The sequence below is a fragment of the Liolophura sinensis genome, chromosome 9 (assembly GCF_032854445.1).
Source record: "Liolophura sinensis isolate JHLJ2023 chromosome 9, CUHK_Ljap_v2, whole genome shotgun sequence".
Lineage (NCBI taxonomy): Eukaryota > Metazoa > Mollusca > Polyplacophora > Chitonida > Chitonidae > Liolophura > Liolophura sinensis.
In genome coordinates, this window is record NC_088303.1 from 26739838 (window position 1) to 26811926 (window position 72089).

Here is a 72089-nt window from a genome sequence, read left to right on the forward strand (position 1 = left end):
TCCGGCTGCTGTTGAGATGAGAAGGTTGTGAGCTCAGATCTGACGTCCAGCTGCCCTGAGACGAGAAGGTCGTGATCTCTGGCCCCGGGATCTTAGACAAATTTCAAAATCACTTTAAAATGTTGCTTGACAATGTAAATTCTGGGTAAGTTATGTAAAATAAATTTCAGCTAAAATAACGGAAAGGACCATACAAAATTTAATGATTGAAATTCTGACTTAAGTCTAGCATCGCTTCGTTATCCCATGGCTAGATCTGACGTCAGCTAGTATCCCATTGTTTGAGACAAGAAAGTTTTGAGTTCAGATCTGACCTCCATTTGTATCCTTTCTCCGAGACAAGAAGGTTGTACATGTAAGCTCAGATCTGACCTCTGCTGATATCCCTCTGCCGTGAGACGAGAAGGTTGTGAGCTCAGATCTGACCTCCACTGGTACAGTGTATCTCCCTAGTGTCGTCGGTTTTAAGCGATATGGTCATGGTTTCGAATCTAACCACTTGTATGCCTCTTCTTGCGTCAGGTCATAAAAGTTCAGTTGACCATGGAACTTTCACTGACACTTCCGTGTTTTTGATAATGACTAAAGTTTATTGTTTGGAGTAATCACACTTCAAAACTCCATGTTTCTGGAAAATCGGAATTCAAAAGGATCAGCTGACATCACTCTGCCAAACTGTAAAAAAAAATCCACAAGATCAATACCCAATCATCAATCCATCTGTAGACAAACACTTTCGACTCCACATTTGCCAGCGTGTGTAAATCCACGGGAAGGTAGCCACGTTGTAAGTCGCGAACAAAGGACATGCATGACTTTACATTCACGAGTAAGGTTATTGTCCCACTGTCCGGGCTTACAAGGAGCAGTCGCCGGCTGAGCGAGTAAGCATCGCTCCAGCTGCCGCCCGCTGTGATCGACCGTCTTCTCTGCGGTGATCTGTAACCCCTTGTCTGTTGATCAATCCGGTATCGTCACCCCCACCAGTATGGCGTCTACCTCATACCCACCAGTGTATCTGATTCTTACAAGTATACTGGTGATTTGTAAACTATGGCAGGCATCAGCTGATCGTAAGTACTAGCAGGCAAAGGGTTTTCCAACATCTGCTTCTTGCTACAAGTAAATATATTATTTTTACCTGTCTCGAATTTTAAAGGGTGTCTTCAGTTTGACCAGGAAACATTTGCTAAGTTACAGAATTTTACCCCAAAAAGCATAGTCGTGTTCATAACTACACTATTTTCTTGGACATAAACCTAATTATGAAATAAGATAGTGAAATGTATAATGCGTGATTTTAGTTGATGACAAGCTGTTCATTGATTACAAATCTCGAGCAGTTAGCTATAACTCATGTCTGTTTCGCCTGTTTCATGAGTGAAACAGGCGAAACAGACATAGCTTTAGACTAAACAAAGCTGGAGGTCTGAAAATTTGCTACCACATTTGCTGAATGTGGTACCAAACGTTTTTGAACAGAACATAAACCAGTCGGCGGATGAACATGAGAACAAAATGTTTTCTTATAAGGAAAAAGCCTCGTATCGTAATGTATACTATTGAGAGGGATTGAATATACATTATGCTAAAAGATTAATAATTGAAATAAACATCAATATTTTCAGAACGTTTAAAGTAAATGGCATAGCTGGTGTAAATACTTTCTGTGTTGTATGTCATTTAATTGCAAGATTGGTGATGTATGCCGTACTCAAAGTTTCACGTATATAACGATTGTCAGGTATATATGATTGGGAGAATCAGGACAGAGGCCGGAGGACTGCGCTGCATCTTGTCAGGTACCTAACAAACTGCCTGATTGAAAGCCTCAGGTGAACCAGCGGGAGTTTGATTCGAACGCTCAACGGTGTAAAGCGCTCTGTCAGCAAGGCCCTGCCAAGGTGTAATTGCCAACATAAAAGACTACCGTATATGGAGTAAATCCTGAAGAGCTTTTACTCCGATCTTTTGTAAACTTATTTCGGTTATGGCTTTATCCTAACTCAGAACTGTCGGAATTATGGCCTAAATCACGTTGACCTGTTGAACTGAAACATGTACAGTTGGCGTTGTCATGACGTGCAATAGATATTACATTGTGTGTGCTTCAAATGACAAGATCTATGAAATGACAAGATCTACACACACGTGTGTCTAGATACGGAAGCTGTATCAATGTCAGATGATGTATTATCCTGTTGTTTTCTTGTTTTCATTGAGCAGTAATCGATATGGAGATGTTAACGTTTGATGGAGGATTCTTCGTTATGGGGTCAAATGACAAGAATTCCAAAACAGGGGAGTATCCGGAAAGACGAAAGGAGGTGCTCCCGTTCAGAATAGACAAATATCCCGTACAGATGAGACATTACAGGTGACTTATATATTAATTTACCCATTAGGAAAATACACGTACAAAAGATATCAGTAAACAAAAAACAGTCATAGTAGGGTCATATCCTAGTGCTACAGTCATATTCCAAGTGCTGAAGTCATATTTCCAGTGCTGAAGTCATATTCCTAGTGTTGAAGTCAAATTCCTAGTGCTGGAGTCTTATTCCTAGCGCTAGAGTCATATTCCTAGTGCTTTTAGGAAGTCGTATTCATAGTGCTTGGAGTCATATTAAGTCTGTTGAACACAGTGGTGAAGTCATATTCATAAAGCTGAAGCCATAGTTATAACTTCCACGACCTTCTTCCACGAGACAGCAGAATCTGATCGAAATTCCATTTAAATGAAGAAGTCTAGAATAACACGTAACCTTTAAAAAAATCAATAGAAAAGGCGACATAATTTCAGGAGCTTCATGGAACACCGTCGCCAGCGCACTCGTGCTGAACAGTTAGGCTGGAGTTACGTGTTTGAAGACCTGGTGACGGAGCAGGGCCGAATCAACGCTTCTCGGACACTGCCTGACCAGCCCTGGCTGTTGGCAGTCAAGAAAGCCAACTGGCTAGTGGTAAGATCATATAAATTTGTTGATTACAATGGGTTGAATGTTTAATTATTTCTAAGGACGTATTCAGCATCATATATAATACCGTAGTCGTGTCCTCTTTTAACACGACAGTCTCACTGTCATAGTTATTTAAGGTAATGCTGCCTCACTAACATAACATGCATGAGACAGATAACACCACACCACTCAACACTTCCTTGAAATTATGTTGTCGGTGATTTCCGCGATGTTTAACAAGCGGTGTCCTCATGATTATAGTCTTTTTTCATCACAACCCTTTCTCATTTCACCATTTAACTTGACGGTTCTGAAATAATTCCAGAAACGAAAGTTTCTTCATCACCGCTTCCTTGAGTTGTTTGAGTTTTTAGCATTCCATCATGTAACCCGAGAACCCGAGAGTAATTCCATCATAAATTTATACAGCATAGTTTTTCTTCACCACTACTCTAGCCGGGAGACCTCGGATCAAACTCGGGCCGGGCCATACAAAAAAATGGCGCTTGTTGCTGCCTCGCTTGGAGCTCAGTATTGAGAGGTTAGAGCAAGAAAACACGATAGGTTGGCACGGTGTCAGTATAATGAGACTAGGTGGAGTGTAATGTCTGGTGTCTTCGGCATGATACTTCGGTGGCGGCAACACTTTGGCAACTTGGCAGCCAGGCCACCAGAAGATACTATATATGTACACACATCTAATGGCCCCTCGTCTTGATATGACTGAAAAATTGTTAATCTGTGCATCGGAACAGATATTCGTATACCAGCCGTCAACCAATAAGAACGTTCCAGATCAATAATCCCAGGGCAAATTTCCCAAAACGACGTATAACACAAACCACCAAAGAACTCAGAAAAGATATAAATGGAATCATGCAATGAGAAGCAGTGAACAGTTTTCAGTAATGTAGGATCACAATTTGTACCCATCGGAATATCTATACACTGCTGATATATGATTTTCCCGAATTTCACATAGATGTTATTAATGAGAAATTCAAGCAACTATTTTAAGTACGAAGTTAAACCCCAAGCATTCATTTTCAGTACGACGTAAAACCCCAAGCACTGATTCATTCATTCTTCATACTCCCGTTATTCATTCCATCCTGTAACCTGACAATCTGGCAGTAATTCCATAATACATGTATCATTATACTTTTCGTCGCCACTACTTTAACTTTTCCTCATTTTATCATGCAACCTTCAACAGCAGTTCCCCAGATGTGGTTTCTTCCCCATTACTCTTTCTCATTTCATCATGTGACCTGACGATCGGAGAGTAATTCCACAATAGATGTATTATCATAGCTTTCTTCACCACTGCTCTAGCAGTCATTCCACCATGTAAGCAAACGTTTCTGAAGTAATTCCATTGATATAGTTTCTTCATCAATGCTCTGTCTCATTTCATCATGCAAACTGGCGGCTCAGGAGTAATTCAAAGGTTGTATTCTTCACCATTGCTCCTGTTTTCTCTCCTCAGCCAGAAGGCCCTGGAAGTAACATCACAGGCAGGGACTTCATCCCCGTCGTTCACGTTAGCTACCAGGATGCCCAGTATTACTGTAAGTGGGCCAACAAACGACTGCCCACCGAGGCAGAGTGGGAGTTCTCCGCCAGAGCAGGGCTTAAAGGTCAGTGACAGACAGGTAACTTTTTTATTTGGGTTGTGGTCAAAATAAAGTGACCCTACAACAGCTATAAGCAGAGACCAATCTCATAAAAACATATATATTTATGCATAGTCTTTTTGGCGATGTTGACAATTGCCTAAGCCTCCTCCTTCGGAATAAAAGTGGAATTTTCTTACTGTTATTGACCAGGAATGTCAGTGCAATGTTTGCCAAGTAGGACATGACACAAAGACTCAGTAATTTAGTCAGCTACTGAATTTACACAAACATCGAATCATTATAATCATTGCTAAGCCACAACTGACTTGTCTCAGGAACTTGACTGGGTGATGCATGTAGCTATATAGCCATTGAGGTTGCTGAATGTGAGGGTCGGGCAGTGAATATTCGCACAGTGTGCCAGTATATTAATCAGGTTTTTAGTCAATGAATTGGTCAGTTTGTCAAAACAGTCAGTAAGTAAAAATGTCATCCATTCAGTCGGTTCGTGAACGAACATGATTCAAACACTAACATTTTCTAGCACTTTGTTTTCATGGACTCGCCCAGTCACAAGACACGGTATATAAACTACCAGGCAAAAGAAACGTATAACCTTGTTCAGCACCACAAGAAAGAGAAAAAAAGACAGACAGTATCAACATGATAAGCATTATATTGCAATAAACCATTTTCCAAGTTCTGTTCAAAAATTCAAAGCCATATGGATATTACACTTGCTGTCAGGCCGAGCAAAGAAGGCATGGGGTAAATCTGAAAAATTACACAAATGTATGTAAAGGGACTCCCTTAAAAAGGTGTACCTGATGTCCTATAATGTCATAAGACAGATCGTTAGTAGCGTGTGTGAGCACCCAATGCATCAATTAAAGCCAAAATACGTCTCCTCATGGAAGTCGTCAGCCGCCGGATGACGTCATCAGGAATTATGTCCCACTCCTCAAATAAAGCCTGTTCGAGCTGTTGCCTGTTTTGTGGGGGAGGGACGCGTTGTCTCAGACGTCGATCAAGATGATCCCACAGATGCTCTAAGGGATTCATGTCTGGCGATCGTGATGGCCAAGGCAGTACGTTGACATCAACGGTGTCCAGATAATTTAGTACAACTCTGGCGGTATGAGGTCGTGCATTGTCCTGCTGCAAAAGGATACCCCTTTGCTGTTGATGCACGAATGGCACCACAACAGGTTCCAATATTTCATCTCGGTATCTTTGGCCAGTCAGATTTCCCTGGATGATGACCAATCTCGTTCTCACCTGTCCACAAATTCCGCCCCATACAAGCACCCCACAAGCACCAAAAGGGTGGACATTCTGAATGCAGTTTGGTGCCAATCGCTCTCCCGTGCGTCGATACACACGAATTCGACCATCATTTCTGAAGAGGTTATATCGGCTTTCATCAGTGAACAGCACCCTTTCCTAGTCTCGTCGCTGCCATCGACGTACAACTCTTGCCCAACGCAGCCTGTTTTGACGGTGTAGAGGAGTCAATGCCATTCCACGGAAGGGGCGATAGGCTCTGATACCACTCACGCGGAGTCGTCGTAAGACTGTGCGTCTGCTGATGGGGTGTCCCAGTGCCGTTTCCGCCGTTGACGTCGCCGTCACAAACCAGGTGGATTGTGCGGATGTACCGGTCTTCGCCAGGCGTTGTAACACTTGGCCTGCCCGATCTTGGAAGATCTTGTGTCCTGCCTGTTAGGCGGTAACGACCCAACAGTCTGCTGATTGTGGCTTGACTGCAATTGAATGTTCTGGCAATGTGGTGTTGGCTGGCCCCCATGTCGGCCATACCAGTGGCTCTATCACGTTCTGCTTGTGTGAGTCTCGGCATCTCTTAGATGTTTTTTTTATGGTATTGCACCCTTACCATGTGCTACATCGGTATTTATACGGCGGTCATTATCGAGAATTTTCAACAGGGCCCGAAACTCTGTTTTTTCCGATTTTTCATGATGTATTACACCATTTTCAATGAATCTCGTTAAAAAGTGACGTGTACACAGGGTGCTTATGTGCAAACGTATTCGCACAACGTTCAAACTTATTCAACTTATTTTTCCATAGAAAAAACTGCATTTAAAAGTTATACGTTTCTTTTGCCCGGTAGTTATATACACACACACACACCTAATGACTCCTCATCGACATATGACTGAAAAATGGTTGAGTACGACATAAAACTTCAAGCATACATATATATATATATATATATATATATATATATATATATATATATATATATATATATACTGAAATTTTCTTGATGGTAAGTAGAGAGTCAACGCAACAGAGAAACATATTTAATCTAAAGAAAATATTTATTTTTACCTCACGTATTTGTCTGCAAAGTATATAGATCATAAGCTGTAATCTGTTTTCCAGGCTCAGAATATCCATGGGGAAAGGAGATGTTACCGAATAGGATGAATTTCTGGAAGGTGAGTTTCGCGTTTTTCCTATACAGGTGCTTTCTGCACCACTGGGTGATTTGTCTATAATTTGTCTCGTCTGTGATGACCTGTCCGTAATAAATGTGGCATTTAGTCCGGTGCTTCAGAAAGTTTTTGCCCCTGTCTGCTTTCCTCCCCGTGTTATCTAACGTCTACCATGAGTTCCTCTGTACTTCTCATGTACTTCTCATGTATATGCGACTAGTCAGTCAGTAAGTAAACGTGTCCTATTTTTCAGGGTCGTTTTCCTGATGAGAACTTGTTATGGAAACATAGAAAAGGGTTGACAGTGGTGAACCAGTTCCCAGCTCAGAACCATGTCGGTAAGCTATACACGTTTGGATTCTGTTCTCAAAGCCATGTCGATAAGTAATAAACATTTGGGATTCTGTTCTCAAAACCATGCGGGTAAGCAAGGAGCGTTTGGGATTCTGTTCTCAAAACCATGTCGGTAGCAACAAACGTTTGGGATTCTGTTCTCATAGTCATGTCAGTAAGCAACAAGCGTTTGGAATTCTGCTCTCGCAACCATGTCGGTAAGCAATGAACATTTGGGATTCTGTTCTCAAAGTCATGTCGGTAAGCAACAAGCGTTTAGGATTCTGTTTTCAAAACCATGTCGGTTAGCAAAAAATGTTTGGGATTCTGTTCTCCTAACCGTGTCGGTAATGAACAAACATTTGGGATTCTGTTCTCAAAGTCATGTCGGTAAGCAACAAACGTTTAGGATTCTGTTTTCAAAACCATGTCGGTTAGCAAAAAATGTTTGGGATTCTGTTCTCATAACCGTGTCGGTTAGCAGTAAACATTTGGGATTCTGTTCTTAAAACCCTGTCGGTAAACGACGAACGTTCGGGATTCTGTTCTCGGAACCAAAGTCATGCAAAAGCATGTCGATAAGCTCTTAAATCATATTTCCAATATTGACTTAAATCAGAAATTGCTTTGTTGAATCGGCTTAAGGACATTGAACCAGAAACTGTGCTTGGAGTAGTACAAAGAAAGGCACCAATGATTTTGATCTTAATGTACAATGGTTTTCGGTTAGTGTTAACTTTATTGCGGCCTACCACTTCATATTCATATTTTGTAGGCATGTACGATCTATTGGGCAACGTTTGGGAATGGACATCAACCCCGGCTATTAAACATGAAGATGAAAAAAAGATGACGACAACCAATGCAAAAATAGCAAAAGGCGGGTCCTATTTGGAACTGGCGGGACCTGGCATTACTACGGGATATCAACTACGTATAAGCCAAAGGTAAGCGTTCAGTCGCCATTTACCATCGGGCATTGTATTTGTCTTACAACTATTACCATGTCCACAAGCGTGACTTTCGTGTCGTCAGTGTCTTCACCAAACTGAGATGTCAAGCTCATTGTGTTCACTGTTGTTTCTCAACACCGTAATTTCGTCCTTATAGTCACTAACAAAATCATAATTGTGTGAAGTTTACCTTCCTGCTTCTGTGCACTTCTCTTTTTGTCTTGTCACACCTATCTAATGTTACCGTCGTCAAAATCACGACTATTTTTCATTCACATGATTTAGGTTATTATCCTTGGCCTTATCTCATTGTCTTATCTCACATTTCACTTATACGACGGCGGCCAGCATTATGGTGGGAGGAAACCGGGGAGAGCCCGGAGGAAACCCACGACCATCCGCAGGATGCTAACAGACCTTCTGACTTACTTTTGTGATGTATAACTTCTCACCTTAAAATAACAAAACTGAAAATTTTTAATGTGGACAACATTTTGGTAAAAACACCACGTTTTCACTGGAGTAAACTAATGGGTTGGATATCCAATATGTATATGTACTTGGTACGGTTTCAGAAAAGCTATAGATCCTCGTTTCACGGCCCACCATGTTGGATTCCGATGTGCACGTGACGCCAAGCACGGCAAGGCTGGGACTGCGGCTAAAAGCAAGCTCCCACCCCCTCCCCGACCCTCCGTCAAGCCGAAACCCAGAAAGAAGGCCAGGACCTTAGACAATCCCTCACCCAAGAGGCGAGGGGCCAAAAAAATCAGAAAAAGAAAACATATTGAATTATAACATAAACGACTGTGAATAGGTATAGTTTGCAACAAGTGACAAATGCTCTTTCGTGCGAGAATGTCAAATGGAGATGTAAATATAATGATGTGAACATTAGTGTATCATTTTTATGAGAGGCTATGAAAAGACCACGATCTTCTTATATGAATTGGCATCATTGTGTAAATATAAATAAAAGTTATGCATGTTTACATCTGTATATAGACTTACATTTCCTCTGGCTTGAAACAGTTTATCCCACACTGTAGGTATTTCTATATATGTTTGACATCGCAAAGTTTCTTTATGCATAACAACTTCTGATTTATTTTTTACCTTTTTTACATAAAGAAACTTTGTGATGTTACTCAACTTCTATATGCCTCTTAAAGGACTTCTATATGTATGGTAAACATTCACAGTGATTCAGATACTGTATTCTGTATTCCTAACTGATGGATTAATCTGTTTTAGAATTTTATCGTGAAATGTATGTATGTATGTTGTTAGGGTGTGTCTAGAGACATCGGCATATATACCGTTCATGTATTTGTTATTTTAAAAACAATTTCGTCATTTAATATGGTTATGCCTTGTACATGTTCTGATCAGTAAAAGTTTCAGTTCTTTCAGACAAAAGTTTTTAAATGCCTTGTTTATATTTCGCACGTAAAATCCCTTTGGACTATAGACACTGTGCAAGCATCGCGAATATTCGAGAATTTTTTACCATGGCCCTAACATTTGCTCAACGGCACATAACAAGACTTGCTGTACGGATTTGTATCTGATGTAGACGATATAAAGAGAGCTCTCAGAGAAGCATCGTTTAGGATATGCTACTCTCCAAAAGCAATTTTGTACAAAAACTACACAAGGTGTGTACCAAAGGCACACATTAAGTTTAGCAAATGTGCACAGGAACATTAATGTGTACCTTGCATACATCATTGTTACCTACCTACATGTAGACTTTTAATGTGTACCAAATTGTGTACCTGTGATACACGTCTTGTTTACATCGCTAGCTACACATACGCATGTGCACGAAACGGTAGGCTACTCATGTGTTCTTTGAGAGTACGTCATCACTAAACATGAAACTGTTGTCTGTTATGTAGAGTTTGAGCCAGATAGAGAGGCAAGAACGATGCTTTGATTTTTTTATTTTGATTGCATGGTGTACTCGAGAATATTTCATTTATACGCCAGCATTATGGTGGGAGGAAACCGAACAGAGCCCCGAGGAAAAATGAAATAAATAAATCATACGTTGAAAAAGAGATGTTTGATGAAATGTTGTTAATGCCAATGGATGCATAGTTTGGCTTAAACGTTACAGGCTTAGGAGTGAGTGAGTGAGTGCTTGGGGTTTAACGTCGTACTCAACAATTTTTCAGTCATATGACGACGAAGGAATCATTAGGATGCATGCACGTGTAATGTGCCTCCTAGTTGCAGGACGGATTTTCACCGCTCTTTTATTTAGTGCTGCATCACTGAGACGACTTACCGAAGGCAAGTAAGCCGCCCCGCCCGAGCCATTATACTGATACGGGTCAACCAGTCGTTGCACTATCCCCTTCATGCTGAACGCCAAGCGAGGAAGTTACAACTTCCTCTTTTAAAGTCTTAGGTGTGACTCGACCAAGGATTGATCCTGGATCTACCGGTCCCGAAGCGGACGCTCTATACAGGCTTAGAAAGAAGTTAAAAGGAAATAACCGTCGGGATTGACAGAATGTTTTAGCAGCACTGAAGTAAAGAATCCTTGCTGGACAATAGAGATCGAAACGATTTCACAACATGTATGATGCACCCTGAAGAATTAATGAACTGCCGCGACTTTGGCAACATAGCCCTCATATCGCGGTGACCCTATATAACTTAACCTCCAACATACCTAACATCTAAGGAGTATCCTTAATACTGTGTGATGAAGGGTGTCATGATGAGGTATCTGTACTGAACACCGCTCTTATGTGGTCCTGCAGAGTTGTTTTACAAACGTCGATATGGAGGGTGACTCTGTGGCCTAAGCGGTTAATATAATTGTGACCACAATGATCCAGGAGCCTCACATTAATGCGGTCGCTCATGCTGCCTTCCTCTACGGTCGTATAAGTGGGAAGGTCCGGCAACAACATGCGAATGGTCGAGGGTTCCCCCCCCCCACTATATAATGTTGGCCGTCGTTGTATGAGTGAAATATTCTTGAGTATGGCATAAAACAATAATCAAATTAATGAATAAATAATTTCACGAGAAACAAGATCAGATAAACTTTTCCTGAGGAATGGTTGTCTCACTGTATATACTAAAAAAATTAACCTTTTAATTTTAACAGAAAGTTGAAGTTCTCTGAGTGATACTAGACCGTATTCTGCTATTGCGGCAGATTATTCTGTTAAATATAACACACATATTCTAATATAACACTAATATAACACAAATATAACACACATATATTGCGTTGAAATAACAGAATCACTCGGGAACAGACTTTCTGTTATTAACAGGTCAATTTTTTTAGTGTAGATACCTGGTAAATTCCACGTGGACATCTTATCATACATGATGTTTGTGTCTTAAGATTTTCAAAAGAAATATCGTAAGAAACTTTATTTCAAATATGTACCCGTGGATATCTTAACTTGTCTCAATCCACGCTGCAAATTTTACGTTAATAGTACTGCATCGGAGAATGATCGTAGTTCAATAGCTCATGATACTACACAGGTGAAAAGCTAGCTGGTGTTGATATTTAAACTGCCACGTATAGCATGTGCCTCTGATCCGTCCGCTGCCCACCCGCTATTATATCGGAAATGTCAACAGATGTTTAGTGCAAGACGCTACACAAGAGTTAGAGATCATTCTAAAGGGCCGAGTCGACGACCGCTCAGCTGTCACCTGTGATCGATTCCGCTACATCGGAGCACGTCAGCAGACGGCAGAGCCGGCGAGTGGCAGCCAAATCACCGTGGTCACACACCGAACCGTCCGTCACGGAACATGGCGGGCATTACCTTTATCCTGTTGAAATGGATGCTATGTATTTCTTTTTGTATTATCACTTTCACAACGGCGAGTATCAAACTGAAACCAGCGGCCAACTTGGAAAGAAGTGAGTATAACTGTTCAAAACAATGCAATATATGGTTTCATTACACAAAGAGTACATACAAATTACTTGAAAAGTTGCTCTAATTATAACAACGTTATGATGTCTATATTTATTATCAAAGTAAGCAAATTGTACCAACTGTTCTAACCTCTACTGGGTTAAATTTGCCTAAACCTTTTTTTTATCTATAAAAATTTAGCTTTTTTTGGTATGTGAACCTTTTGTGAACCTGGTGCATGTTTACATATCTATGGAAGGTCTATATTCTCCCCTTTATCGCTTTCATTATTTGAATTGGTATACTCATTGGCCAGCAGATGTACAGTATTTAGTATCTGTAAAGTCGCGGTTTATATTCGTGTGAAAATACGTGTTCAGTATTCAGGCTTATTTTGGCCTCTGATAGTAGTTTCCTCTGACATATTTTAATGACTATCGGTCAAGAAATATTGATTCTGCATTGACTAAACTTATATCAAGTTTGGGGTACTTTGCAGCCTGATTGTTAGCGTGCTAGCACAGCTTAATGAGCCAGGAGCCGCTCACCAGTGCGGTTGCCGTGAATTGAAGCCCAGCTCATGCTGGCTTCTTCTCCGGTCGTGTGTGTAGAAAGGACTGCCAGCAAGCTGAGAATGATCATGAGTTCCCCCCAAACCCTAATCAATTCCCTCTCATCGTTAAATGCTGACCGCCGTCGTATATGTGGAATCTTGAGTACGGCGTGAAACACCGATCAAATAAATAAATCAACTGAGTTCAAATCATTAAACGTTAGATAGGCCTATATACAGGCTTATGTTCCACCGGTGATAAGTGGGCGAAGTATTGAACAGGCCGCGATTTACACATACACATCTTAACTTTGGATGTATTTTAAACTTCCTCGAAATAGTGTATGGTGAGACCACGTGTTACAGACAGATTGTTTGTAAATGACCACACAGTGTGAAGTGTGTATGGAGTACTATTGTATCGATTCCATTCAACACGCCCGTTGTGCCACCACACAGTGACAGTCAATCTGCAAAGACTCCATAGGAGACTGGACTTCCTGCTAAATTTATGCGAAAGAAATCGGGGGAAAAGGGTTGTCTCCCTTGTAACATGTTGTTTGTCAGCCATACAGAACTGTCAACGATAATCGAAAATAAGGCATTTTGTGGATGTAGTTTTTTTTTTCGAAATGTTTACATGTGGATCGTTTCTACTACCTAACGGTCAACATGGACTGACCATTCACGGTCTGACATCAAGCCTTGTCTAGTATGTCATTACCTTAACCTGGGGTAGGTAGCGGTAGTAGGCCTATATGGTATGCCGGTAGAAAACATATTACTAAGGCACTTAATATGTTGTTAACGTCTCTTGTTTTGAAAGCTAGAAATGAATTCTTGCTCCGCCTCCATATCTTCTGTGACTCTGAGGTATTTAAAGATGCCCTCATACGTCTTTCTGTCATGTGCTGACTTGCTTATTATCAATGTATTAAGTGAAATTCTACCCGAATTTGACGACAAGATCTTGTTCCATGAAGTCGAGCGCTGGATCAAAATCTCGCGGGATCGACGGTTTACCCCGGGTTTTAACCTTTTGCTCAAATTGTATATCCGACCGCCATCATGCATGTAAAGAGAACGCTTTGAAGAACCTCATGATACATGCACCAGAGAAAAAAAAAATGATGAACAGTAAACATAAGTAATCTATGCGTCGAAGCAGAAATTCTTATACCAGCAGTCAACCATTCAAGACGTTTCAGGCCAAGAATCGCAAGACTACTCCGTCAGCTGGTGTGATCCTGCTACACCTTTCCTTGATTGCAGACTGTACCTTTTGTATTTACTTTCTTTGCTCATCAGTCAAAGCGCTGGATGATCCCTATGCCTCTATGAGAGAAATCCAAGGCGGGAAATTCAAACTCGGCGTGAATGACCCGCGCTCCAAAACAGGGGAATACCCTCCTCGTGAGGTCAAGGTCAGGGATTTTTACATTGACCTTTATCCTGTCACCGTATCTCAGTTCAGGTGAGTGGTTATTTCTCCGTATAGTTTCATTCTTTAATGGCCAAGCATGATTATCGTACAGATATCACTACCTTGATTCAGACCCCTTTTTCATGATCTGTTTTGACAGAAAATCCTAAAGTGAAGCAAAATCGCAGAGGAAGACAATAAATGTACTTGTACTTAGATATGTTGAGTTTTAACTGAAAGCTGCATAGCAAAGCCAATTTGAAATCATTTGCAAGAGCACGATTAGTTTTATTACGTTATAGTTTTAAAATTAATAATCATTCAGTCTTATTAGTGATTTTAAAACCAGTCTCTAGAGGTTTTATCAAATAGGTAGATAAGTAATATGTACTAATCTTAGTGAATTACGAGGTTTTATTTTAATGTCACGATATTATTGAATAGGCCAGACCGTAGAATGGGTTAGTCCACAGCAAAATCAACAAAATCAGTTCAGTGAAAAAGTCAAAAACAAAAAATCTCTGGCAGGAGATTCACCCATATGTTTTAACGATTTAGGGTAATCATCTATTAATGAATGTCTATACATATTCCTCTTGTAATATACATACACATAAAATGTGACATCTGATTTATATTGTCGATTACAGGAAGTTTAAACAGAATAAGACGAAGTTCAGGACGACGGCGGAGATCCGTGGATGGAGTTACATCTTTGAGGACGCTCTCACGCCAGAGGTGCGGGAGGTCAGCGAACGGCCATTCCTGGACCAGCCGTACATGTTGAAGGTGGCCAACGCCACGTGGAATAGGGTGAGTGATAAACTACCTAATCAGTCAGTCACTTCATTGTCTGCAGAGATCAACGTCATAACATTCTGCTTGGCAAATTCATTCATTTTGAATGACAAACTATATACTCTCAAAAAACAGAAAGTGTGTTGTCTGAGTGATACGAGAATGTGTTCTTTTATTACAACATACTACTGTGTCATGTACAACATAGTATCCTGTTAGTTTTGTACAATGTTTATACTGATTTAATAAAATAATCTACTGCCACAACAGAATACTTTCTAGCCTCACTCAGACAACAGATTTCCTGTTAAATTTAACAGATTATATTTTTGAGAGTACCTTACGTTATACAACAATTTTCAGTTATTTTTATCTACAATATGCGTTTGTCTACTGTTTACAGTACTGGTAATGTAAGCTCACCAGTGTCACCAGATACTATTTACATATGTAACAGATTTGTGTTCGTACAAGTTAAGCATCTAGGCCAAAAACTGGTTGGTCTGGTGTCATTGTACTGAGTTTGGTGTCAATCCAGGTGTGCTTGGTGTGGAGTTCCTGGGAGAGGGATATGTTTATGCATTTTTTATTTCTTTATTTGACTGGTGTTTTACACGGTACTCCCGAATATTTCACCTATGCGACGGCGATCAGCATTATGGTGGGAGGAAAGTGGGAAGAGCCCGAGGGAAGCCCACAACCATTCACAGTCTGCTGGCAGTCATTGCGCTGCACGCAAAAACACATGTGTTGTTTTCATTCAACACAAAAATGTGTTACCCCAACGCAAACATGTGTTAAATAAATGTAAAGTACAAATGTTTGTGTTACAAAATAATAAAACGCAAACTTGTGTTGAACCAAAATGAGGTAATTTATGCAATACAACAAAACCTTGTGTGCTAGCATTTTGCAACAAGTATTGTGTACAACATCCAAGACATCTTGTGTTTAATTCATTCAACACAAGACCTTGTTTTCGTTCAACACAACAAAGAGTTGTTAAAATATGGCACAAGACTTTTATTGGGAAGAACACAGGAACAACTTTGTGTTCATATAACACAAGTGTTTTTGTGTGCGCGCTGGCATGTTTAAAACTCGCAAACAGAGGTCCCCTGAGGCAGATATGTGGCATTGGGAACGACATACAACACACCATCTGTCATGATATGAACAGAATAAAGTGGAAAGATGCGTTCACGCAACAGTATTGTTGACAATGTGTTTAGTGATGTAATAACAATTTTGTTTTATTCAGCCCGAAGGTCCAGGCTCGACGACCAAAAACCGCATGAATTACCCACTGGTCCACGTGACGTTCCATGACGCACACACCTATTGCCAATGGGCTGGAAAACGTCTACCAACAGAGAATGAGTGGGAATATGCCGCTAGAGGGGGACTCAAGGGTAGGTAATGGACGAATAGCAAAATGAGCCCAATCAAGAAATAGCACTAGTCATCATCCAGATAATAGATCTATACCGTTTGTCGGCGTTTATAATAGAGGTCGTTGATAGTTATATGTCAGTGCAAAAGGCGTTTTATTCCAGTCATAATGTATGGTCTAAAATCACGTTGAAGTGGTGGTCATCGAAACATGGTCCATTTATTCCTTTGCTTTACCTTCTAGAGCAAAACTATCCATGGGGAGATCGTTTCAAGAAAAGAAGAATGAATTACTGGCAGGTAGGAAAGGAAACAGTTTATTAATTACGACAAGAAGAGTGTAAGTCGCTTTCCCCGTCCGTCTGTCGTTGTGATTTTTCTGGGGTTTTTTTTGTTCCGAATTTTCGGCATTCTACCTTTAAATATAAGCCATTCACTTAACGTGTCCTGGGTGCAAAGCGACACCAATATTTTGCGGGATGTCACAGTTACGGCAAAATTACGCGTGTTATAACAACATCAATAAAACAAATGTGCGTGTGAAGTTTCAGTTCAGTCATTTAGAAAATCACGAACTGCTCTTTTATGGATACATACTTTTTGACAAAGTCATATTTTAATAGTATAAACGATATAGTAATAACAATATGTACTCAAAGCTGTGCTGTCTTTACTTCTTAAATGCGTCTGTATATATTATAGGCTAAAAATGCAGTACGTGCTGATGGTGCCATGTATATAGTTCGGATGGTAAAATGGTTTTTAACAGACCTGTTGGTTCATTAACAGGGTAAATTCCCGGATTTCAACAGAGTTTGGGACGAATGGGAGTTTCTGTCTCCTGTTGATGCCTTTCCTGCACAAAATGAGTACGGTGAGTCTGATCATATTGACATCAATCAGTCATGTCATTGCTTATATCAAGTAGACAAATCAACGCAAAGACGCAACCCTGAGACAGCTAAAATACAAACCCTTGATCTTTTACCTCAATGAACGCATTTCTCGCACCATAACCCCATGTATTAGTTAAAAGTTTCGCTAAACATCTGTATTGCCTCGAACGTTTTAGATTCTCCTATGAAATGTCACAAAAGGAGAGTACGACAAGAAGGAAAATTTACAATGTCAAAATTGAAACTTGGACATTAGTATACCGACGGATTTTAATCAACGTCACAAGCCATTACTGCAAAAATTTGTGTGTTAAGGATATTCCACCAAACGCCTTCACTCCAAATTTCTTAACTTGTACAATGGGTATAATTCTCTTGTAAGTAAATATGGACAGATCGTCCTGAATCTCTGGGGCTCTGCTTCAAGAATGTGTCTAATTCCGTTGTATTCGGCCATACACTCATCGTGTTGAATTAGATCACCACGTTGGATATATTAACAGTTGCAATCGAAGAGCAACTGAGACATATTTTGTTATCGACAACTGATATTCTAGCATTATACACGATTTGAATAATGATTTCACTCATTCATCGCCTAGAACATACCAAGCGTTTTTCCAACATTTTTGAAAACTGATAAAAAATATTGTGATGTTTATTTGCACTAAATCAGAAATCACTAAATTTACAGGAATGTTCGATCTAATGGGAAATGTGTGGGAATGGACAACCACGGAGTTCTATCAGCGAGGTGTTAACCGACACGAGCAGCCCAAACGATATGTGCTGAAGGGAGGCTCGTACCTTGACTCTAGAGAAAGCGATTACGGTAGCGGGAATTTCGTGGTGCGCTCATCTACTAGGTGAGTAAAAGTAGTCCGGCGTCAAAAAGCCTGTGTATGATCTGACAGTAACACGTTTATTTTTCACTTTTTTCTGTGTGAAGCTCGTTGGATGGGACATCTTTTGTAAAGGCCATATGTATGGCTCTACCCATTGCTCTGTGTTGCTTCTATGTGTTCCAAATCGACACTTTACTGATTCTTGGTTTAAACATGTTCACACCACGGTATGCCTACATTTTAGCCGAAGTGGCTTTAAGCCACACCCATTCATTCATTCATTCATTCTTCTGTGCTAAGTTGTAGCAACCTTGGCTTCCGTGCGTTCTTTTTGAACACACAGGTTGTCAAGAACCTTGCGCGCATGACACAAAGGCTTTATTCGCTTCGTTTTTTTTTTTAAGATCGCCAAATAACAGTTAATATCTAAGTAGTGTTAACCATCAAATAAGTAAATAATGGAATAATTTAAAAAAATATCTTTCATAACATTTCTTTTAATCAGTCAAAGTCAGTCGTGTGGAAGGATCAGGTACTTTCATCTCGATCATATCATATCACATTGGATCCACCATGGACAGTCAACGGCTTCGATTCAATCAAGGGGAGACTACTCTAAGCGCACAGTTCATCAAGGGGAGACTACTCTAAATGCATAGTTCATACTCAGCCTCTTCAGAAATCGAAGTCTTAGAACTTAGTGAAAATCATCATAATCCAGGTCTTTGAGTTCATGAAATTGGGGAAAAAGTGGGAAGGGGAGGGTGGTGGGGAGTGGTTGCTGGGGCGTTGAGGCATAACAATCCTTATCATCGACTATGTTAAGTACTTGTGAATGTTATCATAACTGTATAAATGAAATTTGATTCTCAATGTTCCAGACGTGGTCTTGAGCCTGATTACTCCGCCCATCATGTAGGCTTCCGCTGCGCCGTGACATCACCACACATCCCTGCAGCTGGGTCAAAAGTTAACAAGACAAAAGACCGGCCCAGACGGGTTCACAAAGTTCACGAAATGCATGACCAAACAGGCGCTCGCCAGATGCTTCTGAAGAGAAAAGCGGAGCAAGCGCAGAAGAAACGATCCACTACGCGGACTGTAGTGCGCGTATTGAAGGATGAGTTGTAGCTCCGGGCGGAGGGATATGCCGCTATACACACAGAACCGAAAAGAACTATCATCTGTCATGGATTATTGCAAGTTCGCAAATTTTGTGTCAAGCGGGTAGAAAAAACCTATTGTGATTGGTTACCCAAATTTTTATTACGGCTAACACGTGGTTAACTGTGTTGAGAGAGAGAGGTGTCCAGACGAGAAGCAAATCGTTTCATATTTTAGCAAAAATTGATGTGACTTAGGGGTTTAACCGGTGTGAGTCCAGAATTATTCTTTGTGTCTCAAACTATCCTGCATATATGCCAAACTACCAAGCGTATATTTCTTCAATTTATTGGTGTTTTACTCCAAACTCAAGAATATTTGACCCACGACGGTAGCCAGCATTATCTGGTAGGAGGAAACGTGCAAACCCAAGGAACTTTTTACCATCCGCTTTGCTTCTTACGTACGTTTGGAAGCCAGCATGAGCGGAGAGGCTCCTGGTTCACTTTAGTGCGCCAACCACTCGCCCATGAAGCTCACCCACTCCTCCACCCAAACCCCCGAGTGTTAAAAGGAAAACAAAAATAACATGAAATGTTCTCTGCTTGGACCTAGATTAACAAAAGTTGGAGGCACTGGTCGATCAAAAGTTGGAAATGGTTTTGTTGTGGTGAACACGGTGTGAATAAATGTGGAAGCGCACTTTCTTGATAAGCTATGCATGTATTACCCGACTGTAGTAAGGATTGAGTTTGCGTTTTCGGCGACTGTTGGGTACCTTCCCAGAGCATTGTATACAACAGTTTATCTGCATAACAACCTATAATAGACATTTTCTATAGATTTATATCGCTGTGGCGTGATATAAAATATCGTGACATATCATAAGTTGTAGTTTTTCTACATACCAGTGCCCAATATTCTGCATAAGTGTCTTTTGCCCATAGTCTCTCCGTATAAAACGATGAAAGTTTATAGAGCCATAGAAATAAAAATAAAACAAATTTGTGTGATAAAATCTCAACTGGTCTGTATTAATTTACCGCTTGCTAGTTTTATTAGCTTTTGAGGTCATCTCCGGTCTCCTTGATCCATAAAACTGGGTAGGTTAGGTATTACAGAAGAGGTCGGGACTGTGGACTGGGTGTTATGAAAGTACAGTAAGTGAACGGGAAAGAAACATTTACTTTCATACAATCTAATAGGTCTGTAAGCAACCTGTATATGATATATGAACATAACAATAAATATTTTTACTCTTAACATGTAGACGAAAGTTGCAAGGCGACATTTTTCTAATATTTTTACATTGTGCATTGTGCTATGTGTCAGTCTTAGCTTGAGCAATACACCAGCATTAAGTGTGTAGTTAAATGGAACAGCATGAATCTTAATATTTTATAACGGTATGAAAACCATATGTGTAATGGCAAAAAACACGAAGTGAAAAAAGAAAAATGCAATCTAATGCTAAATTTGTTACACAGACAAATTCTATTTCCACAAAATTATCAGTTATCTGTTAAAAGAAAGTCTGTTGTTTGGGTGATACTAAAATGCATTTTGTTCTTGAAGCAGATTATTCTGTTAAATATGGCACTCATATTCCGTTAATTCAAGAAAAGGACTGAATTAGACTAACAGGATAGTATTTTGAATGTGACACAGTATTTGTCATAAAAACAGAATAGATTCTAGCATCACTAAACAACAAACCCTCTATTAAAATTAACCGATTATAACTGAGATACATACATTTACATACATTGCATATAAGCAACTAAAAGAGAAGATAACCATAAAGAAGGTCAACTATAAGCTAAGTCAGTTATAAGGAACATCAGCAATACACGAAGAAAACTGTAAACGAATTCAACTAAAAGCGATGGACCTTATTGGTATGTAACTTTAAGCCACATACCAGAAAAGTATTGGCACACCAGCACGTTTAGGTCAGAGGTATAATCCAGCTTCGGACTGAAATTCCCGGATCTCGTTTTCTAGTTCAACATGTATTTACACTAGACGAACCTTAAAACATGAATACACATTAGTATGGAAGCCGATTAAGGCATCGTCCGACGATGGTAGGAAGCCATGAGACAGTAACATCGTCTCATCGCTTCATATCGTCGTCTCATCACTTCCGCGTATCATCGTCTCATTGATTCGTATCATCGTCACATCGCTTCGTGCCATTGTGTGATCACATCGTGCCATCGCCTCATCGATTCGTGTCATGGACACGTCTCTTCGTACCATCGTCTCATCACTTCGTCTCATGGTCACATCGCTTCGTGCCATTGTCTGATCACTTCGTGCCATCGCCCCATCGATTCGTGTCATGGACACGTCTCTTCGTACCATCGTCTCATCACTTCGTATCATCGTCACATCGCGTAGTATCATCGGGTAATCACTTTCATCGTATAATGCCATGGCACGAAGTGATGGCACGATGGTCTTGGTACGTGTCATGTTCGTGTCATCGTTACATCTCTTCATACCATTATACCATATCGTTTCGTGTCATCGTTTCGTCTGATAATTGTGCAGTGACACACAGGAAACGGAACTATAAAAATATAATATCACAATGCATCAGTAAAGATATGCGATATTACGATGGGGCGAATTCATATAGCATGATGGTGTGAAAAGATTGCCTGAAACGACACAAAGCGATGGGACGATGGCGCTAAGCATTGATACGAAAGCGATGGTATGAAACCATCTTTTCGGGCCAATGTCCTTGTAAGCGCTACGCGCCCTTATTATTGACGGTCGAAAAATCGATGAAGGATGGTACGATGATGGCCTTCATTGGCTTCCATACAGAGAGCAAGATCACTCTTGTAGCTCTGTTAGATTTACTGGCCCATACGTCGTGGCTTGGGATGTGTGTCAGAAGTTCGATTCTCATTTCAGACAATTTGTTGCAACTATGTCTGAGATGTATCAATAAAATGCGGCATATCCCAAAAACATTATAGTATTTTCTTAGTAAATGGTTTTCATTCAGTGTGTACTTTGTAATAAACTTTTACCAGGCAGCCTATACAAGTCGCTTTGAATCCGACAATTAAGCTAAGCGTGTGATATGTGTGTGACCCAGACAGCGCGAGCCTCGCCGAAATCAGGCTGGCGGTGAGGGGTCACATGACCGCAGTGTTTATCGACGAGCAGCTCCCGAGCGTCGGCCGCCGCGGAAGAAGAGGTGAGCGCGGCCTGCCCGGGGAGTGAAGGGCCAGGCTACTGGCAGTTAACGCATCTGGCCGCAGCTTGTCGGCTGTCCGACCACAAGCCGGGGTCAGGATGGACATGACAGGGGATAATCGGGATGGCTTCAGACCGACGGGATTCCCGCCTAGCATCACCGGACAGAAAATGGTGCGTAGAATAGGTTAACTCTATTCAAGTAGGAGACGCGAAGATCTATATCATCTAGGTACTATGTAGTTCTACTAGTAAACTGACGCAGATGTAGTGGCGTTTCTAGAATTGCTCTGATCTTTATCGTACGTTCTCAGAAATTTCCCTCATGTTAGTTCAAAAGAATGACATTGGTCATTTCCTTGATGATAGATTTCATTGGCATTCATAGCACTGAATCTGCGCGTATTGTCAACACCATAGTTATACATCAATATCATATCTGAATCTACAGTACACGGCGTATTCAGGTACTTGGTGGTAGTTGAGCGTAGTCACGTGACCAAAATCCATATCTGCCATGCCAACGCTTGAAGCCAGCTGTTAGAGTAACGGTTATAATGAGTTCAGCTTAACGCGCCGTTATCGAATTCTTGCCGACAACGGAATAGGTACGGTGGCTGGAACAAGCTGCCTGCAATCCTCATCAGGTTACCAGCGGAACAAAACGATTTTCCGGCCCTTCTTGAAATTCCCATAGCAAGGTTGCTAACACTAGACAGCTAGTACTCTAGCCTTAGACCCTAGGCTACGGCTTGCAGGCATCTGTCCCTAATACCACATATTTCCTATGTCATTTCCCGAAAAAAGTGATATCCAGGTATATATTTCGATGAATGGGTTCTATTTAGTAAACTCATCCAACTGGTCAGCCGCCAACGTTTAGATCGGCCCCTATATAGCAGCCCTCAGCAAAATTCCACTAAATGTTCTCAGTTCAAACCAAAGGGCAGATATGCTGTCCGAAATGAGATAAGCTGGCATATTTAAAAAAAAAAAAAAAAAAAAAAAACACGATCGATTGTCTCAGGTTTCAGATTCCAAGTGCTCTGATCCGTTTCTAAAATAGGACCGAATCTGTTTGTGTCTGATTAATTCCAACGTTTAAGTCAGCTTCTTTTGGTCGAGTTTGTTTAGTTTCATTCATTTAAATCGTTTCGATCTGTTTAATTTGCATTCTTTTGCATACATTTCATTCCTTTTTCGTTTTTTCTGCTTAGTGTCAGATACATTCTGTCTCTTATCATCGGTTTCACGCTACATGGTGTTCATTCGTCCTAAATGTCTTTGCATTCAGTTGATATAGGTTTAACTCGGTCATAAGTCAGTCACGATTGTGTACGAAGTTATCAGCTGGATATATTTAAGCTACTTTCCATTTCTGTTTTGACTTCATTTAAGCAAACGTATACCTTTCGGTCATTTTTATTTCTGGCGGTATCGTATATGAAATCTAAGCTTCAAATCTAAGGAGAATTACGTTCGCCATCAATAAGTGCGAAGCCTGTTTTCGACGTAATCATAAAGCACTAATTATATCCATGAACATTGCCTACTAATGTCAGGAAGTTGATTAGCACGCTACTCAACTAAAAATGGCAACACTCAGTGAAAAAAGAGTGGCAATATCATACGTCCCAGTACACTTACGTCACTTGACGAGCTCTTTATTTTCTTAGGTGCAAAAACGTCAGGGGGTGATTGATTTATCAAGGTGATTGATTTAGACTAAATCCCATATGATTAAATGGTTATCGTTTTATTACACTTCTCATGCTGGCTTCCTCTCTGGCCGTAATTGGGAAGGTCTGCAGCAACCTGAGGATGGTCGTGGGTTTCCCCCCAAGCACTGCCTGGTTTCCTCCCACCATAATGCTGGCTGCCGCCGTATAAGTGAAATATTCTTTAGTACGGCGTAAAACACCAATAAAATAAATAAAGAAACCAATGTCAAGAGAGATTTCAAAAACGGGAGGTCTGAAGATATTGTTCAACATATTGTTCAGATACAAAATAAATGCCAAATAAATGCAAAGACTCGCTTGATTCGAATATTTAAGCATACTGTCGTCACGATAAGACCGGAATATTATGGTGAACAGTTATAGTACTTCAGTCATTCTTTCCTTGCAATTGCAACTCTTCGCGTAAGTACCTCATGGATGTGGAAGAAGGGATGATAATGCAGGTCTTAGAGTAAAAGAACTTCATGGAACATTCTTGACAATTCTTGGCATTCTCATGGAACATTTAAAATGGAGAACAAGGCCTTTGGTGTAGTTGTACATGGTATCCCTAAAAGATGTATTCGCAGTTTTTGTCACAAACAAAATTTATTACCATTCTTATATTATAAGCCAAAACATCGAATGCCAAGAATTACATTTCAGTGTGTAGCGAATTAAACAAAATGAATACTATTGCAAACTAGTATATAAAGGGTAATTCCATGACGTAACAAATTAAGGATGTTACAGGTTTTTCTAAAGTTTAAGTAAAATAACCAGCAGTAGACAATATGTTGATTTCTGAAAAAAGAATAAATGCCATGTCAGTCTCCATTTATGTTGTTACAATTCTGAAGGATACCATCTTGAATCACCACCTTTTCCATTAGCTGCTGGTTTGATCCGAACTCAGTCTCAGCTGGGTGTAGTTCCTGCTATGTATCTGAATGTAGTTTGTTACCTTGAATACCACTCCAGATATTTGATCGGATGTATTTGTTACATTGAATGCCGCTCCTGATATGTATCCAGATATAGTTTGTTACGTTTAATACAGCTGCTGCTATACATATCTAGATATAGTTTGTTACTTCGAATACCGCTGCTGCTATGTATCTGTAGGAATACACATATACCGCTACTCATCGCTGTGTATGTGTGGTACTTGCCCTACATTTTGCCGCCCCTAAACGAGGTCATGCAATTGCAATGCGACAGTTGCTGGCTGAAGACTGCACACATGCACACACTGTCAGTCTGCACCTGTGAGCTGTTTGAACAGTCTTTTGACAACTCTGAGCGATGTGTTTGTTTTGGCGTTGCCAGTTCACTGGAAATAGAGCTGAAAAACGTATTCGTTCTCAAACTTTATATACAGTCAGTCCTGTGCTCCGAATATAGCGGCTTCAAGTACGTAAATTGCATTTTATATACCGGTGCAATGGAAATGAATCTGAAAGGAAACTGACATTTCCGACTTTAGTAATAAGGCACCCTTAAACATGTAGGTTAAAAATCTTAACACCTTTCCGAGGTGTGACAGTCACTAAACTACACCTGCGTGGTGTGCAGCTTTATGTGGATCTTGAAACTTGACACTATGATGATATGCCTGAGCGATTTTAACCTTTTCCGAAGTTTTGAGCATTTTTCTCTCCTTTTTGCATGGTAAGTGAGCATTACACTGTTCAGTGGACTTATTTCCGAAACGGACAAGGGTTACTGCGGAAAGGGTTAAATGATTGTTTCTGAAAACATGAATGGACCCTGCATGCCTACCGATATGATGCACTGCGATATCAAGGATGAGGTTTGTAAGTGAAAATCACAAAATTTTCTTGTCTCAAGCTTTTGACCCCACTCTAGGGAGCCCCGATTAATTGTGTTTAAAGTGCCTGGCCCGGTCGGGTTATCGCCATGGTTACGCCGCATTTGTATACACAGATAACGGGTGCATACAAAAGGCGAAGCGTGTTGACTACGGTGACGGACTAGTTGGAAAGCTGTATGGTAACCTATGAGTATAGGAACGGGTGTACATGTCTCCTGGACTTGAGTCAGTGTCAGATTACTTTAGCACAGGGCCTCTGCTCACACCATGTTTGTATAACTCAACAGACTACAGGAATGTATTTATTCTACTTCTCCAATCGATGGCTGAATATGCAGCCGCGCAGAATGAACCGGGAAGAGTTCGAATCCAGTCTAACACCGAGTAACTTGTTTGGTTACGTTTACTTCTGTCATAGATATGTAGTATAGATGAGAATATGATTTCTACGCCTGACGATATATGGGTAATGTACGGTCCAGAAGATACGGCCCATGTACACATCTAATAACTTTAAAAAGTACAGTCATTCCATAAATCAGTTTATCAGTTTGATAGAATTCTTTTTAGCTTTCAACAACTCAGTTTGCCGCGTGTGAAATGCCGAGCTGATGGACTGAGTCATGGTATATGCACTGTCCCATTTTGTCGAAAACACAAACGGATTAAAATAAAACAATATGGACATTATGTCATTTATACAAACATTATAGTCATGTAGGCCTACAGCTCTGGGTGTCAAAATAATCGCATGAATCTCATTTGAAGTCACAACGTTTCCCCGGTAATGATACATCCTAAATTTTATGCAGCTGACAGATTACATGGACTATTCATGAGATCTGTAAGCTATACATACACGCCAGGCAGTACACATGTTGCGACAGTCACACGCCTTTGTGCATGCAGATATATGACAGGTCCGTAGCCTTTTGTATGTGAGGGCTCGTTGTGCCGGGCTCTATGTAAAGTACCCTGTTATTCTAGATATTTTTGCAGACTTTTGGCATATTTGTAACAACTAATTGTGGAGGAAAGTAATTGCGGGACGAAATTAACTGTCGTATAATTATACTGTTATTATGTGATATTTGAGTGTCAGTTAACGCTTACGTGCCATGGACAGCATATAGGGTAAACACAATTTCACTGAAGTCAGATTTACACTAACTTGTCGCTTACAAGTCGTTGAAGTAACACCTAGTCTCAGACTCATACTCCTTATAGCGCATGTGTCGCTCTCTACCTTCCGCTTTACATCATAGCCACTAGAAAAGATTGTCCCTTGGAGTCAGTGAGATGTACGTAGGCTTGTTTAGGCTTAGCCTCATCGCCTCTGTCCACCCGCGAACTATTTAATCAGCATTCAGTAAAATTGTTTTAGGTTTTGTTGAGAATCATGTTTGTCTTTTCTCATATTACATCCTGTCTCATCACTGTGACCCCATTCACCTCGGCGTTGTTCAAGTTTTCTGCACAAAATTTGTTATAGGTGACAGTGATGTAAAGCGAACGGTAGAAAGTGACGCATGTGCTGCAATGACCATGGTCTTAGACTTTCTGCTATCTGTTCACTGGAATTCTCGCTTCTGTAATTTGAGAAATTAAGTCAGCTCTTCCGTTTATGTCATCATCACGGATTTGTGTTTTTAGACGATGATAATGTTGGCTTCTAAAAGGTGTGACTTCATGACTGAGTCTAATTCAGCTTTATAATTCTCGTGTAAGTAAAATGGTCAGAATGTCCAGAGTCTCTGGCACTCTACTTCATGTCTAATTCCTAGAACTTGCCGTGGAGCTATCCGACATTACAGAAAATTGTTCCCTTTGCACGATTCGGTTCTAATGTCGCACTTTATATTCCTTCTTTTTGGGACCTCCCTGGCTCAATTGGTTAGCGCGCTAGAGCAGCATAATGACCCAGAAACCTCTCACCAATGCGGTCGCTGTGAGTTCAAGTCCAGCTCATACTGGCTTCTTCTCCGGCCGTAATTGGGAAGGTCTCTCAGCAACCCGCGGATGGTCGTGGGTTTCCCCCTGGCTCTGCCCGGTTTCCTCCCACAATAATGCTGACCGCTGTCGTATAAGTGAAATATTCTTGAGTACGGCGTAAAACACCAATCAAATAAATAAATAAATAAATAAATATATACCTTTTTAGATTTTTACTGGTTCGTCGTTTTGGGAATTGTAATTATTAACCTGGAACTTCCATATTGGTTGACGGCTGCTATATAATTGTCTGTTCGAACCAATAAATTCTCCATTTGTAAATGAATCCTTTGACGGACTGTTATCAGTATAGAAACCATTTTCTAGATTAGCAGTGGATGGCATACACGTGAACCCCTATGCTGATCACTTTCTGATCGCATACTTTCTGATAGCTTTTCTGTTGGTGTACGATGTTATAGTTTTGTGTGCACGCCAAAGAAGAGAAATACATTTAAATATGCGGCCTTAAAATGACAAGAAAAGTACCTTTTATTCTGTGCAGTAACTTGGTGTAACAACGACGTGAAAACAGATTGCAATGAACTAATCCGGTGTGAAACAAGACCGTGGCTTAGTGGTTGAGGCACTTGAGGTCTTTCAATCGCTACGACACATAAAGTGGGTGTTCAATACCGGTCTTGGACAGGGAATTTGTGGCTTCCTGACGCGCTTTCCCCCCCATTCATAAAGCCTTATACGCAGTCGACGAAACTCGTGTGCCAATTTGCGGAGTTTAACATTCGTTGAGGAACATTTCTCCCCCAATATGGTGCGCATATCCGTAAGTCACATGTGGGAAAGTTAATCAATAACGAAAGAATAAACGAGGTTTTCCTCCGGCATGCTGGTTTCCAAAACCCGTAAAGCCGGGGACAAACCAGACGTATTTTTTCGGTCGTACAGGCGTATTTTGTGAATTCTAAAAATCCGCCTAATGTATCCGCTCTGGAGACGGCGTATTTCGCAGGCGATCTTGTCCGCTCCACTTGTTTCAAAGATGTCAGATACTAGTGGAGAACTTGAATGCAATGGCGATTTCACTCTTTCCGCGTGGTGTGCCCGCTCCAGCAAATTTCAACGATCGAGACGATCGAACTGACCAATGAAACAACACGGAATTGTGTTGAACTGTGAAACTCTGCTTGTGTGATATAGATTACTGGGTCACATGACATAAACCTACTGACCACGATCAACGGCAAAATTGGCGTAGTGCGTCTACAGCTATGCTGGGAATATTGTCAGCGTGTTTCGCGGGCGTTTAAATTCGCACCTACAAGCGAAAAAAATCCGCCTATTGTGTACCCTCTCTTTTCAAGGGAAAAGATCTTGAGTGTGACTTTAAAAACATTCCATGAGATAAGTAAATACATGTGGTTGGAATGACATGAAATTGAGTTCTTTGCAAGGTCATGATATGGAAATAATATGTCGAAAAGGGGAATTAACAATTGGGAGCAAATTCTGTACGGATGGTTCCTGACATACATGAAGCTAATTTGTACGAGGTCAGTGCACAAGGGAGGTAACTCTCCTAAGCGGAGTTTTAGACGTGAAATCAGGGTGTCTCCCTTGTTAGCGGAAAAACAAGATTCAAATCTAAGTCGCTTCATTTTTAACATTTTGTGTTTGGTAATCATGGCATTTTCGTTGCTTGACGTTTTTCATAATGATTAGTAATTATTCTGCACAGGCGGGAACGCTGCATTTTCTTATTGGATAATCCAATAATTATCATGAAATCACTGATTCAAAAAAGTTCCCATTCCCATATTTGGAAGAACCAAACGCTGGCTTTCAACTTACAAAATCTAGCCTTCAGTCCGCAATTTCTAGTCTTCAGTCGACAAAACTGACCTTCAATCTGCAAACGCTGACTTTCAATTTGCAAACGCTAGCTTTTATTTGCAAACGCCGGCCTTCAGTCCGCAAATGCTAGTCTTCAGTCGACAAATGCTGGCCTTCAATTTACAAACGCTGGTCTTCAAACGGCAAATGCTGGTCTTCAGTTTACAAACGCCTGCCTTCAATCTGCAAATGCTGACCTGCAATCGGCAAACGCTTGCCTTGGATGCACAAACGCTACTCTTTAATCTGCAAGCCGTCTATAAATCAGGTTTAAAAGATCTAAATCGAGGACCGCAACTACATATATTTTGAATCAAGAAACAACTTGATCAATTTATTTATTTGATTGGTGTTTCACGCAAGAATATTTCACTTACACGACAGCGGCGGGAGGAAACCGGACAGAGACCGGGGGAAATCCACGTCCATCCGCATGTTGCTGGAAGACCTTCCCACGTACCATGAATAGATATAATTTTTATATATCAGAATTCTTCATTTATTGTCAGAGAAGCAAAAGATAAAAGGTTCTTGTTTTACTTTCCCATGCAAGTGCACTCCAGTACATGTACTGATGATTGAGTTGCGATCTGATGTTGAACAATGGAAATTCTGACAGGCACATCTATAATCCATCTAGGTATAGCAGTTTTGTTAGGTGCTATTATATAAATCAATAAACGCTTCGAGTTATAGTAGCGAACCTCATTGTAAACAGCACGTTGTGTAGTTGCTGAGAGGATAACGTAGTATTGCACTCGTACAAAATTACATGTTGTTTGGTCCTACATCTTTGTCGTTGACTCCTTGTCGTTCTATGACTGAACAATTGCTAAGAACATGCAACTCCAAGTATACACATAAACATATCTTTCTTGCTCAAGCGTAAATAAATTTTCTTCCTACATTACATAAATCTGTACTTTTGTTAATTGATGTACGTGAGTACTAACTTGAGTTTATGTATTTGACAGGAAGTGGAGGAGGCGTATGCTCTGATCTCATCCTTGGAGAGGCCGGATTACGAGAAAGTCGGAGATAACTATGTCTGTGCTCTATGTGAAAAGACGTTCGGCTACAAGAATGGACTTATTCGCCATCTTCGGATTACTCACGTCAAGGAGAAACCGTTCGAATGTAACATTTGTCACCGCCGTTTCGGATACAAGAACATTTTGCTGGAGCACCAGAACATACACTTTGGAATCAAGCCGTACGCATGTACAATGTGTGACAAGCGGTTTGCTGCCCGCTCTAACTTAATCCAGCACAGAATGACACACCGAAAACCTTACGGTTGTTATCTTTGTCACAAGAAGTTTGACAGAGATGATCAACTACAGCGCCATCTGTTGGCCCATCCCAGAGGCTTACTGCAGTGTAGTACGTGCGGATTTACCGCCCCTTCCCAGGAGGAGCTGAGCCGTCATATTGTGGACACTCATCCGCCACAGGTGATGGACACACGCGACAGAAACCGACCCTCTTTCGATGACACTCCTGCCGAGAGCATCGACCTGAGGATGTCGACCAATCAGGGACCACTTCCATCCATAGATACCTTCCAAACAAAGCGGCAAGCGACAACGACTTCCGGTATGTCGTCACACTTCCAGCCACCCTCGTTGTACAGCAGCGGCCACGAAGCCGGAAAGCGTCTGGAGAACCTCTGCCATCAACTTGCTCACCGAACAGGCACACCCAGCAGTGAGTTCGGTACAGTGATTGTCAAACAGGAACACCCCTCTCCCGGGAGCGTGCCCATGTCACAACCCCACGGGCTCTATCCGCTGTCCTTAACACACGGATCCCCCGCGGAGGGACCGAAGAACGTGTCCATGTCAAGCATCCCCAGACTGAGTCACTCCGACTCTTCTCTCAGCGACCCGGCCACACCCACAACCCCACGGCCGGGGAGTGACTATAGTTTTACACCCCCCGCTCGCCGGGACTCGTCCAGTTTCAATGCGTTGGTGGATCTCGCTTCCCGACGCCTGAGCGACACTATGACGCCCATGGACTCGACCTCCCAGGGCTACTCCCCCGGCCGCACAGTGGACTCGTCCAACACGGGTGCCGACTCAACGACAAACGTCACTGAATTGTTGACCACCCTGCAGAGCCTAGTGAACAAATCTCAGGAGACGGGCGGTACGTTCACGATTGGGGCGGGTCGGACTTCTCCCCAGATCTCCATCACCGTGGGTCCACGACCCCCCATGAGATCTGCCTCGGTCCAGCACACTAGCCCTCTGCCGGGATTTCCCGACCTGGATGACGTCATATCGTACTACGCCTCACAGGGTCGTCTGTTCGAGTGTAAGCACTGCGGGATCCTATTCCGTGAACGTGGTCTGTATTTTCTGCACAGTTCTCTCCATGACTCCAACAATCCATGGGAATGTCGTATCTGTCATGCTCTCTGCAAGGACAAAAACGACTTCAACCTCCATTTTGTAAATCAGCAACATAATTAACTTTAGCAGAGGTGAATAGAATAATGTCCCATCTTTAAATGTCTACAAGATTTAGAGTTACCCCACATATAATTAGTGGATCATTCCAGGTAACGCATTTAGATACTTAATATACCAGTACTTTAAGTTTACTTGAAATATCATAAAACGGAAAGTGAGTCTATGTAATTTTCAGTAATTTTAGGAAAACCAACCCAAACCAAAGAGCACTGTTCATGTTATTGTGTATTGCATAACCATACTATATTCGCGCCATAATCTTGGAGGCAATTGAGCATACCCCTATAGTTTCTCTTGCATATATTAGGACACGGTTTATGTTTATCGTTTTTAACATTTCCTGTTGATGGAAACAAATTACATACTGTCATCTCTATGGTATATATTTAACACTATTGCTAAATTAAAATGTTGACAACTCTTTAGAGCGGAACCTCACATATTATATGAGTATGCCACAAAAAGCTTTTAGGCCATTATAATCGCATCTGTATCTGCGTTTAGCAATAATAAGAAGGCCAGTAAACTGGTATACATGCATGTAGTCCACTTTCACAACAGTTTGTTTAGTTACCTACAGTGTTTAGTCTGCGGTAATTATTCCCGACAAAGTACTCATTAGATTAGATCATTGCCAACATCGCATCGGGAATATTAGACCGTCCCTATAACACACTGTAAATTCAGGACCAGATATTATCTCTGGTGGATCCCCAGCAATGTGTTATTTAAGTAACACACGTAATGTGGCATCTGCGTTTGGCTCTGTGATATAGAGTGAACCTTTGTGGCATAATGTTAGGCACACAGTATTTAGCCATTCATCTCTCTATACCACTTCTATACTCAAAGAGAGCTCTGTCTGTGTCGCTTATTATCAATTTCAAAAGAACCATTATTACCAATACCCAAAATAAGGAGATTAACATACTGAAGATTTAGATAAGGACATAGTTACACGCAAGAGATAGGTAGTGACCTGTTTTCACCGATGTCACCAAGGCGTAGGGCGATTTTCATGGCAGGCACGGAATTAAAATTAATTGACACCGGATTTCGTGTTTATTTACTATATATGACGTTTACTTGTAATGAAATCGGTCTCCACAGGCTCAAGGGCTTGGAAATTAGAACCATCAAAAGGTGTGGACAATCTCATCACGATGGCCACCATAACTGCAAAAGCGCATGTGCAGCTACCTCGATCTGGCACCAGAAACCCTGCGCAGTGGCCACAAATGCCCTGGCAGCTTGATGGCGATCACAGGAATGCGGATGCACAGTGTTACTTTAGGAGTGAATGATGCGTACGGGAATTGTGCAACTGGTCAGTAGTTATCGATGATCTATGTCACATGCTCTTCCTAGGGCTGAAATCACACGCGATGCAAGTTTTTCTTTTTGTTTATTTCTGAATCAGTTGACCACGATGAAACCCGACTACTCCAAAGATACTAGCTGTCAAAGCCATATTGTGCAAATTTCAGTACAGTTATAAAAGGACGCATAGTAATCTATGTTTTATTCTTGTGTACACTTTTTCAAAGTGTCTTTTCTAGGTGGCTGTTAGATTTTTAAAGGTTTTATGTATGGAAAGATTCATAATGAGAATTACAGTTAAGATTTAGTTGTAATTCTGTGTGGCCAAGGTACAACATGGCATTTATGTGATTCATTTTAAGCTTTAAAACTGAATATATTTTTAGAGATCTACTTTTAATGTTTTTAATCATAGAATGTTAGTTTGATTGCAGTTTGTCATCTAGATAGAAGTTTATAGATCTGAAGTTAATGTGGATATGATTGTTATCTTACGTCATCTGTTATATAACTATATACTTGGGGCGAGTAGGGCATGGCAAAGTAAGGTTATGACACGAGGTACAGGTTCAATTCCAGCCTTGGGCGGACCTTTTGAGAATTTCTCCGCTTTCGATGTTCGTGGAGTCTTAATGACAGTAATCGGAAGGTGCATGGCATTCGTGAGAGATAAACAAATCAGATGAACAAATTAAATACAAACCTAAGTCTTCTAAGGATGTGCGAGCTGATACGTTCACATTACGTGTAACGCACGCATTTGTACAGGGTTTGAGACTAAGGGAAATGTGATTTTTAAATGACAATTATTTCTGTAAGTTATACATATTTAGTCAAAAAATCTTGTTTTCGTTAGCAGTAATTTTGTAGAATTCATTTTTTATATTAGGTTCATTTCATGCATGTATACTTTTTAATGGCATATTGCATCAAACTTAATTCTTTATTGTTAGTTCCATTTTATGTAGCACACTTTGCATACTTTAACACTGTTTTATTTTCTAAATGTTAGCAATATCTATGGTCCCAATAATGTTGAATCCTTGGCCAAAGATGCATTTTGTTTCATAAATTGTTTTCAGTTCGCACTCCTCGCACACCTTTGCCAGAAAGAGTGTCTACTATGTACTTAAAAGATATGTTGTGTTCTAAGCAATACATTTGATATAGTTATTCGTTAGTGGTGTGTAGAGACTTGTTTGGCATAAATACACTATCTATTGGCCGCCCACGGGTAAGACATGCACTCAGAAGAGCATGTTCAAATGTATGTTATTATGAGCAATTTTAGTGCAGTTTGATTTTGCACTTAGTAGGCTAATACACAATGACGCCATTATTTGATAGGCCTTATACAGTCACTTACACCAGTAAATTTCACGCAGATGATCTGGTCAGCTTTGGATCTTTTTTTGTCGCCATTAGAGTTTTGTTAAATAAGATTGGATGACATCAAATACGACTCATTTATGACTCTATTATACACCATTGTTCATGTACAGGGTTCGTCTCAAAATGTCAAGTAGCAGTAGCATTTGTCATGCATTTATATACAACACTGATAGTTGATCTAAGGACGACCCCTTCATCATAATGAACCAATAAAATATGAGTTTTGTTCTGCTTACGTCACATATTCTGTTCAGTATATATCTCGTGTCCAATATAAGTATAGCTAGAATTGTATTTTCAGTTTTGTTTGATGAAAAACTTAGTTTTTTACTTTACAGAGATGTTTTTATTTGCTTTGAATGCAGCTTGAACGTCATAAAAATTTTTCACTTATGTAGTGGTTACAGCGTCCGCGCCTGGACTTCAAGGCGCGGAAAGGATCAAACCCGGGCCGGGTCATACCACAGACTTTAAAAATATTACTTCTTGCGCTCCAGGCTTGGCGATCAGCACTGAGAAGTTAGAGCAAGAAGGCATGACTAGTTGACCCGGTGTCAGAATAATGTGACTGTTTGGGGCGTCATGTCTGGTGTCTTCGGCATGATAGTTCAGTAGCGGCAGCACTTTCGCGGCATGCCACAAAAAAGACACAATCCATTTATAAACACTTAGTGAATCATCGTAGGCCTACTCATATGACTGAAAAATTGTTACGTGCGACGTAAAACACCAAGCATACATACATACATACATAGGGGCCTACTTAGACAGTGACGGTCTGGCCTGAAACCAGACTTCATCTAGGTGTAGGCCTAAACCCCCTGTAACGGCACCTCAAGCGTCAAACATGTCGTTAAGATCGCCATTAAGTTCAGGTCGTTCACCTCAGTACATATCTGAAGAACGTATCAAGCAAATATCAAGGTTAATTCAGTGTCATACAGAAGTCTGTTTTATTATAGACCTATTCATTTTTATATTAAGTTCTCCTGCCAGTCGGACAGCCTAAGGTCAACAAGTGAGAGCGCCAAACATGGGAGATTACTCTAACAATGCAGCGGGTTGCTGTTACACCACCAGCGTCGAAAGTAACTGATGGACTCTCTCAGACGGGCATAAAGCACAGATGTAACAGTGGTCGAAGAAAAGTAATTTCCGACGAAAAGGATCGTAGTAAGACAACATCATCGGCCTGCCGATCGTTTATGTCCACCACCTGAAACAGTAGCGCATGATGGAGTCAGACGAGTCCAAGAGAAGCACCTAAACCACAATACTATGATCCCCCCCGCCTTTTTCTTCTAAATAAGATATTTTAGCCGACCGTCATCTCGAACCTGTCACATTACCCTCATCTATAAAGGCCAACTATTCCTAACTATCTGTCAGAGATCACACTGTCATCATGCGTACAGGTAGTCTAAGTGAATATGTAGGAACAACTCTAACAAGGTGGCTTTATTTGTTTGGCCGACTCTGGATTCGAACTTTTGAGAATAACTACTTGTCTTTGATCTCAGACAGAGCCTCATTAGTCATATCTTCCTGGTTCGGTAAGATAATCAGCCATTTTACCTAATTCTGCTTAAAAGAAAAGACACCAAAATAATATAACCACAGTTATTTAGAAATAATGGTCAAAAACAGACCTAAAAAACCCTAATAAACTGTGAGATACTTCATCAATGCATTTATACATTTGGTTTGGCATTGCCTTTTCTTTTAAGCTTTAGTGGCATTGGGCGGTGTCAGATGCACCTTTTTAAAGATTTGGATCAACAGTTAGAATAACTAACCATGTAGGTGGTTTTGGGAAATTACCGTTACTTGGCCAAAGTACCTTATTTTATTATTAGAGCCCGTTGAATAATGGTAACTTAGTAACCCTCTGGAGTGTGTAAAAATTTAAATTATTATTTAACAAAACGTAAAACATGCACTAAAATGAGTCATATATTTACCCAAAAATACACCAGACAAAGCTCATGAACTCTGCAGTTCAATACTTGCAAAGCACCTTGTCTTTGAGTGAAACTACTGTTACAAACTGTCACAATGTCGTGATTAAATTCTAAACGTTAATGACACGCAGTATTTTCTTACTGCCAGAGTGTTGTTTATACACCTCACATTTGTTTCCGAGAGATCACTTTGCCAGTACTCTCACAGCATCAATGATATCATTTGTCAATTCATAATTTCAGGCAGGTGATGAACTTTTTCTTTGGGACTATATTGACCGGCCGGTTGATCATGAAAGAAAGCTGAAAATGCATCCAAACAGTTACAATAACATGCATTCTGGTTTTTAACAACTATTTTCTACATTTTCTCTATGCAGTGTATAATGTGTATAGGGGTATTGGCGGAGAAATTGGCCAGGCAGAAATTTGATTTGAGATTTGATATCGGATTTAGGGGCATGACTATCGTAGATTCTTTCTCAACATTCACTTATCGCCTAATAGCCCTTTTCACCACCCTCAAGTTAAGAGCCATTAGGCGAACTGAACACCAAATCCAAGAGCGTTTTTCTTGCTGAATTTAATAAATCTTACAAAGGCAGACAAAACTCTCTTGTTAAGTGACCTCTCAACCCATATCACACTGCAATCAAACAATTAATCTGTACATTCTAGCAGAAATCCATTGTCTGAGTGATGCTAGAATGTATTGTTATTATAACACAATGTTCTGTCATATTCAACATAAAATCGTGTTACTCTAATAGAATCTTTATGCTGATTTAATAGAATATGTGTTTTATATTTAACAGAACAATCTGCTGCAATAACAGAATACATTCTAGCATCTTTCAAAGAACAGATTTTCCTGTTAAAATTAAGATTGATTTTTTGACTGTAGCGCTGCTCTCGTATTACTCTCTGTGCATACTGTGTAGTCTTTTTATCCTGCTAACGCCATAAATATGAACTTGCGTTCTTGGCCGAACTGAAGAAGTTTGTATTAATAAGACTGGGGTTTGTCAACTTCAAGCGAACATTGAATAATTCAAGACAAAAGTTTGTTGTCGATAACAGGTTTACATAAAAGTCAGATATACAGCAGTTAACATCAGAATTTCAATTACCTGATGGACGAGTAACTGTTGCATTGTCCTGGCGTACTTGTATATCGCACCACACTACACAAAAGAGTCTTGCAAGAATTAGCATCGTTTTGTACGTTTTTATTTCGACAACCTACGTACAGCTTTCTGGTTTATCACAGCTGGGGTACATTTCTCTGTTCCGAAGTAAATATTCCAAAGTCAGTCTCCACTAAAGGATAATACATTGTTTTAAACTTGATCGTCAGACTCTTACTTTATGTTGAGCAAGGTAAAGATAGCTGAGCATAAGAAAACAGGATGGTGAAGAATGCAAGGTAATATTTGTTTGGGTTGCACGATAGTGAGTCTCACTTCAATGGATGTAGCAACAGCGGTCAAGAACACACCTTTGCTTCCGCTATTGTATTGACAATTTGTATCACGTCATCCATTTATACAATTACTACAGTTTGTTAGATGGTGCCTAATAATTCTATCAGTATCGTTAAAAAAAAAAAAACACGAGTTAGAATAAACAGAAAGTTCCCTCATTATAAATGCAGGCGTAACAACAGCATAGTGAATTCTCCCCTGCCGAGTATGGACATTATTTATTTCGATAATTGATAAGTCATTAGGAGAGAGATAAATAATACTGCCAACAGTTTTCAGGAAATTATTAATCTGTAATGCAGGTTTAGGGGCCTGAAGTCACCATTAAGGATTAAATGTCTGTCAGTTATAGGGACTGCATTACCTAACTAAGAATCGCCTAAAAACAAAATGAGGAATGAAATTTCCATTCTTTAAATGACTATTTTAAACAACTAATACTGCTCAGGTATATACTGGTACTGCTAGTAAAATTCGAAATCTGGACATAATGAAAACTACAGATTAAATACGCAAATTAATTGGGCCTGATATATGTTAAATTGTGGCAAGAACAAAATAATAAATTCATCAAGTCTAGCTGGCAATCCTCATAACTAAACTAAATGCCATTATATTGATAAAAATTATTAGCCTTTTATTGATTTATTTATTTATTAACTTGATTTACGCCGTACGCAAAAATATTTCACTTATATCAAGGCAACCAGCATTATGGCGGGAGGCATATAATTTAATAATTAATATGCATTTCAATGATAATATGTTGAAATAAGTGTAATTTCAGAAGCATGAAACATTGAGATTCAGTAATGAGGCACCGCCTAAATCATCAAAGGGTGTTTGTCGGTGGCACATACTCTATAATTTGTCAAAAAGTTGAACACTTGCATTAGGTGGCAGTATTTACGTGCAAAAAGATAGACATGGGCCTGAACTGTGATCAGGCTTTGTGGAGATTTTGCACATTGATTGTGGAAACAAACACACACACAGCAACTCAGCGTGTATTGTTACATCGGCTGTGAAAGGCAGGTAAAACATTGATCACACCACTCCCATCGCCTAAAATGGAAGAAAAGTGAAGAGAAGAAATATCTAATATCCAGACCTTGGATTTATTTATTTATTTGATTGGTGTTTTACGCCGTACTCAAGAATATTTCACTTATACGACGGCGGCCAGCATTATGGTGGGAGCCCGGACGAAAACCACGACCATCCTCAGGTTGCTGGCACGTACGGCCGGAGAGGAAGCCAGCACGAGCTGGACTTGAACTCACAGCGACCACATTCATGAGAGGGTCCTGGGTTATTACGCTGCGCTTGCGCGCTAACCAACTAAGCCACGGAGCACCCCACCCCCTCCATTCCGACGACAGCTTCTATTTTGATGGTACAATAAATCGAACAACCTTATTTTAGTGATAAATATAGATGGTAACGCTGTAATAATTCTGTAAGACGTATGGTTCCTGGGCTTTTTCTTTCACTTTAAAGTCAACGATTACTGGCATGACAATAAGCCATTATTTGTTGGTAACATGTTGTTGGTAATGATTGTAAGTCTACAATAACACTATTAACAGTATTGTTTTTCACGTCTGTACATATATATATAACAGGTGACCCTGGCACACACAGCTTGTCATCATTCGTAACACTGGTTTGCAACTTCCACTTTCTACAAGTTTTATATATATATATATATATATATATATATATATATATATATATATATATGTATATATATATATTTATATATTAAGAATTGACACTTTACGCATTTTATCCATATATCCAGTAGCATATTTTTCGCACCGAAACTAATAAATTAAGCTGCTGAAGACCTACACAATGGAGATGTATATTGAGCAAAAAACATTGATTAAAACGAAAGCCTGACAAAGTTCGACAACTCTGTCCGTCTTTTAGACAACTTCCCCAACGAGGTCTTCACGATGGAATACAGCCAGGATGTTCTTGGCGGTAGTAGCTGACATCATGTTCCTAGACGGCCATGTGTTACTCCCCATGTGCGGCGCCACGATGCAGTTAGGAAGCTGCAGCAATGGGCTGTCCTTCGGCAAAGGTTCCGGCTCTGTGACGTCAAGCGCAGCGCCCCCTATGACCTTATCTTTCAGCGCCTCGTAGAGATCGTCATGCTGTATGACGCCGCCTCGCCCCGTGTTGATTAAGATGGCCGTGTTTTTCATCTTCTCGAACACTTTCTTGTTGAATTTGTGTTTTGTCTGGGGCGTCAGATTACAGCAAATACACACGAAGTCGGACTCTCGAACCATCTCGTCAAACGTGACGTATTCAGCGCCCAGGTCAGCGGCGTAGCCCATTGGCGTCACGTCACTGTAAACAAGCCTGGCAACGCCGAATGGTTTAAGGCGTCGGGCGACGCCGTATCCGATCCGGCCAAACCCAAGGATGCCAACGACGGAGTTGTGAAGTTCCACTCCCAGCAGCCACATTGGCTTCCATTTCCCCCACTGCCCTTTCTTCACGGCGTCCACGCCTGCAACGATATATACAAAAATGCCAGCACTGAATATTATATTACACGAGCAGGTATCCATGTGATGAACATGTCACTGATTCGAGCTCGTATCAATCTGTTTTACAGTTTAGAAACGGATATTAATACAAAAAGCTCTAAAACAGTAACCTTCTCTGCCTGACCAAAACATGCGTCATTTATCCATTTCCCGAAAACGGTGAGGACACCTTGCTAACCAAAGTTCGTCGATGCAAAAGCCGTGGACAGCACGTCACCACAATAAATCAGGATTCTGCTTCTTTTGAGGGATCTCTCTATAAAAACAAGGGAACCCCCGTCAAGACTCTTGTTGTTAAAATTTTGCAGGGTATAGAAAACTGTTACGGGCTGAAATTGATGCGACGCTTTATCCAGATATACTACAGCTGTGGCTTCTTTTCCGATGTTACATTAACAAACTGAAAGTTTAGACTTGTCTTAGGACATTTGTGATCGATCTGGGGCCCGTTTCACAAAGCGTGCGCAGCGCTGCGCACGCTTCACGAAAGACTGTCCAGTTCTAACCAATTGCAAACAAGGGCCTAAACCAATATGGACGTTACTCCTAGTATAGAACACAATACCACATGTTGGTATAGTGTTCCGGATTTACGGCATTATCATATGGCAGGTAATACACTAAGATTATACCGGCTTTCTGTATACGTACCCTCGAGTAGCCTTCGGGAGCAAGCCAGCAACATGGTGACTGTGAACTCGGCGACACTGTCTGTGGACACATTCGGGGTGTTGGCCACCTTTATCCCTCTTTTCTGACACTCCTGTATGTCGATGTGTTCAAACCCCACTGACATGGTAGCCACGATCTTCAGGCTGGGGCCTACAACGACAACATCACTAGCTTCTTAGGTTTGGGTCTGCTTGGAGTGGCTTTTATTTTGGAAATATCTGTCCCTACTGGACGAGAATATGTGAACAGAATGTGATGGCAATATTGTAACCCACTGTTGGGGTACATTGTATCACGATGTTGAAAACACCAAGGACAGGCTTATCACCTTCTTTAATAACCTAATCGTTTAGATATCACTTAGAGACTAAGCGAGAGATTAAGGAGATAAACTAAGGGCTTATAGCAGTGGTGGGAGAGGGAGAGGTATGGCAGCACATCTGTAGTCTCGGGCAGGATTTCAAAACCCCTTTAAAATAAGGTTCTCCCGGAGATGAACAAAACTTTTCCCGTTGATATTTAGAGACCGTGTTAACGCTCACAACGAACTGAAAACCAGGCTATAGTGGACTGTACCCATGCCCAACCTCATAAGTCAGATCGAGTAATAACCCAGCCAGTTGATTTTTTTTTTTTTTTTTTGATTGGTGTTTTACGCCGTCCCAGCCAGTTGAGACACTACGTACGATAACGGAGCGCCCAGCGACTGTCACACAGGCTTCCACGCGGACAATTTCACTAAAAATAACAGCTCGAACCCAACATTACCCTTGGTATACACAGATTCACTGAGAGCATCGAAGTGTAGTCATGTCACAGCCAGCATCTGTAAACCTTTTTTTATCTTTAATCCAAAACTTTTGAGTCGAAAAAAGGCCCGCCATGTTTTGAATTCGAACTTCCACCAAGTCCCGGAAAAGTATCTACCTATCTAGAATATATTGAACGCCTATACCAAATTTGAGTTTATAATCAGGTTGACCACAGCCATGCCTTATTACTTGTCATTTAGTCATAGTTGTAGATGGCAAAAGGAAACCTGGCTATTTCATCCTGCGAAAGAAATGCTCTCGTCGCACCCGACACACTTTGCTCTTGTGGTAAGGTTGCACGTACACATCCAGTTCGGGCTGGGCTCTCTATGCATGCAGAGAATTTTACCCAAAAATTTGACAGGTAATACGTGTATTAAGGCGTTAATAACCAATCAAATCTCAAATCTCTGCGTCATCAGAATATAGCTATGTCACAGTTCTCAACTGAACAAAATACAATTTTGTTGAAAATATACAAAGCCACCTATAGCTAGAATATAGTGAGTGACCTGGCCTGTATAACTTGTCCCGGTGAAACAATTTATGAAGCTTCAATTTAAAATAACCAAGCAAGTCCGTAAAAGTGCTGTAATCCACTATAGGACAAAAAAACGGTGATAATTTCTTGAAAATGGACAAAACGGCCGGAAGTATTAATTCAATACGATGTTCTGTTTTGAAAACAAGTCTAGAAAACTGATTAGTGTTGGACAGACGGAATCATGACAGACCAGATGTGAACCCTTAAACGACAATCCTTCAAAACTCTTGTCCTACCATTCCATTATCTACCTACCATTGGTCATGCATGTTTTAGTTTTTTACATATACCTGCGCAATTTCAGCTTAATCACTCAAAATTAGTCAATGTACGTAATTCTTCGCTTTAGGAGAGTAGCAACCGATAGAGCAAACTATCTGTCCAGAGCTTGATCAATGAGCTCTCGACGTGGTAACGACCTTGCATATGACCTCAAACAAAAAAAACGTCAGTTACTGTATGGGAAGTCATACAGCATTCTCACCGAATACTTGTAAAACTTGATGTCAAGGACTTTCAAGGACCACCTACTTTCAGTACAAACGTTTATATGGATAACAATGGATTTTATTTCGCTAGCATATTTACCAGTTCATTTCGTAACATTTAATAAAATATGATATTTGACATAGGCAAATCAAGCACTTATCCTAAAATATAATATTTTTCAATTACTTATTAAAGCCTTGAAAACAAAACTGAAGCTCTTGCAAGGATTTAAGGGCCAGTGAAGGGATAGTGGGGGGCCAGTGTGTTAATTAAAAGTCACACCAATTTAACTGCACCCATGATGTGCTGTGGCTATCATATCATGGCAACTTGGCACGTGTTCACATGTTTCAGATCCTAACTTCCGCTGAAGAATGGTTGGCAACGCTGCTGATAATTTAGCTTGTTGAGCATGCGTAGGGCGTCAGACTACACACTTATCAATCAACAATGTTACATCCTAGGGCTGTTAAACCAAACTGCTGAGCCAGCAGAACTGACTAAAGGATCCACTATCACAGCTGAGTAAGGCATCATCATCGTCCTGGGGTCATTGGTAGGTGCAGGAAGCTTCAAGGTCTGAATGCGTTGTAGTCTTATGCCGTATCTATGATTATGTTTTATAGTTCTGACTTGACACGGGAGTCATATCTCCATGTTATTATTCCGAGACAAAAAATATCTATCTCTCAACAACAACAGTATGCGCCAAGGACACATTCCAAAGCATCATAAACTTCGTGCCTGGAGAAAGTCAAATAGTCAAGGCATCGATCTTAATCAGCCTTTCCTTCCGTCATGGAGAACTGCTGCTGTTTCAAATGGATTTCTGCGTTAGATTTCTTCAGTATATAGGCCTACATGAAGCTCAGTAAAATATGACGGTTGTCGGGCTTCCTGAATAGGGGTGGGGGACCGAAGGGTAAAAAAAACAACCCACCCAACCCGTGAGATACATTAAAACCTAAACTGACCTTAAATGAAAAAAGCGAGACCTGGAGTTGAACACGTGACTTCAATGGTGGAAGGCTAGTAGTCGTCTCCTGTCACAACGACTCCGCCCACGAAGGCCCTCTCGTTCGTTGGGCTAGCGAAGATATTGTACAAACTCAACGGTAAATTGTGCCGTACAGGGCGGAAGAATGCGTGACAGAACGAAAGCGCATCTTAGGCTACACGTCGGAATATATAGGTCACACGCGGACAGAGAGTGATGTCCGACACGTGGCGCTATTTTTGGTCATTGCATAACAAATCACGGAAGGTAGTCAAACGCCAAACCCACACAAAGTGAAAGCTCTCCACCTATCAGGTGTGTAGTGAATATAGTCACAGTTATTGGAACTATCGAGCCTTATATTTTAAATCATTTCAGAGTTGGCTGTAGGTAGGCCTATATCATGCTGCACGTACATGTACACCTGCTATAAAAGTGCAGAAAACGCCTTCTGGAATGTTAGAACCACCAGCTATTATTTTTTTGCATTTTTTCTTCTTCTAACTTTTATGTGTAATACGACCACACCAGATATTTTCACTTATACCACGGCAAACAGATCTACGATGAGTTCAACCAGCCGCAAACTCAAGAAGCCGACCAATGTCACAGTGTTAATTAGTACAAACACAGAAGTGCTGGTTCGCACGATTGTCTGCTGTATACCATTAAGATATTCTTGAGTATGGCGTAAAACACCAGTCAGATACCATTGTGAGTGAATGATTGGGGTTTAACGTCGTACTTAACAACAGTTCAGTCATATGACGACGAAGTCAACCCTTAGAGTGCTTGTAATGTGTCTCCTTGTTGCAGGACGGATTTCCACCGCTCTTTTATCTAGTGCTGCGTCACTGAGATGCCATACCGAAGGCAAGTAAGCTGCCCCGCCCAAGCCATTATACTGATACGGGTCAACCAGTCGTTGCACTATCCCCTTCATGCTGAACGCCAAGCGAGTATACCATTTAGAGGTATAGGTCTAGCTAATATTACACTAAATATATAGTCTTGTTACGTATGTATTACATCAGCTGTCAGATGTAATTCAATATGACCCACTCCCCCAGCACTGTAATACATCTTAACAAAAGAAACTTAAAGCTAGACTGTTAGCTGAATCCATCCAAATTTCATTCTGAACGAACACAAATGTAGGCTATCAGACATGTTGTGAACATATGAGTATACAGTCGCATCATTTCTAATGCTAAGTACTAACGTTTCCACATGACTAGGCCTAATATTAGCTCACTTTTGAAAGGGACAAAAACTGTCATTTAGCTAAAGAAAAAAAAGAGAAAAAATACACCGGTAGGACTAAAATGTTAGCATGAAAAAAATACCGGTTGCTATAGAAGAATAAACACCGTGTTATAAAAGCACTCATTAAAATTAAGTAGCCTTATATACATGTAGGATCAAATAATTAATAATTCATAAAACAATGAGAGCCATATTTACTCCAATCCATTTAAATTTTTCTTCCTGCTTCGGCCTGTAATATACTGTATCGACGAATACCGCGGTCGCACAGACCGAGGCTGCACGTCCTGTTCACCATAACTTAGTCCCATGCAGTCATGTAGGCCCTACATAACAGGTAGTACCATAAGCCAGTGCACTGAGAGTAAGCCTACTAAAAGGCACATGTATCTATATGGCATGTGCAGCTAATACGAACCTGCAGCCTCAAGCACCTCTGTGTTGATATTGTCTGTGAGCATGCAGAACAGACCATCGATGCCACGAACATTTTCGAGGAGGACATCTTGTGGGATGGCCTCGTCGCTGTCCCAAAATGTCAGATCGCACTCCTTGGACAGCACATCTATGCCGGGCTGTGGTACCCTTCTCGTTACATACACACGGGGCCTCGGGGATTGCTCTCGTTCGCTCATCGTGGCTAGGAGTCACTCGCAGAATCTGGTGCTATCAGTGCGTCCGTCCTTAGAGCTCTTCCTCGGCTGACTCTCGCGGCTACAGATCGTTCGCCGAGTCACGTTTGACTATCACCTTCCGCGACCTTGAGATGCCTGGAGGTCAGCGCAAGGACGTATTGATTTTGATAGCGGTCTGCACACAAAAATTATCTCCCCTTGCGGCGCGGTATTACAAACTCGGCTGTGTAGCGATATGTCCCGACTGTGCGCAAATAACAAAAGTTTTCGGCAAACGCAGATGAGACATAGCCAGACAAACAGGATTAGTCCGATTACTTGTGCATTGTGATTTTTTTTTTGGACAATGGGCCTATAGACATTATATACGACAAAAGAATCTGATTGATGTGCTGACATGAATCTTTAGTTAGCTTTACGCCTGTAGGCTATTTTGTGATAATATCACAGGCTTATAAGCCCACCGTGGTAAGATATATATATATTTTTTTGCCATTAAATTGGGTCTGTAGGTCTGTTTTATTGAATAATCTGCTTTTGGTATCTGTGATATTATATGATTGTAACATTAACTGTATATATTAATTAATTATATCAATTAAGATATCTTAGTGTTCAGAATGCATTCAGCATCACTCAGACAACAACGACTTTGTGTTAAAATTAACAGATTATTTTTTTTTGAGTTTAGTGTAAGCCCATTATTATGTAATAACAAAGCTCATTACCACCCAATCGTGGTTTGCTGTGAACTGAATAATGATTTCCCAAGCACTATCTCTGAATATTATCCGAATATTTGTTGTGTTCGGTCAAGCTTATTTAGGCTCAGTCCGGCCAGGAATCGACTCATGTCAGGCCAGCCAGGGATTCGGCTTCTGTCAGGTCAAGCGAGGATTCGACTAATGTCAGGTCAGGCGAGGATCAGACTCATATCGGGTCAGGCGAGGATACGACTCATATGTCAGTCGAGTTTTCGCCCTATGTCCGATCAGCCGAGAATTCGACTCATATCAGGTCAAGTGAGGATTTGGCTCATGTCAGGGCAGGCGATGATTCGACTCGTGTCAGGTCAGGCGAGGGTTCGACTCATGTCGGGTCAGGCGAGTATACGACTCATGTCGGTCAGGCGAGGGTACGAGATGTCATGTCAGGTCAGGCAGGCATTCAAGGAAAGTTTGGGTTAAGGTTCAAGATTTTATAGTCTGTTTCTGTGAACTGTCGCCTATATTCAGCTATGTTTTCAAAATCACTGATGGGCACCACGGAAATTGCCTTTCGCCAGTGCATGACACGTGTAGACCAACATTGCAAGCTCTACACATCGATATGTTGGGTGTGCATATTATTGCAAAGAAAATACGGTTAGAATACCTTTTTCTAATTGTTTTTGAGACCAAGGCTTCTTTACCTCGCGTGACTTCAGAACCTATCGAAACAGAATTTCCTCACACCCGAAACCGTACACTGGTATTCCCATTATTATAAATATATATAAACCAAAGTCTTTATAAAAGGGTTCTCTTGCTCTGCGCAAAATATCATTTTGATTCACAGTTTGTAAATATCAATGAGAAAAACTGTCCATTGAGCATACGTATTATAATTATAATTGTTACAAAGTGGGTTGTAGAGAGGTAACAGTAGGCTCTGTCAAGTTGATTTGGGGTTTAAATTGATTATATTATAATTTTATTATTTTTGTATCTCAACACGCACATTAAACTCACAAAATTTGCTTTCACAGTCACATTTTAAAAGGACCTGGTATGTTCATGCGGGAAATCGGCCCCAGTGCAAGAAACATGCGCACCTCAAGAAGCGACACCGACTATAGCTGTGATTGACAGCTCTGACACACTCGCAAGGCTATCTCATTTTTCAGTTATGTTTCACTTCCCTTTTCCGGTTATATATCAAGAATGCATTGAAGCAGTGTATTGGTCATAAAATCGAAAAATTAATAGTCGGCTCCAGTCACACACTGAAAAATCCTTTTTTTTGCATTAGACAATGTAGGATGCGGAAAATCACTGCACCACAAGTGCAACATTCTGACGAATTCCTGAGCACGCAGTTATGCACCAATCAATTAAATACACATATAACAAATGCTCAGCCTTATACTTCCCCATAACATGTTGATGTTAACGATAGCAAGAGGACCACGTGTGCTCTCTGCCAGGATTCACGTATATGATTTCGCTATAGTTGCCACACGTTACGTATATACCATGGCTTAACAATTGCCAACTCTAATTCATGATAACACTTATTTAATGCATCCTATATCTTTACTAACAAAAAAGTATGTTGTTAGAGAAAAAAAAACTCACAAAGGTTCGAACTCTTCCTCGGGGAAATACATGTTCCATAGTGACTTCGTTAGTCTGTACCATGAAGGGCGCCCGACACACTATGGCAAAAATACGGATCTTAAAGTAGTCAAAGCATGACCAAACTGATCACATTATAAAGTTTATGTTTTACATATGAAGACAAAAGTTAACCAAAACGAAACTTTGAAAGCACGTAGAAATACACACAGGAAAGTTTCAGTAAAGATATTTTTCTGGTTAACGTTGATCTTCATACTGTAAATTAAAAACCCAGTGCCTCGTTTGAACAAAAAATTGGCGTTTTTGATCGAGAGTGCATTTTTGGAGGGTTATTACTAAACAACCATCTCTTTTATGGCATTATAACTTTAGTGAGTGCTTCGACGAAGTTTTATACTACTGATTTGGAAATTAACAGAATTGTGCTGGGATTTTGAAATTTGCATTTTCTTATCTTACCTCTCTGGGGCCTATTCTCCACTTTACCGTACCAGGTCCTTTGTACAAAGGTATACATATATATAAATATATATATATATATATATATATATATATATATATATATATATATATATATATATATATATATATATATATATTAGTGAAATTCTTACATGTATCCTGAGTATGTATGTATTCTTGGGATTTAACATATAAGTTTTCAGTCATATGAGGACGCGGGGAGTGGGGCGATATGTCCGCTGACGGCAATTTTAGAAAATGGTATCGTTCAACATGGGATGCAGTATTTGCATGATAAAACAGGTTTTCAGCGTTCATTATAACCTCCTTGAGTAACTACGGTTCATATGAACGGTGCCTTCAAAACGTAGTTCCTGCAAGTAGTTGTCAGCAAAAATTGACTTACATGTTTCCATTTCTAAATGCAATAGTGTTTTGATTGCTAATGTGTTTATTTGTATATTTATTTCATTGGTATTTAACGCCATTCTCAAGTAGTTTCACTCACTTATGCGTGACGGTCGTCACTTACATGGATGGATAAGAATCCTACCAGAACACGTCAGAAACCTTTCGACAGGCACATGAATCTGACAACGATCTTCGCGTAAAACTGCGCCTTTGAATCGTTCAGTAGGAGAATTTGTTATTCAGATTAAATAATTATGTCACTCACACAATGTGTTATTTCTTCAATTTTGAAAGTAACCGTTTCCCTTTTACAGACAGGTTATTTTGGTGAGGAAAGTAGAACGAAAGGTTCTGACAGAGCTGAGTATGGAGGAATGACTGATGAACAATATCATGTTATTGTAGTGCTGTCAGTTTGGGCAAATATAATTATGGTATTTATAGAATACATTTGGCCAATGATAATGGGTAGAAATAATCGTAACTTTTGTAGACAGTAATTAATCTATCGACAATTCTCCCCTGTCACCTGAGGTCCCCATGAATCACATGGTTTTCTTTCGTCACAACTCAATTTATAAACGAATCAATGGTTGTGATTTTATGCCATCCAAACAGTTTTTCAGCTGTATCATGGCGTGCAAGCCTTGATACAGATAACCGAAATGCATAACCGAAAAATTTTTTGATAAAAATGACAGAACTGTAAAATGAAACCACTAAACACGAAAAACTTCAAAACAGAATGATTTATAATGTATGATCTATTGTTATTCCAAGAACCTTTAAACCCCAGATAGCAAGACCGCCATCTATGATGTGAAGAGAAAGACAGTTCAAGGTTTAGAAACTATGTAAGGAATATATAGTCGACTAGATAATCGTCGTCAAATGACTGAAAAATTGTGAAGTACGACGTAAAACCCCAAGTACACACTCACTCAGTCATTCATATACATTAGGAGCAAGGTTGGTAGAGGCATAACTGTATAGTTACACGCCAAACGGCGACTTTTGCGACCAAAAATTGTTCTAGCGATGTTCTATTGATATAGCAATGCAAAAATATAGATTTATTCACTCAATATTTCATATATAATCAACCAATTATATACTGTTGGGGAAAAATCAGCTTTACGACTCATACTAGTGAATTTACAAACACAGAAGAACCAGCTGTCTCTTAGTTATATTAATCTCAGAGCAAAATTCATGTATTCGCTTGAAGATCTTCTTGTCAGCAAGGTTGATGTACATGCTATATGCTTATAGGGGCATATACAGTTAACCCATAAAAAAGTCTGGCGTTAAGCCATAATCATTCATTCATAAAAAAAGTCCGTCGGGTTCTGCAGTGCAACATGTGACAAGTTTCAGGGGGAGAAACTCTTGCTGGTTTATTGGTGAGTCTGAAGGAGGTTGATTAGTTGAGCTTTCGATGTGTGAAAATAATTACGACTGTTTTTATATGAGTTGGAAATTCTATATATCCGTTATTTTCACGATTACCTTAACACTGAATAACAAATGTAATAGTTTATATATTCCTAATTTTCTCCGTGTAACAAGTCAAACATGACCAGGCCTACGTAAAGATCACTAATTTCCGGATGTGCTGTCTTCAATTTTTCATTCGAACTCCATCCTTGTCAATCAAAATCTGCTTCTCGGGGAATGTCGACGCCATCTGCTGACCACCAATAAACCCCTTGCAACGTCATTTAGGGAATTTTTTTTGTAACTTTTAACGTCCAGGGGTCTTTAACTTCTACTTATAGAGTAGTGCCTTTGTCCTTCAGTTTGATTGTCGTTGACCTACAGAATCATCCATCAAACACCATTTTCATTGACCTTTTACAACTAGTGAGAGAGTCCTCAATACCAGTAGGAACTAATCCTGTTTGTTTTTATTCATTGTCGCGCATACTCCAGGGCGTGCCATTTACTCCCCCCATCCACGCAAATCTTCAAAAGGCGAAGCAAATTTCTCTCAAGTCATTCTATTATAAAAAATAAATTAATAAAAACTCAGATACAATGAAGTTTGCTTTCTGTAAGGATGTCATCTAAGCACAAGAGCTCATTTCAGAATCCTTTCTTGTAGAGCACTGGAAATGAAATGATAATCATTAAGGCGTATTTTACAAACAACGGTGTCGACGAGGATTAATTGGTGTTAACTATTAAACCAAAGTCTGGTTGAGGGTACATCTGGGCCCAGTTTCACAAAACTTCCTAAGTCCAGTAAATTGCTTAAGTCGGAGTTTTTTTTTCTTAAGCCCAGGATGAAATGCTTCCCGACAAAACTTAAATCAAACGCTTCATAAGTACTGTATTATGTTGCTTAAGCAAAACAGTCTTGCTTAAGTAAAATAACTTAAGAAGATTCGTGAAACCGGGCCCTGCACTGTGCCCATCCCCACGCCATAAGGAACACATGGCATAGACCCCCCAGAAGCTTGGACAACAATAAGTACATACAGAGGGGCAGAGCCGGATCAACATGTCATGTCGGTTTTATTGATCCTAGCTTGTATGGTTTTATGGAATTTTGTCTAAGGTATTTCAGACACCTTCATGTTTTCTAAATGATGCAGCTCAATACATCGAAATCCAAGTAAGAGGAGGTCATAAACTAGGTGTTCAACCAACACTTAAATGTTTTAAAACCAAAAATAAGACATTCGGTAAACGGAATTTTAGCTTTTGCTTTTAGCTCGCTACAGTTAACAACACATACGCTTATAAAAATTCCCAATGAAATTCTCCAGTGAGGTCTTGATCAGTAATCCAAATGTTTTGTGACATTTTAAAACATAAGTTTCTGAATCTGATTGAAAGCAGGAACGTACTGAGGTGAATAAATCGTCTTCTTTATCCGGTATTGCCTTTGTGACATAGTCATTCCTTCCTTCTTTATCTCTGCGTCATTGGATTGGGTGGCAGACGACAGCTATATTATTTCGTGTTGCTGCTGACATACCATTTGCTCTTCTACTAAATAAACGTTTCGTGTTAAATATGGAGCAATGTATGTCTGTAACACATGTATTTCACATCAAGCTCCAGATATTCAGATTTTAGTTCATGTAGCATCCGTAGATACATATAAACACTAATATTAATCAGTTTTTATAGTAATATATTTTACCATAACGTCTTTGTTCATTTTTCCTTCCATTTTGTCTTGACAATTTTACTCCTCAGTTCGTTGTTTCAAAATGTTGAGCGAAGTAGTAATGAAATGAAACACAAGGCTTAGTACACCATATCCCTTGACTTGACCTATAATCCACCATAGGTTGTCTCCCTTAAGCAGACTGTGAAATCAGCCAACACTTGAGTCTCTCGTTTTGGGCTGGTCTATTTACTAGACTGAAGCCCGCCAATAAATATATACTGATCACTGCACCAGTATATCCGCGTACTTCAGCCTTACTATCTTACAGACCATAAAGTGTCTTTTTTTCTTATTTTGTGTAAATTGAGAACCACCTGTGGCAATTTTGGCACATTTATACTGCTGACTATCGACCATATGCCTATCATTGTGTGTGGTTCAGTATTACAATTAATACGGCCTAATAATTAGTGTTATTCAATATAAATCTTCATGTTCAGTATGATAAAGGAATTTCCTTTCTTTTTCAGTCTATAAAGTGTTTCCTCAATGCTTTGAAAAAAACACTGAACAACTCAACCTTTTTTCTCTCGTCCTCCAGGCAATGCAAGACATTATTTTCAGACGCAGAAGAAAAATTCCAACATACCATCTATGCTTCAGTCTTTCTTACTGTGAGTATCATAGGAATTTGTTTAAGTTCAGCGCTCACGAGCAACATTTGTTGCCGAAAATAGGATTTTCTGATCCCGGTGGAAACAAGTGCTCTTGAATGAATTTTCATGAAAGACCACTGGAAATACCCTATATAAGAAGACTGACAGCACAGATAGTAAAATCAGAAGAGTGCCAATAGTGTGATAAGGCTTCAGGCTTACATGGAGTCAGGAGGACGTCGAAAACTAATACATATTCTCACCTTCACTCAAAAAATTAATCATTTCATTTAAAAGAAACCTGTTGTCTGAGTTATAGGTGTGGCGTATCTAACAGAATAATAGCAGAATACATTTTAGCATCACTCAGACAAGAGGCTTTCTGTTAAATTTAAGATAATTTTTTTGAGCGTGTGTCGTGCAAGCTTGCGCGCGATATCAGTTGGAAGTGGCCTTCAATGAACGTAAGGCAGCGCACAAGGTCACACAAGCGTCATAGACGGTTTCTTATTGTCATCCAGGCCTCACAACATCCACTGTAAGAGGGTTGGAGTCTCTAAATCCTGTCTAAGACCAGGGTTGAACTCTCACCTTATATACATGTTCCGCAGGTGAACTTAGCATCTCGAGGCCTGATCACTTTGCCCTGCATTCACGTAAACAGCGATGACAACACAGCATTGTCATTAATTCTAGGCCAGTGACGTTTCATAGATTTCAATTAAGATCACTGCACTATTTTTTACATATGTCGTGGTGTTAGATGCCTGGTACTATTTAAGCATTTATTAATGAAAAAGATGTCTAATTTCACCGGTTACTTGTGATCATTTTCCAACTATCACAAAGTCGTCACTATTCTGGTTTTTACTCTTCATTTATATCGTGGTAGGAGACACGTTCCACCCTTAACAGGTATTTGAAATACGATATACTAACACCTTTCAATTCAACATGACACCGAAAAATTCAAGTTTTCTCAAACTTGGTTTTAATACAGTTATAATGCATAATATTTTTACACAGCAATTTACATAACCTACACTCTGTTTTCTATATACGTGTACATGTACACGTACATTGAATCTCATTGCGACTTAAGATAAGCTGACAATCTCCCACTCATGTCATGAGTCACAAAACCTTAAACCGATTCTCCGTTAAGTCACATTTCCAGGTTGTTTCTGTTCCTTTAATTTAACTGTCTATATTTCACCGGAAGCTCAATATTAAATAAGCTTCTTTTGAAGGATAGCAACTAGTGGATATAAATGAACCATTTGTGGGCATACGGTTCCAGCGTGGCACAGTAGGCCTATTATTGATCAACAAACTCCAGCCTGGGTTGTTCATACGTGCAATGTCTCTTTACAAAAGCCGAAGAATTTAGATACGTGTACCAGTGTGACATTTTTTGTATTAATATCAACTAAACGTGTTTTGCTAAATAAACAAGAGACTTTTCAAGGCTTTTGAGGCAGCTCTGTTTGATAGCAGGAGTGGTGACATGTTTGGTGCACTGGGACGGGGTTTTGTCTAAGTGCAACCTATTGCTTCTACATTTTACACAAAACGTCTGTAAAAGGGCTCTATATGATTCGCTTTGGTACAGTACGATTTTATAAAACATCATAGCACAACTGTGGGGAATTTCTAACTACATAAGCACAACACTTAGGATCCACAAGTTTGTACAAGCCATAAACGTCACAGTAATTTTATATTTTACAGGGGTTCACTGTATATCAGTGCAGTTGCTTAAAAATAACGTACTATACCAGCTGTTTTATTCAAGTTAGATATGAAAGGTCCTCTCTGGAAATATTATTCACTCGTACCTTTCCATCACCATGTACTATATTGAGCCATTCTTGGTCCATAGATGATGCCCTTCTTGCCATGGACGTCTTTGCAAATCCCATTACCTTAGACTGTCCATCACTAAATCAAAATGATGATATGTGTGTGTTTTGACTGCGTTTTTGTTCTGACAGGTGACCATTGAAAATAAAAGTATCCACTCTGCTGAATTTTCTTTCTACCTTTGCCACCATCAGGAAAATTTCTGCTTCGCGTCATTTTCTTGAATGACAAGATCTAATGTTTGTCTCGGGGATTACTAACCCTATACTATAGCTTGTTCTGTGATAACAACTGCATCTTTCAACTCTCCATATTGTGCAGATTCTACAATTCCTTGATCAACATGCAGTTCAGTATCAACATGCAATTCATCACGTCCAACCTTGGAGCTGGTTATACTGTGTTTCCCTATACGCATGAAAGGTTTTTTAATCACCACGCCTATTCTCAGAGGTTCCCTCACAGACGCATACGCTGCTATACGTCACAATACTGCTGATTCCGAAGACTAATTCTTGTGACACCACTTTGGTATAGTTGCCTCCCCTCGGGGAATTGGGATACGGAAATAGGTGGCGCTGTCAGTGTTCTATTAGATTGTCTCGGCGCCACATGGCAAAACACAGCTGGTAGGCGCGTCCTAAATTACTACACTGAGCCTTACATAGAGCCGACCATCGCAGAGGCAGTTTTTGTTGACAATGAGAACAAACAAGCTCACAAAGATCCGACTTGAGGAGATAGTGAAGTCTGCGAGCTCTAAATTTGGTCCGACGGATATCTTTATCGTCGGTTGATAGAGGTATATCTATGAAGTTACGTGGCACGATTTGTCGGTCGTCAGTTCGAATCCGTATCTCGGCACTTAATGGTTCATTGTTGGTGTCGCGCACTTTGTGATGAGTCATGGCTGTTTTGTCCGAGGTCCGCTCTGTTCGGGGGGACTGGTAATAGACGATCCCCAAAACACCCAACCAGAACATCTTAAACATCCTGAAAGTTGAAGAAAATATACAAAGTAAGATTTATGAAACTGCTTGATCCTCATAAATGTTTCACTGTGAATGAATATCATTCAAATGTCTGAGTTATGCATATTACATGCACTCTAAGGATTCCTATGTCGTCATATGACTGAAAAATTGTTAGGTACGACGTTAAACCCCGAGCACTCACTCACTCACTCATTTGAAACACAAGCTCAAGCCTTCCACGTCTATGCGTCTGTTGGCGGAAGATATACTGTCTTAAAAAAAAACACTAAACAAACTTAAGCCTCAGCTCAGCATAAAAAATGTCCAAACTATGTTATATCCGCACGGTTAGACGCCTTTCGTCTAAAAAAAATAACGTCTCTCTACTTGACTGAAGCAATCAACTTTTATTACTATTGAATGTACTATTGAACATTCAAACAAATCTAAATATATCTGAAGGAAAATAGCGATATTTATACATTTGGTTTATTTCATTTGATTATAGCCTTATTCAAGTATTTTACAGTAATATCATAGGGGTAAATCATACAGTGCCCGGGGTAATCTGCGCAGTCGGCGGAGTAAATCATGCAGTCCCCAGGGTAAACCATACAGTACCCGGGGTAAACCGTACAGTGCCCATGGTAATCCGCATAGTGCCCAGGGTAATCCCTATAGTGCCCAGAGTAATCCGCGCATTGCCCAAGGTAATCTGTGCCGTCCTCGGGGTAAACCATGCAGTGTCAGGGATAATTGGTGCAATCCCCAGCCGTACGTGGAAAGGTTTGCAGCAACCCGGGAATGGTCGTGGGTTTCCCCCGGGCTCTGCCCTGTTTCCTCCCACCATAATGCTAGCCGCCGTCGCATAAGTGAAATATTCTTGAGTACGGCGTAAAACACCAATCAAATAAATAAATAAACAAATAAACAAATGCATTGATCAGAGTAAACTGCACAGTGCCCATGGAAAACTGCAGAGTATCCAGGTAAGCTACAGGGTGCCCGGCGTTAAACGTAGAAATCAACACAGAATGGCTCGAACACATGGTTCATTCACCCTCAGACACACTGCCTTATAGACTGTATACCCATTGTAAAGTGTCAGTAGTGTAACCATCGGACAGCAGGTGGTTATTGGGCGGCTTCATCACGAATAACGGCTTATTCAGCCAAGCAGAATTGTACAGATGCAATCAAGGTACTCTTCTTGTCATATATTTAATGAAAATCACTGATTTAGACTAAGGTCATCAGCTTCGCATCGCAACACGATACCGTGGCAAAGTTGCATCCCAACTCATTTTGTGGAATCGAGGCTCATTCTCATGCATTCTTTTTGAATTGTAATATGAATTTTTTCCAGAAAAGGTCATTAGTTCTAATGTCTAAAAACTACATATTTAATCTACGACACACATTTAAATTACGGTTCACACGCCATACATGAGCCAGGAGCCAGTATCGGTCACACTGTGGATGAAAAATACATGGGTGCTTTTGCTAAATTCACGCTTGACTGTTACAAAACCAAAATCAGATGTAGAAAGTCAGATGTTTTGTAAGCATTAATTTCACTGCTTTCGCTTTTATTCTGTTAGAATTACTTGCTTGTGTGGTCAACAATATGAGGCTCAATAAATTTATATAACAACTAGCCTACATAATATTTAAGCTGGTGGAGGACGTAATGACAAATATTCCGGCTATTCACATTATTAAAAATGCCATATGGTTATTTGAGTGACAGTTTTGTTCTGTATGAAGGAAATGACCCCTGTTCAATTTTCTGCGTGGTGCAGGACCCTGTTCTTGTCCTGCTACTTATTTCCATTCTTCTGAATAGCTGGACTCACGTTACCTGACCGATTCCTGGTCCATGAACCTGGCCGTTTTCCTGACCTGAAGATTTTCCGTCATAATTCAACATTAACCAGTAGACGTGTGTCACGAAAGGCTTTTAAAGTTTTCTTTCTTCGGTAATCTGTTTTGTAAGGCTGTAGTCGTTTCACAGAGATGCAGTTTTTCCACGAAATCCAAAACAAAAGGTCTGTTAATGGTCAATGCAGCTGCCTTTTAAGACAGTGTCCGATATCTGGACAGTTGGCTTGACATCAGTGTGTTATATGGGATGCATGTACGTAGTATGTATGTATGCTTGGGCATTTACGTCGCATTTTAGTCATAAGACGATGGGGAGTCATCAAATGTGTGTACAGTGTTTTTTGTGGCAGAGCGAGTCCATGCCACCAAAGAGCTACCGCCTTTGAAGTATCATAACGAAGACACCAGATATGACACCCCACACAGACATATTATGCTGACACAGGGCCTACCAGTCCTTTTCCCTCATTATAACCTCTCAGTGCTGGACGCCAAGCAAAGCAACACCAAGTACCAAGAACCAGCCTCTGGTTTGACCCGACCCGAGTTTGATACAAGATTTCCCAACTTCGGAGCGGAAGCTCTAACCTAGTTCACCGAAGCGTTCAACTTATCTACAGTATGAATGGCCTCACGGATGTGATGTATGGTGCAAACTGTAAATGGGAACAGATTTTTCCCCTCATGTCACGACGTTCTGTCATCGTGGAGATACAACACCCAGCCTGTGACATTGTCTCGGCCTAACGATGAAAAAAAAAAATGCACAGTGTAGACGTTTGCACGTGTGGCCATTGCGTGAATTAATTCTTCGGATGATAAACCAACCGATTATTTCTGTGTGTATATGTGCTGTCATAGATGTTAGAACAGGAATCGGGAAATGACCATAAGCATAAAGGTGTTAATGTTCCCAACCCTATTTCTGCTAATTTTGGGGACATCTGGTCTGTTCTTTTTAGCCCATATACATGTAGCTGTAGCAGGAACATTTAGTTTCTCACATGGCTAGACTCACATATTTACTTTTCAAAAACGCTCGGAAAGAAATGTAATATTCTGCTTTCAGCGCTCCTAGTACCTGTCCCAAAAATTAGAAGAATTAGGGTACATAGGGATGCGCACACCCAAGCTACTGACTGGTTATATATCTGAAATCTATGAAACGCCTTATAACCTCAGCGCAAATCGTTCTAAGGGATCGGAATAAAAAACCAATGTATGTACTCTCTAAAACCAATTGTGTATCAAAATACACAGCATGTGTATCACAGGAACACATTAACTGTAACAAATTTGTACAAGTACAATGTATGCCTTGCATACATCATCTTTGCATACCTAACCTGTCAGTGATCAACAAATTGTGTATCAGTGATTCCTATTTTATTTACATCGCGATCTACACAAACACATCCGCACAATACGGTACACATTTGCTTTTGTTTTTGTATTTCTTTTGTGTCTTACGCCGATTTTTGACAGTTTGTATGTAAGAATATGTGTGGGTGCTTGTGCCTGTGAGTATGTATTTTACAGAGTGTACACTCTGTACGAATGGTTGAGACCTTCATATCCACGTTACCACTGTATAATCAGTAAAGGCAATACCGGGGAGTCCACAAATAGTACTCGCCACTATTCTACAACAAAATATCACAACACGAATATTTTCTAGCCATATAAACCCTTGCTTCTTTGCAAACTTCACCTCATGCAACAGCAACACGCCGTCCAGGAACGTCATCGCGTCGCATTCGAGAACACGTTTCAATGCGGACCCCAAATCAATCATGATAGAAATCGGTACCTAGAACAATAAATGCTTCTTACCTTTTTCTGGTAAAGAGTCTTTTGATTAATTTTAACTTCGGTTTAGCCATTTTGTTTCTTTGTTTAAAGCCTTTCTGCAGCCTTCAACATCTGTCAGAGACTGGCAAGACATTTTCAAAATTGCTGGTTTTATTGAAAATTATTTTTTTTTTCCGGCCCAGATGATTTTACGTGTGTATCGGCCATCTGTGTCGAGTTATGACATTTGTTTACATATTACTTGAGGTTTATTTTATAACATTGACTATACATACTTGCTACATTAGCAAACTAAAATTCAATATACAGGGCATCACACTGCATGTTTTCACGGGGATTTCACGTCATTCTCAATGTTAACATTCGGAATGTTTTCAGTCTGAAGTTTGGGCCAGGTCGCAAGTCTATCTGAACTGAGCGAGTTTAGCATTTGGTATGGGCAACGAGCTAATGTTATGTTTTACCGTTTAACAACGGTTAAATGTTCCTTTACATGAAGAAAACGTATCTCGTTTAAGCAGATCATGTGAATAATCATACGCGTAAAAATAAGGTCCATGGATACACATAAAGCAATGTTCAGTGATGCCAGTATAATGTATCATGTTGCCTTTTGGGTGATGTAAAAGTGACATGTAGCAGCTAGAGGAGCCATTAATGTTCTGGATTTTGGGAAGGATAATGTACGAGAGAAATGATGTTCTTTATAAGTGTTCAGTGTTCAGGGATGCCAGGTAGATCCGATACAAGAGAATCGATAAGTGTTAAGTGTCCAGGCAGTGAAAGAAGATGCGATATGAGATAAACAATCAGAGTTCAATGAAGGAAAATATCGTAGTACACATGATGTCTGTGTTCTGTGTTCAGATATTTAAAAAAAAATACCATACAAGAAAACCAATTCGTGTTCATTCATGTAAAGAATATACCGTGAAAGAGAAGCAATTAACGGGTGTCCAAGTCCCAGGACGAAGAAAACATTTTCACCTTTTTTCATCTACATGTATCCGATCTAAGTGGATAAAACAATCCCTATCTACCTTTAGACAAGAGTGTTAAGCGTGTTATACCCATGGGAATGGACAAATAATGTTTGGTGCCTTGGTCGACAAACCTAACTGCATTGCCAGCAATTTCACAAGCTATCAATTTATGCTAATACAATGTGTTGCCAAAAGATAAGAGTGACGCACGCGCTGTATTCAGTTACAGCCGCGAACTTGTGTCGAGGTTATTGTGTCTGAGTGTGATACATGAAGCAATTCCGAGCCATTGTTCTGATTCAGTCAGGACCATGCCTCCCATTGTTACAGCTTGTGTCACGAGCAGATCTGAAATATACCAGCCTGACACCCAACACCACAGCATTCACCCATCGACATCTGCAATTACGTCCCTTTGTACCAATCTACTGTTATCTCCCTTAACTGATCTGTCCATTGATGGAGACGGCAGATTATCGTTGACAATATACGACTTGCCACCAGATGAAACAATGCGGAGTTCTCAGCACATTTGCCTCTCTAATGGGAATAAATAAACATAACAGACTTGATATCAATTTAAAAATGGGCTAGACAGCTGAAAACAGATCGGCCATCAGTCGTAGAAGTCCGAGAATTGAAATATCGATATTAATTAGAGCGGCTTAATTAGAGCGAATGTCGACGAAGGCATGGAATCCTAAAGGTTGACTTTAGTGCTGTTTAGCATGCAAACTGTGGAACAAATGATATATCTAATCTTCTGATAACATTTGGGGTGACTCTGAACTTGTTAGTGTGAGTAAGTGAGTGCTTTGTACGTAACAATTTTTCACTCATATAACGACTAGTCCTTAGAGTGCATGTAATGTACCTCCGTGTTGCAGGACGAATTTCCACCTCTCTTTTATCTAGTGCTGCTGCACTGAGACGGCTTACTGAAGGCAAGTAAGCAGCCCAGCGCGAGCCATTATACTGAGACGAGTCAACCAGTCGTTGCACTATCCCTTAAAGCCGAACGCCAAGCGAGAAAGTTACAACTTTTTCTTTTAAGGTTTTAGGTGTGACCCTTCCCAGGACTGACCCTAGAAAAAACTGATTTCAAATTAATTTCAAAAATAGTACAAAATCAGTATGGAAAAGCTATCGTCAATGAAAAACTTCATATCTTTTCAATCATTTTGCAATGTTAGACTTTTCGCGTACTATAATTTATCTCAGTTGTTCGTTCAGTAAGCTCAACACAGCAGAGCAGAGCCTGTGACAGACTATTAACCATTATCAAAATCATATATAATGTATTTATGAAGAACAAAGTTTCATAACCATGTGAGTGAAATATGAAAGCTGCGAGGGGTATATACTTTCAGTACAGACTGAATGGTTACTGTTTGCCTTATCCCCCAGGGCAATCCTCCCGCAGGTTTTCTTTTTTTGAGATTCACTGATTCCATGAGTTTTCACTGCCGTATTCCCTCTATCCATAACGTGTCATTAGCCAGTCTGCGTTGTCTTAGTCCTGGATATGTTATTTGCATTATTTTCACACGTTATAAGGAGCACAGTTGTTGGATTTAAGGAATGCATGTTTCCACCAATTTAAAGTTTTTAATGTCGAAAAAAATTTTTTTTTTCACTCAGCGTTTTGTACAAGGTTGCGTTACAGCTACACGTGAGTCCATATACACCGTGGTACGTTCCATTTCTAGGAACGCGTGTGTCTCCAGATTATATCTGCTCTCTAAGGCTGCTCTCGAGTATAATCTAACCGAATCTATTGTCGCTTCGTTTTGAGTGAAATACTGTCTATGTTGAATTAAATCCCATTCTGTTCACTTATCCTATCTGTGATCTGTATTAAAACTGAGAAATATGTGTCTAATTACTGTACTGATTAATCGTTTGCCGGGATTTGCTTGATGATAATAATAATTAATTAGTAATAAGTCTTATTACTTATAATAAAATGTAGATCTTCAGGCATCGACGAAACAGATTCGATTGCGGTATTGTATGCAAAAGAGGCGCAGTAATCTGTGTGTCAAGTCGGATCATTACGGATGAGTCGGACTGACATGTTTGTCTCGGTGAACTCGGTGGGTTAATTCTATGCCAAACTTGAACTGATGATAATCGAGATTTCACATTTCCGCTGGCTTAGGCGCTTCTTTATATAAGCGGTCAACACTGCTCACAGGGGAAGTACATCAGTTACGTGTCAAAGGCCGTATGTAGGCCCACCCCCCTGCCCCCAATCCACGACACTGACCAGCGGTAGTATAAGTATTCCATAGTCTTAAGTGTGCCGTTTCACACCAATGAATGAATCAATAAATCAATGCTACTTATCATCCACTGCCCATCACTGTAATATTTGCCACAGAAATTTAACCAAAAAATGTATATCATTGGCTACAGCTGTCTATGTAAAGCTTTTGACAAACACAGGGTTAGTCTGACGACTGGGATAGTTTTTAAGCCAGGTAATGGTCAATTCCCGGAAAGTACAATGTCATACCCATGTGTTTTGCAGCATTTAATTCTTGTTTAACGCCGTACTCAATAATTGTACTCGTACTAATTCTGGTACAATCTTGCCTGATTGTCAGTTTGATGTGTTAGGCTGGGAAACGGGGCAGTAATAGAATTATTGTTACACTAAAGGTTGAAAAATAATAGCATTAACCAGGAATGGTGGATACTTGAACATTCTTAAATATGTATAGTTGCGTAGCTGGGTTATCTCCAGCAACGCAGTTGCAAGTGTTACGGTGAGAAACATCCACAATGTAAGGGACATTTACTACTGTTCACTCGCGCATTAAAACTTTCATAGCACAAATCGATGTCGACTGAATGTTCGCACAAATTTACTAACCTGTTCTTAAATTGGCTTAACAAAAAATCGTCCATTGCATTAACTCAAATTGACCAAAAATGGGAATTTTTATCTTTGTCACATGATCGATGTGGCCATTTAAAACATCGTTCAAGGGAAGTTTTTCCTGGTCTCTCAGCCATACATCTGCCTGCATTTAGGATGACAAAGGTCGTGGCATCAATGTCAGTCTTGTTAAAGCAGCAGGTTGGAGGCTGGCTCACTAACTGCTATGATATGGATTCGGAGAATGTGATTATTTTTCATGAACAGATCTGATTGCCATGGACATTTTTGGCTTTTGAGTCTAACAACAGGTTAGTTAATCACAGAGGCCACACGGTTTACACCGATTAATGCTGGGAAGTTTTCATGCGCGTGTAAACAGCAGTAAACGTTTCTTACCCTCAATCTGGAGCAATTGGGTGAGTTTCACACCGTAACTCTGGCGAAATGAGAATTGCCCCTCTAAGCAATTAAAATACATATTGCATGAAACACCGATTAAATAAATATAGATATACCACAGAGAAAATAGAAAAAATCCAACCATGATGCAAATTCACATTCGCAATGGTTTTTAGTATTAAGACAAATGTACTTTACAATTATCTTTTGCATGACAATGACTTCAATAATTAATAGGCTAAGACCGGCGGCGAAGGTGGAGGCGGGGATATATGGGATGTGGGAATGGCCAATTATTACCTTTACACGCATGCCCACGCGGTCATGACGGCATGAGCTTATTCCACGTGTCTGGTCGGTTAATTCCACTGAAAGACCGCAATAAAGTAATCGTCTTGTTCATGTCCGCGTTATCTGGAGGGCACCAACCACACAAAAGGTACAAGTTGCGTGTCAGAGAAATAGCGGCTTTTCAAAGAGATGCATCTGACAGGTACGCCAGCCACGCGCCATATTAACTCCTCTTATCCAATCACACTTTAATCCTTAAGCCGTTTGTACCTCGGCAAAAGTAGTCTCCAGGAAGATGTCACGGCACGCGACTTTCTGATTTCTCATCATGCAGGTTGTAATTCAAAAATTATTCTTAAAGATACCTCATTTAATTTCCGAGGTGGACTTTTTTTTATCTGCTTTGACTGTGTTATCGAAAAAATGTTAAAGAGATTTCCTTCGGCACCTTTTTCGTGTAGAAGTCAGGAATGGTAAGATATAAAACTAATCGAAGGTTGACATTATCTAAAGCGCTGTTAGCGGTAGGAGTTCGGTGTTGGCAGCATGGCTAATGCTAGTGAAATTACATACACTTGATCTATTTTAATGCATTAAAACTGTTTAACTGTTACACCCGGGTGCCTCGACTTCTAGGGCTTGGCAGCTGGTAACTAGGCCTCTGTGGAGTTGTGTGCTTTTGTAATGCTTGTTGGAGTCAATTAGTGGGTGTATAGTGGTACAAGACATGAACACCATTTCATTAAACCTTTTTCTGATAAGATATAAATAGAAATAACTGAATAGACTTTATGTCATGATACTTATCACTTGTCAGAGAATATAGACAGTTGAAAGAGTTTAGCAAAGATTGTGTCATTCGTTGAGTAGTATACAAAAGGTAAATTGTTGTCTCAGTGTATTATAACGAAATGTTCGAAGTATATGTGCCATGGTCGAAGTACACGTACGACGTCCCCTGGGCGTTGGAATGCCCGTCTACTATTACCAAATTTTAGAATCTATATACATACTTGGAAACTACGTTGTACTGTCATTCTCAAGTAATCAAAAATGAAATGTTCAAATGTACCTTATCTAAAACGTGTATTTCATATAATGATTGCAAATCGTAAATACTGATATCCACGACATAATTTTGAAAACACGATGCCTCTGTGTTCAACTACAACATTTCCTTTAAGTACTGTGACTTATAGCTTAAAAGACGATTTAAAGTTCACCGCAAAGATATTAAACACAAAGGGGGCGATCACAAATGATGACGCATAAATTCGATATTGCCGACAATAATTTTCTGCACGTAAAAATCCTCCACGACTCGTTTATTGATTCAGGGATTAGGTCTTGCACAGACAGCAAGGTTACGCTGCAAGGACTATAAGGGTAACGCCAAAACGAGATTAAGACAGATTTACACATGATTATCTCATGATTATTTGACCCGCCATCATCTCTCATTCCCACAGTCCATTGTGACTTCACCAAAATCCTCATTCACTTGGAACGTTTTAGTTTAACATTACCTCTGCAATACTATAGCTAGGTATATATTTCACTTATGGCGGCAATCAAACTAATCATATTTCCAAAGTCTTATTTGTTACATCATATTCCTAAAGTCGAATTCCCAAGGACTTAATATTCATGTAAAACGCGCATTTTAGATTTTAGTTCACTTTTACTGATTAACCCAGATTTTTATCTGAAAAAAGTTGTATATTTGATTCTTTATGTGCGGCCATAAAAACCTTTAACATCAGTGTTATTGACTTTTCGGCTGAACGTTTTGTATCTTACCTCTTTGTAACTGGATCATATTCGCCTTCTGAGGATTGACGAAAGAAGTTATTAATTTACATATATCATTGCATGCAATTTGTTGATCTTTACCAGTACGGAGAAGGTGAAGTTTTATTTTTCGAAACATGAATGAACCAGAAGTATAATATGTCTTCTGTGTCTGATGTAATGCTAAATTGTATCCCGGTGTCTATTTATCCAATTACTTTATGAGTCTTCACTACAAATAAAGCTAGCCAGTGGGCTAGTAAACTCCCATATTCGGCTGGTAAACTCATTTTTAACACTAGTCGTTCTCTTATGAATTTTAGAATAATGTTTTTCAGACTTTAACTTTCCTTTTCTGAAATTTTCATTGCATGTCAGTGATGTTGGAATAATCTGGCCTACGGAAGGCGACCCATGAGCTAGAGACCAGTATGAGCGCTTTTAGAGTGGCATATTTCTAAAACCGTCGATGGTATAATGACTTTTGCTTCCTATCGGGGCTCCCAATGTGCAGCTTTAAAATGGTAGGTGAGAAGTCAGTTACTGATCGGCTCAGTGGCTCTATTCTATGATTCACCCTATCTTCCACTGAGACAGTATACTCTCTTGCCGTAGTCATATAAGCGAAAGAGTATAAGAACATCACGTTAAACACCGAATCACCCAAATAAACAATCATCAGATTAATACATCAGTTATAAAAGGCAATAATCCACGTTAACCTTCATATTTATTGTTGGAGGTTTGTCGAATTGTGCAATTTTCGGGGGAATTTTGTCAGCACAATATGCACGTAAGTTTATGTTTGTGTATATCTCACTGGCGAGCCGACAAGCTAAGGGGAGAAAGATGCAGTAAGTAAAATAAGAGAAATTGTTTTCAGGTATCGTTTCTCCAGCTATGTAATTTATGTGTAAAGGTAAACAATATGTTGCACTGTTGAAAACTTAGGAGGGACAAAACATTATATTTATCAGCTATGTGGATTTAGCTACACTGAATATTTAGCTATACTGAATATTTAGCTATACTGAATATTTAGCTGTACTGATTTAGTCACACTGAATATTTAGCTATACTGAATATTCAGCTGTACTGATTTAGTCACACTGAATATTTAGCTACATAAATATTTACCTTCTCTCAAATTATTCACTTTAAATAAAGGCAGTAATATGGCTCTTATACACCATATTTTTCTAGGAAGATACAAGTACCACCGCCAAAAATCAAATAGGTTTGTTACTAGTACCTAATGCCTCCAGAATGATCTGTTCAAACAATTGTAAGCATTGTTGAACGACAGGCATTGTGACAGTAAACGATGTAAAAGTATAACACTTCAGTTAAACTAAAGCCTTTGTCACCGAAGGAGTACGTTTGATACAGACGACTAGAGCAATTAGTTACAGTGGATGCAATATTAACTATGGTAGTATCCTCAAATATTTGTCCATGTGTCTCATGTAGAAGATGATGGTTTTACACGCCTTATTGTTTCAAACACAGTGTCGCCGCTCTTGCAACTATATGCCAATCTATTAAATGACGATTGCAAATGTGTCGATGAGTGATTTTAATGTTAAGCCTGCGTGAGTTCCAGTGTCACTTATTACCCATTCGATTTAGAAAGCAAATTAATGGCCTTGATTATCTGCCGTTTTATAGCGAAATCATGGCCATCATGCTTTCAACGCAAACAGATCTTTGCGTGGACAGTTAAACCTTACACAGCGTCTAAGGCTTTATGCTCCGGCCGCCACCTAGCGGAGTAATTTCTGAATTACCGCACCTGCTGTTTTAATAAATGTTTGCATGCAGAAGTTGGCCAAACCTCATTGACATTTCCATAAGGACCTATCAAGCTGCCGCCATTGTTAAGTCAAGGGATCCTCGCGCACATGGGAATAAACCGTTGACAGTAATGAAGATGCAGCTAAAATTAGAACTATTGTTCCGATGTCTGCATGTACAGATTTAAATTAAGGACTCATGTGTGTCCAAACACTCTTGCCTGATTTGGTCATCTTAAAGGTACCGGTAACATTGGGTTAATAGGGTTGTTATCAATATTGACATGAGTACCGAAAATCGTACCGAAAAATGGAGGGTTTTCGAATGGGGCAAACCCTTCTAAACCGACGCGAGCGGCCAACCATAATTTTTTGTTTTAGAATATGCAATGTAGCCCGACACCTCATTATCATGTGGACAAAGTTAACACATATACCGAACGTCGTCCAAAATTACATGGCATAATTTACGATATGTTCCTTGCTCAGAGGCAAAGAGGATTAAAAGGAAATATTCCATCCACAATTATACTTTTCACTTCCAGTTGTTTCGGTTGTGCCTTTAAGTTAGAAGGTTTGTCAGGTACCTGTCGCTTTTCTCATCGACGTTTTTGTTTATTGTTTAGACAAATAAACAGCACAGTTTACGTATTGTTCGTTTTAGTGTAATTTTTTAGTCTAGAATCCAGCATGTAAAGTCCTTAATTAACACCGTTCGATTATGTATCCAGATACACTCTGAAGAGTAATAAATTTTATTTATTGATTTGATTGGTGATTTACGCTATACTCAAGAATATTTCACTTATACGACGGCGGCCAGCATTAAGATGGGAGGAAACCGGGCAGAGCCCGGGGGAAACCCACGACCATCCTCAGGTTGCTGGCAGACCTTCCCGCTTACGGCCGGAGAGGAAGCCAGCATGAGAAGTGTAATAAAAGGTTAACCATCCAATCATATGGGATTTAGTCTAAATCAATCACCTTGATGAATCTGACGTTTTTGCGCCTAAGAAAATAAAGAACTCGTCAAGTGACGTAAGTGTATTGGGAAGTATGATATTGTCAATCTTTTTTGCATTGAGTAGTGCTATTTCTTCTGTCATTAACAGGCGTACCATTCTTTTCTGCAATAGACTGGTATACCATTCTCTTCTGTCATTGTCTGGTATACCATTCTTTTCTATCATTGACTGGTATGCCATTCTCTTCTGTCACTGACAGCTATACCGTTCTTTTCTGTCATTGACTGGTATACCATTCTTTTATGTCATTGACTGGTGCCATTCTTGTTGGTCACTGACTGACATACCATTAGTTTCTGTCATTGACTGGTATATCATACTTTTCTGCCATCGACTGGTATATCATTCTTGTCTATTGTCTGGTATACCATTCTTTTCTGTCCTTGTCTGGTATACCATTCTTTTCTGTCATTGACTGGTATGCCACTCTCTTCTGTCATTGACTGCTATACCATTCTTTTCTGTCATTGACTGGTATACCATTCTTTTATGTCATTGACTGGTGCCATTCTTGTTTGCCACTGACTGACATACCATTAGTTTCTGTCACTGATTGGTATATCATTCTTTTCTGCCATTGTCTGGTAAACCATTCTCGTTTGTCGTTGACTGGTATATCATTCTTCCTTGTTTGTCACTGACTGGTTTACCATTCTTATATGTCGTTGGTTGGTATACTATTCTTGTCTGTCATTGACTGGTATACATTCTTTTCTGTCATTGACTGGTGCCATTCTTGTTTGTCACTGACTGACATACCGTTATTTTCTGTCATTGACTGGTGCACCATTCTTTTCTGTCACTGACTGGCATACCATACTTTTCGAAGCCATAACATTGACGCATGTATAATGCAGAGTCGTCACAAATCAGAAAACGACGATTTCTCATTATGTAAAAACTCGTTTACACAAATCCCTGGGGGTTTCCGGCATCCTACACCCAGCCTTTAGAGATTAGCTTAGGGTTTGTGAAAATATCGATTCCGGTACAAGTGCATGAATTCTGTTTGGCACATGGCACGTTTTCAATTTGCGGACACGCTCTACATGCAATTCCATTAATGCATGCGTTTTCCAGATGAACACTCAATTGTATTTCATTTCCTCGTATATGTTTACATGTAATTATGAACATTCTCATGTCTCCTGTCTCCTCGCAAACGTACCATTTCAAGAAAAGACGTATCATTTTCACTGGTACAGTTATATGGCAGCTACCAATAAGGCATGGTCATTGTATAATCACATTTATCTGATAAACATTTATCTGACTTTGTGCTAGAAAACTGAAAAAAAAAATCCGTGATTTTAGTGGTATTAAAATCTACTGCATATTTATCAAAAAGAGTTTTTGCAAGGCATTATAAAGTTCAACGGCAACACGAAATGTGTTATTTTCTGTATTGATTCTACACCTACTGTCGTGAAAAACAAGATCATCAGTATTCGTTAGCATGGCATTACACATATCAACAACAGGCAAACCGCTGAACTATTCTCATACCCTGGGAGAAAAGTTTGGGTCGACTGACTCAAAACTCTGAGGTAGACAATTGAGCTCATTTAACTCAGAAATCTGAGACATATGAGCAGAGAACAGAGTCTTGAAAGCCTCCTGTGAGTAACCAGATGGGTTTCATGACTGAAGCTGATCTAGTCATATGACTCAGTTTTCTAAGTTGAATTGGCTCAATTATATAACTCAGATTTATGAGTCAGTTGAGCCAAACTTATCTCTCGGTGTAAAGCTATTGATTAAATATATCTGTCAGTTTATATCGACCTAGAGGTCGTGTAAGACATTCGTATATCATTTGTCAGCAATGATGGACGTTCCATGTCACTAATCTTACACTTAAACAACTTTCAACATAAAAGAATTAAGAAAGTACAGTATATATAAAGTAAGAGATTAGGACGGATTCACGCAAAGAGAGGCAGTTTTCAGTGATGTTAGAAAGAGACAAGAACTAGAACCAGGCGCATAAATCTAACCAAGGTCAAAACCGTGCTCTATACTTGTTTATAGGTTATCGTTGATGAAAATATGTATGTCAGTTTAGGATATGATAATACATGATCATGAATGGTGTAGTATTAAAATGAAACTGAAAATTCGTAAGCATCGACTATAAAATCTCGAGAACAGAGAGGAGCGAGTCTGAATTAAGTCTGAGCTATCACGCCACATACATGTACATCACGTTAAACCATTTTTGAATTTCATCCAATCGGGATGCAGCTTGTCAATTTTTGCAGAGGGGGAAAAACTACCGAAATGTCAGCAGAAAATCAATTTTGAATGACATGGCAAAAAGAAGATGACTTGAAGAGCCGACATTGATATTTTTGTTATTTGAAAGCATTGTTTCCACCGCTTCGTTGGAGGTTTCCTGTGTTCAAGAATCAAATTACTGATACGTTTTTCAGAGAAACATGTTCTAGTATAACAATTTATATGGTATTCTGTTGTCTATTTGGAGTATTGTACACGCAAGGCGTATCTAGTTACAGAATGGTAACTGGAGTCATAGCTTACTGGCTACAAGTATGTAACTATAATGCAGATTGGAAGACAATTGATAGTAATGTTTTGTGCTCAATTTTTTGGTCAAATGGGCCACGGACGCTACTCTAAAGAGAATTCGGGAAAATGTGATTTACATTTAATGTAATATAACAGTAACATAATTAAGTCTTGAAGAAAATAAGGACAGAAGAAAACAAACAGCAATTGCTACTCAGTTATGTAGATTTCTTGTGTTGTACCTACTACTTACCGTAAATAAGTTAAGGATGTACACTACTGGAATTTAATTTTTCAGAATAAAAAAAAAACGTGGTCGATATATTACAATACAAAACACGTGACATTTAGTCTCTCGTGCTGCGATGATTGAGAATGGACAAATGGGGAAAATAC

At 39.9% G+C, this 72089-nt stretch overlaps 3 protein-coding genes across 3 annotated transcripts; 2 read left to right on the plus strand and 1 right to left on the minus strand.

The window, feature by feature from the left end:
* Window positions 1-945: 945 nt before the first annotated feature.
* Window positions 946-20410, plus strand: LOC135475753 (uncharacterized). The gene is made up of 16 exons (XM_064755690.1): window positions 946-1073; window positions 2227-2377; window positions 2804-2963; window positions 4450-4600; window positions 6989-7044; window positions 7295-7379; window positions 8150-8321; window positions 8903-9111; window positions 12055-12234; window positions 14094-14259; window positions 14859-15021; window positions 16268-16418; window positions 16643-16698; window positions 17188-17272; window positions 17989-18160; window positions 19021-20410. The coding sequence occupies exons 1-16, from the start codon at window positions 989-991 to the stop codon at window positions 19268-19270; spliced, it is 2292 nt and encodes a 763-aa protein (XP_064611760.1). The 5' UTR covers window positions 946-988; the 3' UTR covers window positions 19271-20410.
* Window positions 20411-22457: 2047 nt separating this feature from the next.
* LOC135475211 (ikaros family zinc finger protein-like) lies at window positions 22458-34459 on the plus strand. The gene is made up of 2 exons (XM_064755021.1): window positions 22458-22633; window positions 30832-34459. The coding sequence occupies exons 1-2, from the start codon at window positions 22559-22561 to the stop codon at window positions 32332-32334; spliced, it is 1578 nt and encodes a 525-aa protein (XP_064611091.1). The 5' UTR covers window positions 22458-22558; the 3' UTR covers window positions 32335-34459.
* A 5779-nt stretch (window positions 34460-40238) lies between these two features.
* LOC135475212 (glyoxylate reductase/hydroxypyruvate reductase-like) lies at window positions 40239-46759 on the minus strand. Its single transcript, XM_064755022.1, has 3 exons — window positions 46257-46759; window positions 41710-41880; window positions 40239-41018 (listed from the first exon to the last, which is right to left on the minus strand). Exons 1-3 carry the CDS (start codon window positions 46471-46473, stop codon window positions 40423-40425), a joined length of 984 nt encoding a protein of 327 aa, XP_064611092.1. The 5' UTR covers window positions 46474-46759; the 3' UTR covers window positions 40239-40422.
* Window positions 46760-72089: the final 25330 nt, after the last annotated feature.

Bases quoted from the DNA above. Each gene is read 5' to 3' on its own strand.
- LOC135475211 (XM_064755021.1), top strand. From the start codon at position 22,559: ATGGACATGACAGGGGATAATCGGGATGGCTTCAGACCGACGGGATTC. The intron at 22,634-30,831 runs GTGCGTAGAATA...TGTATTTGACAG, and splicing joins GCATCACCGGACAGAAAATG to GAAGTGGAGGAGGCGTATGC.
- LOC135475753 (XM_064755690.1), top strand. From the start codon at position 989: ATGGCGTCTACCTCATACCCACCAGTGTATCTGATTCTTACAAGTATA. The intron at 2,378-2,803 runs GTGACTTATATA...ACATAATTTCAG, and splicing joins GTACAGATGAGACATTACAG to GAGCTTCATGGAACACCGTC. The intron at 4,601-6,988 runs GTCAGTGACAGA...TCTGTTTTCCAG, and splicing joins CGCCAGAGCAGGGCTTAAAG to GCTCAGAATATCCATGGGGA.
- LOC135475212 (XM_064755022.1), bottom strand. From the start codon at position 46,473: ATGAGCGAACGAGAGCAATCCCCGAGGCCCCGTGTGTATGTAACGAGA. The intron at 41,881-46,256 runs GTTCGTATTAGC...TTGTCGTTGTAG, and splicing joins AGAGGTGCTTGAGGCTGCAG to GCCCCAGCCTGAAGATCGTG. The intron at 41,019-41,709 runs GTACGTATACAG...ATATCGTTGCAG, and splicing joins CTCCCGAAGGCTACTCGAGG to GCGTGGACGCCGTGAAGAAA.